A 72,089-nucleotide genomic window follows, 5' to 3' on the forward strand; every position below is an offset into this window, starting at 1 on the left:
GAAACAAAGAAATTATAAGCATCTAAGCTCTTGTATGCCTTAATTTGTGCGTTGGTTGCCCACAACGTTTGTAGCATAAGGTAGTTCACAATATCTGGATATTTAATCGGCGGTAATGAATCTATATCCTCAATATAATCTGACGGCTTTAGCGTGTACGGGTCAAGGCCGCAAATTTGGACTTTTTCCTCTGAATCTTGCCTTTGCAGAGGACTCCAGAGAGTCACAATACTTTGAAGAAGTCAGAGTTGTATGGCTGTTGTTGTTCGCTTTAGACGCCATTGTTGATTTGTATATCATCCAACATGGAGTTGCACGCATACGTCACACAGTTTTGTCACGTGTTTGCACACTATCTATTGGTGGTGCTGTAGCAGTAGCATCTAAATATAAAGGAAGGAATTTTTGAAGGAATGTCTGTCCCGTTCCAAATGGGCACCCCCAAACTTCATTAGTACAAGAAAATAAAGAATGTTTTAGAACACATTATGTAGTTGTTAGCATTTATGTATTTGTCGATAAAGATTATGCATTGCATATTCTGTATCAGCTGTATAATTATTTAATGAATGAAGCTGTAATCATATGTAATGATACACGAGTTCACAAATGAACAAACTCTTAGTTTCATAAAGCATTCAGTAACTATTTATACACACACACAAATCATTAACAGGTGGGAAAACTGTATATTTAGTTATATTGAGTTTAAAACTCAATAAGTGTGGAGCATCAAGGTTCATTCTATTCAGAAATAATAGTTTGACAAACATTTTTTACTTAATGTCCATTTAATAGATTTCACTCATTTAAAGTTTTAAAAAAGTGTTAGTATTTTTGTTTAAGTCAAAACAGCTCAAATAGTCATGCTAAGAAACAATGAGGTTCAAAGTGAATTAAATTTCATTAAATTGTAGACGAACTGACAAACATGGAGAATCATCATATGTTCATACTCTATATAGCTAATATCATGTAAAGCAAATATGGTCTGATGAACTTGTTTACGGAAGAAAATTGATAGATCGTCATGTATTCAAAGGGCATCAGTGCTTCAAATAAAAGCACAAATCAGTTTCGTTCTCAGACAAACATTCATTATATTGTAAAAATACAGTCATTGACACATCCTCCTTTGAATAAATTCTTTAAATATTCACATCAGCCCTAAAAAGAACACGCTCACTATTCAGTATGATGAACAGCCAAGTTTCTAAAAACACTGTGGCTCTTCTAACAATTTTAGCCAGGCAAACACTCAGAAAATCAGAAACACACAAGGGAATTTGGGTTGCTGCCACTAAGCCTGCATGTAGTGTCAGGCTTAACTTTTCCCCAGTCAGGGTAAGCTTGTCTTTGTCCACCGTTTCAACCCGACTGCCAACATAAAGGTCAAACAATTACTGGCCCACCTTTCTATTTCACATTGCTCTTTTCAGCTCAATGTGTGTGTGTGTGTGTGTGTGTGTGTGTGTGTGTGTGTGTGTGTGTGTGTGTGTGTGTGTGTGTGTGTGTACAGTCTGGTTGAATGTCAGCTTGTAGGTCACAGATCGCTATTATAACAGCATTCTAAAGTGGCCCTTTTCCACTTTGTATCATATCTCTCCGTCTCAAACACCTTGGCCCTGTGCAGGCACAGTTCAACTCTTCAGTTCAGAAGTCTGAAATACAGGGCAACATTCATTTTTTTGGTTCTCTTTAAAGCGTTTCTGCTTGAGTAGATGGCACAGAGGGTAGAGTGGCAGGGAATACAAGCAGAGAGTGGGATCACATGTGAAGGACACCCTTAACCTTAACCCTTACAGTATGTTCTCAACAAAGTTGTAAACAAATGTTGTCTTACGTCAGCATCAATCAGGCTGCAGAAAACAACACAGCACGGCTTTGTTAAAAAATACACATTTATGATAACGTATCAAATGCTATGAACAATTTGTTTACTGATGATATATTACAGTATCATCAGTAAACAAATTGTTCATAGCATTTGTAGTACAAACCCTTGAATTCTTTTTGTCCTGTCCCATTTTACCCAACTTAAGTTGGAGTTAAATGCAGACAAATCCAAAAGCCAATGCTTACAAACTCAAATGCCCAAAAGTGGGTGAAATTGATACTTAATGTATTAAGTGTTTTGGGTATTGTTGATCAGATTAAATATTCTGTAAATCACACAACAAAGGAAAAATCTCAAAGGTAAATTTCTCCTTTAAAAATAAATCCTAAATAATAAATCATGTTGCTCTTTCCAGGCAAGGAAACACCTGACTTTTGCAACATTGTTACCTGTATTCGATTACAGTGATCTGGACCCTGTAATACGAAGCAAGTTCAACATACCCAGGATTTATTTTAATTTTATTTATGTTTCAGTAAGCGTCCCAGCTATATTCCTAGTGCTAATTCCTAGAGTTTGTTACCTTGCTTTGTTTCACTGACAACTACTTTTGTTACTCCCTTCTGTCTGTTTTTTTGGACAGTTACCTGTTTATTTTGGCCTTTTTAAATAAAGACTATTACTTAAACCTTTTTGTCTGTGGCTCGTGTTTTGGGTCCATGTTCTGCTAGTGTGCTACTGTGATACGTTGGTTATCAACTCAGTAAACCAAACCCCAGGCACCCCAGAAGGGTTGTGTGTGCAGCATTAGTTTACAATCTACTCCGGTAAGAAGTGAATCACCGTCTTAGGACTTAAAACTTTAAGTTACATCACCGAAACCCAAATCCTGCCTTATAGTCCAGGCCTCTGCTCTTTGTGAATGTGGTGTGTAGCATGTTTAAAAAAAAAAAAGAAAAAAAGTATTTTAATCTCCACAAGAAATTCCGATAGACTTTTACCTGATATTTTTTCTGGCAGAGCTGACATTCTTTTCATGTTTTTTTATTGGCTGTAAAATCCATAATGTGTTTCCCTCTACAATGATGTTTTCAGAGAGGAAATGCCCTCAAAACAGCATCTGTTGCTTTAAATTCAGTTCAAACTTGCCATAGATTGGCAGTGCTACATTAACTACAGTGACACAAACTCTACCATTCCCATCACAAGAGAGGGGAATGATACTGACTGCAATCCCTTTTTAAGAAAAGATAAATTTGAACCTCATATATTGGCTTGCCTGAACTAATGTGAACTTGCTGGTCTTTAATCCTGTTTGCCAGGACTCAGAGCCCTGCTGGTTTTCATTCCAGCAATTTAATCAGTCAGTGATTTACAACTGACACACCAGGTGAATTAGCCATAATTTTGCCTGAATGGATATCCTGCATTGCCATCTAAATGCTGAATAGCATTAAAGCCATAACTTATAATTGCAATTTAACACACTCTGTATTTTGTTTATGTGTGTGCATAAAAGAGACTGCATGGACATTCAAAAGCATCAGCTGGTCAGTTTATTTTAAGTTGTTTGTCTCCCTATCCTCACACACAAAATACTATTCTAAGGCACATGATGATGCACATATGTATATATACTGTGTATATATATATTCATGGCAAGGCTTTGTAGTTTGTCAAGCATGGAGTTCATCAGGCATGCTAAATTAGGTGGGGTATCTGAAGCATCACACACATACTTTCATACGGTGGCCCTGTGCTTCAGTGTGTAATTGACTGACTGTCTGGTCGGGTGACTGTCTGAGGCAAGACTGTTTGCCTGAGTGACTGGCTTAGCAGCTGACTGATCCACTAATTGAGTAGCTCAGTTTGTGAGTGACTGGCTGGCTAAACGATTCAGACACGACTGGATGCTGGTGAGACCGACAGACTGGCTGCTGGACTGGTAAAAACTATTAGGGTTGTTTTGTTAAGACAACTGAGAATGTAGGGTTGTTTGCTTCTCAGCTATTTACATGTCAATACAAATATTCCCATTGCCAGGTGGCCAATTTTAGCTTCAGATTCCAAACGCTAAATTCATAGCACTGTGATTTGTCACTATCCCTGCGTCTGTCGTTGATAGAAAGTCACATTTGTTATCCACTGAAGCTTCATGTAGGCAACATTTGCTGTATTGCTGCTAAGCCAAGACAAAGACTGACCAACCCAGTCTCGCACCCAAATGTGTAATAACTACGTTTGTCCACGCCGCAAAACGTAGTAATTTCACAATTAGGGCTCTGAAATTGTGAGCCGGCTATGTATTTTCACCCAAATAATTTATATTGGCCAGTGACATGTCACATGTCAAATTAGCATTTCTTCAGTCACAAAATCAATCCATTATAAATTCCGGGCTGCCAAGAGATGGCGGCAGCCTAATCGGTCGGAAATCCAAAAGATAATAAATAATGAAACAATGATTCAAACAACATCGTTTTTGTTTTCACAGAGAAAAAGTTGACGGTCAGCATTAGACTGAACCCTACCCACCAGTCACAGCATGCCAACCATAAATTGAAAGAAGAAATTAAAAACTATCCTCACTATTACACACATTTAAAGGAAGAAGCAAAACATTGATTAATCAGAGTCAGAATGCAACAAGTAATAGAAATACTTTTTTTGTGTTCTTAATGGCATTGACACCATTGACATATTGAGCATATTTTTTACATTCGATGGCTCCTCGCCTTTTTTTCCCATGATCTTGCTCGCCACAGGTGATCCACATTTTACTGCTCTCATTGTGGTACCTCCAAAAGCAGAGATTGTCTACCTTTTTTCAATATTGCTTTTGCAAGACATTCATTGGTGCGTGAAAAAAACAGTTCATACAGATACAACAAATTGTTATTTAGAAGATAATAGAGTGGATCATTTAGAAACTTAAATGATGATTTACACTATACAGTCAGACTGGACTGACAATCACTGATTGAACCAAACACCTAAGAATGAAAAAAAAAGAAAGTGCTGTGTTAGAAAAGACAAAACATATCTTTCTGTGATTTCTCATTCAGCGGGTTCTAGTCCAACTGGCTGCCATTTTATGCCATTCTATTCTAAATGGTAGGCTCTGACTGGTTTGACATTTTACTCTGAACAACAGTCACTGATTGGTGAGGGAGCTGATATCGAGCCTGGGCTGATTTCCATCAGGCCGTGAACGAATGCACACACATACACAATGTCTGTATAGACAATACATAAAGCGCACACACAGAGTTCAAAAAGAAAGTTTTTACAACTTTGTTAGAGAGAGAGACTGTGTAGCAATGGATGGGAATGGAGAGAAATAATTATTTTCACATCTTAAGACAAATTCAAACATCTGCATACAAAGGCGAATACACATACCCAAAGACATGACAAATATTACATCAAGCTCAAACACATAAATACAATACAAATACAGATGAGAAGCAGATATAATCTACCTCTCACTATATATAACATTTGAATTTAGCATTTACTCCCCCTGTATTTATTTACCTTATTTGCATTTCATCATTTTTGTGGGAGATGAATAGAGAGACATAAATGGGAAATGAATAAAAGAGCTGATTTGATATGCAAGTGCCACAACATCACAACAGGGAAAGCTAAATTGAAATGTCATTTTGTATGCATCACAAAACTGTTAAGACTACAGTATATGAGTGTGTATGTGTGTGGGCAAGGGGCTGGTTGAGCATTAGTTTGTGTGTGTGTGTGTGTGTGTGTGTGTGTGTGTGTGTGTGTGTGTGTGTGTGTGTGTGTGTGTGTGTGTGTGTGTGTGTGTGTGTGTGTGTCAAAGTGAACGTGTTTGGTAATGCCTGAGAGTGTGTTCTTATGTGGGTGTGTGTGCCTTTTGGTGAGATGGAAAGGGGCGGACTGCATATTGCATATTTGTATTTATATCTGTTTTTATATATTTCTTGACCACCAGAAGTTAGATTTTTAACATATTGTATTTTCTTATTAGTGGTTCAATTTAACCAGATACCATGACATCATGTATCTCCAAAAAAGTCAGCTTTATTAAGTCATTATAATTTAAAGGAAAAGTTTACACTGTGCAGACATGTGTCAGATGATCGCATTTTTTTGAGTTGTCGAAATGCTTAGTGAAATTCTCTTTGATAGGCAATATTGCAGTATATGTGTCCAGGGCTTTTATTGTGAAAGGGAGAACATAACCCTGAAGCAGACGGAGGTGCCTCCTGAAAATGAGGCTTACAGGGAACCAATGTAAACACCAATAGTGTCATTATTCTACAGCCATTACATCGTGCAATCAACATTTAGTGATCATTTAAAGCAAATATGTTGTGTATTGCCACTTTAAATAACACACTTCAATGAATAGGAAAACTCACTACATTCTTCAAAACATGATCCTGATCATGAATATTATGTGTCACAGTTTGTCAGGCCTATAAAAGGAAGTGAACACTTTGAATCCCTGTTACACGTGAAGAGTTGTGTTGTTTTTCCTTTTTATTTAATTTATATGTCAAATGTAAACACTGAGAACCTCCTGAAAGCCTTTTATCTGAAATGAAACCTGCTTCCATCTGTCAAAAATATCTATTACTTGTATTTGACATGACAATATATTTGATCTCACGGAGCAGTGACAGAGCAATAAGCAGCTTTAAAATTGACAGTTATATTTTTCATATGTCAAACTGACAAATAAGACACATTTCAAAAACAATCATATATACGTATTCACATAAGTATACAGAATAAATGTATTCTTAAGAATCCATAATAAATTATATGCTGTTACTATGATCTTACATGTATGTGTGTTAAGAATGACTGTATATCCACATTCATATTCATAAGAAAGCACAAAGAACTCAATACCAAAAATAAATGTTGGCTTCTATTTATGTGATCTTGAGTTCCCGTCTAAAATGTTAATGATCAAGTGTCTGTTGTTTTCTATCAGTCCACCATATTGATTCTGTCATTGCTTCATTAATAAATACTATTTGTTTGTTCAAAAGGTGCGCCCACATCTCAGATGGGTTCAGCCATTCAAACAGGTCTGGTGTTGTGGCCACTATTTTTCAGTAAGAAAAACAGTCAACCTATCAGAGTTTAGTGGGCGAGATGAAGAATGGGGAGGTCATCTTTCAACACAGCTAACTGCCATATCCAAGAAAAAGAAAATGGCAACAAGCATGAATGAGATTGATGCAACTCTACACGTTAGTTAGAAGAACATAGAAATAATAACTCTTAAATTAATATATTTCTTGGCTGAATGCAAAAAATTTTTTACTGTTCCAAGTAAAATGGCCACCACAATATCTATAGGTCAAATACATAAAATCTGAATATTTAAGTAACTAGTGCAGTGCCCGTTCGGGATGTGCTCGTACCACTTGCATCCCAGGTTTCAAAGTGAGGTATGCACGCGTTTGTGGTAGCAACGCTACAGTCTACGCATCATTAGTGCGAAAACGCCAATGAAATGTTATGGCCTCAATAACGTCAAAGCCCCTTTAAATGTGTATGCCCCAGGTTTGAATATCGCTTTGGAAGAAAGTCGTAGTTCAGACTGGGCAACACATACGGAGACGTCTTCATTTAAAGTGTGGCGCACCTTTTTCTTCGTCTATTTGCACTTTTGCGGCTAAGTGCAGGCGCTAACCAAAGTACGATCGGGGCGGACCGGGTTTTCACAGAGCATCACTCTCGCCAAGCATGAAGTAGATTGGTCCAAGGGTTGCTGAGATAATCGTAACTCATAAATGAACCTAGTAAAATGAATACAAATTTTGAAAAAAAGAGAGAGAAGTGTTTTGTTTTTTATATGGATCTGTATGAAAGAAAATGGTGTGGAAGAGTAGGGGGGTTGACCTTCCATGAAATTATTATTATATTTTATATGAAGGGAATTTCAGGTTTTCTTTCAAGGTGAAGGGGAAAACCCAAAATGAGTATTAGTATAATTCGATTCCCCATTAAAAACTAAAAGAGTAAAAAAAATTAAAAATCAAAACAAATGTTAATGAAATATAAGAATAAAACTTTTAATATTTCATGCATTTTTTTTTTTTTAATAAAATAATTAAAGGAAATATGCATCTGAGATAGAAAAAAAGACCCTGTCCTGAATATTTTGTTTGTACTTTCCCCTTTCCAGCAATTTGTCCAATTTTTTATTGCGTGGAAAATAGAACATGGAGTTCTTATTAAATGAACAAGCTCTCTCTCTGCTCTTGTTCTTGCAAGACTTAAGACGTAATATTCCAGTGTTGTTTTAAATAATATTATAATAATGTTTTACATGCAGAGCTGTACGTCTCTGCACGTTTGTGCAGGTGACATCCAATACAGCTCCAAATCTTTTTGTCACTGACAGCATTGCCACCACAGATGGGAGGAGGGCAGAAAATGACATGTGAACGCAACAAGATGAAACAAAGCAACAGATGAAACAAAGCAACAGATGAAACAAAGCAGAGTTAGTGTGCTTCCTCCAGTCATCAGTGTAAAATTAGATCAGTGGATTTGTTTCACTGGGTTTGCCGTATTTTCTCCTTCCTCCCTGTCATCCTCCTCTTTATTATCCTTTCTGTCTTTTAACCTACATGACAGTTCACACAGCTCTGAAACAGGAGAGGGAAATCTAGTAATGGTATTTATACTACCTAGCATGACAGGAAGAGCAGTATGAGTGTAAAATGATTCTCCTTCCAGTGACACATTGGTTCCTTAAAAAAAGGTACTCACCAGCAACATGGTCGTATGTCATCTGCGTGATCAGCTTATAACGACTCATATTTACTTTTATTGTTAGTCGAAGACCTATAGTGGTCATAATAATTATTACGCGAGCAAAGGATGAAGTCATGTGACGTAGTATTAAGATCAACATATTCAGTTTAAGGACGAGGGACGGTTCAAACAAACACAGGACTTTCACCCAGGAGACTGTTCGTGTCCCGAGTGAAATCAAAAGTCAACGTTGACTTATTTTAACTTACGTATCATGAACGTAACATACTTATATACAAACGTAACTTAAATGACATAATAAACATACATATTTTAATCCAATCCTTGATCTTTTCCTAAACCTAACTATTGTTGGCTTCTAAGCTAAATGTCCTCCTGACGCCAAAACGTCCGACATGACCAACACACTGTCCTTTGGTCAGTTAGTTTGTTACTCACTGTTTTGATGATCAATGATGGTTCAGGTGGTCCGAGGGTTGCTGGGTTAGGCTGAACTGCTTTGATCGACTGTAGCGTCATAAATTAAATCCAAACTATCATCGTGGCATCTTCCACATTTCAGCACATCTGCCTTCAATAAGAACTTCCTGAGATGGAAGGTCAGGCGACGCTGTGCACTGTGCAAACCTTTCATCAGTAGGTGGTGTAGCACTCTCTGTACCTTAGCTTACCCTGAGTCAAGTTTAATCATATACAGTAGTTGTTTGATTATAATGAAGAGCAAAGACTGACATCAGAAATGTATCAGGACTCTAAATCCATTGTGTCATCTGTTCAAGACATTCTGGTGACCTGCGTGGAATAATTCAGCCATATAATAGAATATTCTTGTCATATCTTGTCTTGTCTTCAGCTCGTATTTATTGATTCGAAAAATTATGCCTATAAGCTAATTTGGAAATTCTGACTGGCTACATATCTAACTATAAAGCAAGGAATATCTTATCTCTGCATGTGTGTGTGTTCGTGTGTATGTGTGTGTGTGTGTATCTCCTTCGCATATCTCAAACTGTTCATCCGCACTACTTGGATGAAATTGAAAAACTCTAGGGTTTAGTGTATTGATACTCCAAATGTGTTTTTCCTCTCACTATATTTTCTACCACATTTAGGGCTTCAGTGGTTCTGACTGTAGAGCCAATGTTCTCATAGAATATTCTATAATATCCACCCACACTGTCACAAGCCTGCACAAATGGGGACAGAGATCACTAATGAATGTATTGGGACAAACACTGATGGACCACCACGGTTGCCAGAAAAACAACAAACGCCTACATGAGTTCAATCCTCCCCTCTCTCTGGCTGTCACAGACCTTTGCCATATAGTATATGACCCTTCACTTTAACCCTCTGGGATGTATATACAGCGTCTCCTATAGCTCTCTTTCACTTCTGTCCACCTTTCTCTATGTTACCTTGGCTTTCTCATTGTCTCAATGTCTCTCAAAGGATGGTTCCCAGCCTAATTCTACGCCTTTTTAGCTGTTCATTTGCAGCAAACACCTCATTAAATTATGAACCCTGTATGTATGCACACACAGAGAACAACCACAACAGAAGGGTGATTAAATGTTACCCCATAAGAAGCACTTTCTTGAATTGGTGAGGTACTTACCATTACAAAATACTGACCCTTTTTTATTTTGCCCCCCCTGCGTACCATTACTTCAAACCACCACTTAAAATACTAATAAATGTAGGCATGTATGTTGCACTTGTTTTACGTATCAGACTAGTTAGCTGCTGTTTCTAGCCAAACAAGCCCCTAGAGGAAGTGAAATATGCTGCTGATATCCTGCAGCCTGCGGTGCAGTGTGCAGCTTAGTTCAGCTGGACAGCCAGATGGTAATTTAGAGGACTGTGGAGGCAGAAGTCTGTCTGGTAAATCATGTGCACAACAGCCGCTTCCAATTAAAAGCATCCAACTAATTTGGCAACCATTATTTGATAAATGGACTGCTTACCTGTGATAAGAGTGGCACCCCATGCACTTTAAAATATAATATAATAAATATGATTTATCATTCAGATTCCTTTTATTTTGTGTACCTTTTGTTGTCATTAACACTTATTGAGCTTTTATGTATACATCCATTCTTGGAAATAGACAAGGGGGGGTTGGGGGTGTTAATGGAAGCCTTGATTTGATTTGTATGATTTTAATAATAAAATATATATATAAAAAACAACAACTAGCAAAATATGGGCTGGCTTATATTTTTGAAACGGTAACAGAATACGAAAAGTCATTGTTCATCAGAAATGCATCTACAAATCATTGTTTTCAATTGTTTTTCGGCGTTTTTTCCATAGATTTAACTTATATATAAGTATATATATATATATATATATATATATAAATATTTTGTATTTCTGACAAATTTGCAGCTCAATGAGTGATTTCTGTATCAAGAAACTGAAGTTACTATTACCACGGTGTCTACTTTAATACACCAGGACTGAAATCCTAATGATCAAAATGTATCAAATCACTATTTGTAATATAAACGATACTGCTAATAGTGACAAATCCACATAGAAATATCACCTCACTGCAGTTCTCGGCTCTACAGAGCATCTTTCAGCTCATTATTTTGGTTTTCCAACCTTTAAGCCTTACAGTTTTGTTCAGCTGTAGCAAAAAACTTTAAAAGAAAAGTCTGATAAACCCGCTGAACAGTATCAACTTGCAGTTAGATAAAGTTAGGGACTAGCTATTGAACATAGTGGAGTAATTACTACATTACTATAGAGTCGGATATTTTTCTCAGGACTTTGTGGAAACCTAAGCATAACTAATCGGACAGTAAATATTAGACTTCACCAGGTGGATGAAAACACATTGTTTTACATCAATTCACCATAGCAAATGTATAATCTTAAACTTAAAAAGTATTGAAAACTCCCTTTCTCTAAGCAGGTGGCGTTAACATTTGTAGTTCTGTTACAACAGAATCCAAATCCAAAATCCAAATGTCGATAATCGTCCCAAATCAGAATTTCTCTTCTCTCCATCTGTATGTTCAGTAAATTCCCCAAACATGGCATCAAAAAATGTCTAAATAAGCTGCCAAAGCAAACGCAGCTAATCAGTGGCATTTCAAACAGTATAAGTCTACATGAGACTGAAATGTGTCTCATGTAGACAAAAGTGTTTCCTTCATTTTAATGCACTGATGTTCGAGAACCATTTCTTTATTTTGCAATTTTACATAAATTATTGACCCAGTGAAGAAGCGAACTCAGCAGGTGCATAATAATTGTAAAATTTACTATTGGACCAGGAGGTCGTCAAGTAGAACAATGCAAATATGTGCAGCCGTAACGAGAAAATTACAACAAAAATACTGTTAAGTGATAAATACCGCTGTGTCCCCTGCCCCCCTGACTCCCATCTGAAGCTCATTTCTAGTGGCACTGTGGCTTTTGAAGATAATCCTACTCCCTCAGATGAATTTAATTTCAGAGGAGATTTGAAATTGTGCTGAATCCGTGTGGAAGTACAGTAGAAGTACAGCTTTCCGCTTAAACATCAAATGCTGGTCAGCTTGTGGGAGGTGAAGTAATGCTCGGAAGCATGACCTTCATGGATGGACACTCGTGTACTGTATCCGACAGTTTATTAGTAAGAAAACACCTGCGTCTGTATTTGTATACAACTAAATGAATATTAATTACATGAGTGATGACTTGTTGTAACATGCCATAGCAGTATGTGTGTAAAACACCATTAAAATGTATCACTCATTAAACGTATGCGAGCTACGTGGGAACAACCTCAGTGGTAATAAACAGACTTTCTTCTCTTGACAACAAAAAGTTTCAAAGCTTTTATCTGTTACTTTTGACAGTTGTTCCCATATGAGGAGAATACAGTATTTCAATGGTGTGATGGAGTCACCGGGAGTCTTGTTGCCGAAGGCTAATAATAAACTTGATAAGGCTTTTCTAGATGCTCTATGAAAACTGACATTGCTGAACCATTAATTTGGAATCCCGTCACGTTTTCATTTTACTTCCTTCCTTTCCTCTTTTCTTCCCTCTTTCCATTTCTAAGTACTTATAATTAAAATTATTTATTTGCATATGTGTTTATTACCCTTCTTAAAAATAAATAATGTATAATTACAACCTCAGTGCTTTTTTTAACTCTCTTTTTTGACGAGTTGATATTCAACTCTTCTTTGTTTGGGAGGGAGTGCATGTTTCTAAAACTAAATATTTGAGGTCTGCAAATTGGAGAGGCAATTCATCACAAGAATGGCAGCTTGTTAAAGTCAAATAAGGAATAATTAACTTCACAAAATGAGCAAGAAAAAAGCTAAACAAAACAAAATGTCTCAATGCACTAAGATCTCGTGACATTTGCATATGAAGTTCTACCTCTTCGGCCTGATTTGCTCGCTTAAACCTATAGATTGACCATGGGAGCTGCAAGAAGGTATTTATAAGATGGGCGTACACTTCACATCAGTTCAGTGCGACAGATTCAGGCCGAGCGGCTTGACTTCCAGTATTCTTCCAATAATTCCCTCCATCACATAACAACGTGACCTCAAGTTCAAACTTTGCTATTACGAATAAAGAAATCCTTCTGGGACCAATTGGCTTAACAGAAAGACAGCGGATTACATCCGCTTAACCATCGAAACACCTGCAAGGAAGGCTTCACATACAGGAGCATGAATAATATGGCATAAGCTCCCCACAGACTGCTTTGCTCAACACAGGATCACCTTTTTCTGTCAATGGCATATACAGAAGACATACTTGTATGGTATGAGCGCTACAGCAGCACAGCAGAAGCTACACACACACTGAGCTTATCTTTATCATATTTAGGTGACAGGGTTTTATATAGTTAGCATACAGTCCAATCCAATCTGGATGCAGGAAACATATTGTACAGGCATGTGCATACCTCCAAGCCAAACAGTGTATTATCAGAAACTTGACTTTCATGGAACGTGCGTGCCTTTTACTACACATAAGAGACAAAGACTGAAGCTCCAAAAATCGATATCTTTATATTAACAATGGATCAAATGAGTATACATGCGTACGCGAAAGGGGTTTCTTATGCTGAGAAATATGGGCGGCTGTGGCTCAGGAAGTAGAGTGACTGTCCAGTGGACAGGGGGTTGGAGATTCGATCCTCAGCCCCTACAGTCAGCATGTCAAAGTGTCCTTGGGCAAGATTCTGAACCCCAAATGTCTCCGATGGCCAACGGAGTGTGTGTGAAAGTGCGTGAATGGTTATCCCTACTGACGAGGTGATGTGAGCTGATGTGCCCCTTGTATGGTAGCCTCTGTTTGTGTGGGAAGGGGTGAATGCTGACATGTGTTGTAAAGCGCTTTGAGTGATTGGAAAAGCATTATATATGCAGTCCCTTTACCAATTATCACCCGATTTTGTAGTTATAGGTTTGGAGATGTGAAGCCAGCAATATATACATCTTGAAGCCATTTGAAAGCAAAAATCTTATCAGCCAATACAACTAATTTGCTACGATTACTTCCTGAATGAGATAAGCCCGCTGGCAGTGCTTTTTAAATCTCTGCCCCAAGCAACTAACTTAGACATGTGTCTGTGTATGTGTGAGTTAATAATAGGGGCCAAATCTGTATCTGCATTGAAGATTGATTTTAACACTCCAACATTCACACAGTCAGAAACATGACAACAGAAGGAACAGATTGAAACATTTTGTTGGTACAACATTGTGGATGCCGTACTGGGAGCGAGACATGCAGAAACTGGCTACCATTGCTAGCTTATTGGGCTAGTGCCAGATAGCTTTCCACAGGCTCACTAATGATATTCTAATGCAGTGGTTGCCTACTTTTGTTCCCCCCCATAGCTTTGTCAGGTGAATTCCATCACAACTTTTTCCTCATCAGGTTCTAAATGTGCAGATTGGACTGTTAATTTACAGCTTTCTAGACTTCCCTATCAGCTATCTAAATGATATTAAATATGTAGACATTTCTCTAACTCAGTGCCAATTATTTTCCTTCATATACATAATTTTATTGCATCACATCTATTTGTAAAATATACTTTATATAAGTTCAATTTATGCCGACTATTTTGATAATCAGTTTGAGTAAAAAGCTTTTAGAAAAATATGTGGTATGAATGTTTTTTTTTTGTCTTCTACAATTATAAAATTAAAATCTCTTGATCTTGGGCTTCAAGACATTTGAAGACTTAATCTTGGGCTTTGTGAAACAGTGAAGAGCATTTTCCAACATTTTATACACTAAAGATTAATTGATTATTCATGAAAACTATCAACAGATCAATTAATAATTGAAAGTATTTGCAGTTCTTAAACTAATCTTAATGAGGGACTATAATGAGTTAGATCAACATTAAATCAACAGCCCTGTAGGACTGTCCCCCTTCTCACCACACCACCATGAGAAACACATTCAGCTCCAGAAATGTTGTGGCCTTCAGATATGAAAGTAACTGGCCAGTTATGGTTATATGGATGCCAACAGGCTCCTTATACGATACCTGAGGAACCTGGCAACTAGTAGATGTAGCCAGATGTGGAAGTGCAATGCTGTTCAGGTGAAGCCACACTGAACAAACCGGACAGCAGAGCAGAGACGAGCAGCCGCCTGTAAACTGAAGCAGACAGTAAGCTGAATGCACCTGGAACATAGTTGATTGAATCAGTCAGGTACCTGAATGCCACAGGCTGAGTTAACAGTATGTGACTCATCACCTGTATCTGTCACCTGACTGTACAGTGGTCTTTGCCCCCCCCCCCCCCCAAAGGCCGCTAAATATCCTCACGTAAATGTCACTCAGATGTGTAACCTGCTTTTCCAACGTTTTTGAAATGTCTACACTGAGTTTCTTAATGAGCATCTGTTTAATGTATTTTAGTGTCAATTACAGAAACAAAAAAAAGGAACTCTTTTATATCCATTGGTTGTTTCATGTAGAAAGTATAATGATCTGCACTTAGATACACATTCACAGACATATACTGTTGACGGTATAGGCATTGATTTATAATGATTGCATAATAAAAATATAATGATGTTGGAGTTTCATTTATTCCCAGTAGCAACATTGCCACCATTCATTTAATATTGATACTTCATTTAATGCTGCCAGTGTAAATATAACTCCACATTTACCAGTCACACCAGAAATGTAACAGCTCTAATGGTGGATAACAATTTATTTTCATATTGTTTGTCAATGACACATACCAACAAAACTCATTATAACTGTACATTGTGTTCGAAATGCATGGATCAGCTTTGTGTGGTTTAATACTGTAGGTTTTTTACAAATACTCATGACACTCACAGGGTCAGACACACACTGGCTGGGATATGTGGAGTTTATTTAATAATAGATTAGCTGACATTTTGAAAATTTAGATAATTTTTCGAAATCAAAGTTTCTTTTGAAAATTGAAGCTTTTTTGCAAAATCAATTTTCTTAAAAACTAAAATTGCTTTTAGGTGATGAAATAGTGTCCATATTTAAAAATGCTGTTTTTATTTTTCTGCAAAACAATTAAAAGCTACAAAGCAAAAAATTAAAAAAAGATTATGTGTATATAAAATAAATACAAAACATTTTAATCAATTGGTGTGAGATTGTAAATGCCTGTATCCAAGCCATAACATGACTATAGACCGGCATTAAGAGTAGCTTACTATTTCTGACGTTACTCTTACTGCTTCCCTCATTGGCCTTCTGCTCAAATTAATATTTTTTTATTGAATTGAATGGCTCATAGCAAGGCATGTACAGTGCGGTATTATTGAATCAGTTAATCATTACGTAGGCCAGATAGAGTTTAAAGCTTGGAGTTTAAGCCATGCTAGCGGCATGGCTCTGGGAATGGCAATGTCGGTTATTCGGTCAGTCAACCACTTTGGTCCCGATATCTAATAAGCATTTTAGCATGTTGACGTTAGCATTTAGCTCAAAGCACCACTGTGGCTAAGTGTAGCCTCACAGTGGCAACTATTAAAAACATCAAAATGTTGCTCTATTTAAATTCTGGGGCGCCTTTTAAATTCAATCAGTGAACCTTTTGGTGAGCTAATTTCTTTCACAAATATTCCCTCACATCTATAATTTCTTTGTTGCAGTTTCCATAACCAATATTTAATGTTCATTAGTAGAAAATGTTCACTTATGTGCTTCATTGCTTTCCAAACATATGAAAAACGCACCCAGTCTCAAGATCTAATTTAATGATTGCTCATTCAACTCGACTGCAGCGCAACTCGTTTACTTCCCTCAGTGTTTAGTTAATACCAATCTAAACAGAAAACACTTCCAACGCAAATCTTTGCGGCCTTGATGATAATTTGTGGTACAGTGCTACGCTGTTACTACCACCAGAGAGAAGTGAAACTTTTCTGTTATTTCTAGACGTGCTCTCTGGGGTTGTGATGCACAGGAAAAGAATCAGTCACAGTACATAGAGAGACTAAAGCAGCAGCAACACTTCATCATGTGCTTACCTGCACTAGCTGCTTGTGAGGAAATGTATTCATTATGTGTAATGAAATACAAAACCACATACTGAGTCACACTTTTTATGTAAAGTCAACTTGGCTCTCAGATCTGGTGTGATGTGTTTGATATATCCACCCTGACAGAATGGGAGTTCCTTCAGAAGTTGAGCCCGCAGAGAGGAGACATGGTGAAACTGTCGCACATCAAACACACCTGAAAGATTTCTAGAATTAAATCCCGTCTTCCAACCTTCCTCAGTTCAGTCTTAAATGCAACACATGCACTGTTTTGAAAGTTTGAAATGTTGCAATACTTAGCAATAACCTGGTCTTTCAAATGTAGGTACATTTCTGAATTTATCACCTTGTGATTTGTCACCTAGATGTTTGAAAAGCTACTGTCATTAAATCAGGGTTTGTTATTTTCAGACAATGCTACAGCAGCAACACCACCTTTCAAAACGTTAAAGTGGCAGACCAGCTTATATTTTAATCCATTCAAGACCAAGACTAAAGTTAGTATTTATTTATAATGTATTAATTGGTATGTATTTAGTATGTATGTTTTTTATATAATTTGCAATTATGATGTTTGTGAACAAAAGTCATTGTGGCTGGTGTAAGAAAGCTCTAAAGCAGGGGTGCCCAAACTTAATGGTGGACCACGGGCCAAAAGCAAACACCATTTGTATTTGTTATTGTATTTGATAAGATGCAAAATGGAACTAGGATCACAAAAATAATTAATAATTAGGGATGTTACATATTTAAAGAGCATTTTTACCTCACATAAAATAAAACAGCATGAAATTTGAAAACTAATCAAATCAGTATTTGTTGGCTAGAAACATCCGGCGGGCCAAACCGAACCTTATCTCAGGCTAACTTGGGCCCGTGGGCCACACTTTGGGCATCCCTGCTCTATAGGCATGCTTTTATAATGCAGCTTAACAGGACATGTGTGATGCCACATCTCATCACATGGCAACATGACCAGCTAATGTGCTTTCCCCTGGATATTTTTTAAAGACAAAAGTTGGAAAAAGGCTGGAGATCGTGCGGCATGCTTACACAGTTTGTGCACACACCGTGCACACCGTACACACAACATCCCATCAGGAGTGTTCATGAGCTAGTTATGGTTATTTTGGGCCATTCTGGGTCAAAACCACTTTCTCTGTTTTTCTGTTGTTTCAACTAGACTTAAGTTCATTTTTATTCCTAAATATGTCAGTAACTTGTATAATGGCTCACCCTTCTCTGGTTTGAGACTGAATCTCACTTTCCTCCTGAACTGTTTCATCTGGCTGGGTGGTTTATTAAGAAAGTATTGGACCATAGGAGACGTTGACATTTTATTAATCTTCCCCACAGTCAGTCCTACTCAGAAGATGTTAAAATAGCCTCTTATAGTCTGTCACCTCTCTCCTTCCTGCTCGGTTCTAGGACATTACCAAAGAACACTGTTATGTTACTCATATTAATTCAGAAAATTAAATTTCAAAGTTTTGCATCATTTTAAATGTCAGTAACAAACAACTGTTTATTTCTAGTTTAATTAAAAAACGTTTTACCACTTGCACAACTGAGCATTTTTACATGCCTTGGGCAATCGGGTAACACATATCAGAGCATCAAAGCAGTTGCTGATAAAACACAAAATAGTTTTAGTGTAAGAAAACAAACAAAAAACAACCTGTAATAGCACAGCGCCAGTTTAGCTTGTGCTTCTCATCAGCAAATATCAGAGTCACAGATGTTAGTTTGAAGTTTGATTGAGACAAACTTAGCTTTTATCACTGTAATAAAATAGTCCCTTTAAAAAGGTGCAATACCAAACTCTTCCTTTACTTAACCACAAGCTGAGTTGCATATGTGTAAATGGAGCAGCAAGTTAATATTTTGCCTCGAGATGACAGCCTCACCAGCAGCTGCTGCATAATTCAAGTCTTTCAAAGCCTAGAATATTGTTATTTGAAGTGTCGTTTTGGAGCAGGTGGTGTTAAAACTAATTTGCCCCTTTCAAAAAAACATGCAGGATATCTGTTAAAACAGAAAATGATGGGAATTATACGTAGTGAATTGTTAGTGAAGTGTTAATGTCACGGTGGGATTTGACAAAGATAGAGTTAAATCTGTACTGTAATTGCACCTGTGCATAACCTCCACTGAAATGTGAGTGGAGCCGGGCCCAAGGTTATACTGTGTGTTTGAATTCATATCCAATCAGCTCACACACACACACACACACACACACACACACACACACACACACACACACACACACACACACACACACACACACCAGTGTAATTATCATGCTTTTCCCCTCCGTCACCTTCACTGCATAATCCTTCCTCCTGTCTACTGATCTGAATTAATTACTGTTCTAATAGCCTCAAAATGTATGTGAGAAGTACATGTGCACACGCTTCCTGAGATATCCTTGATGAAGCAGCGTTGGCAGCAGTTGCTACAACATGAAAGGCAATCGCAGTGATAAAAGCCTTTTTTGCACATGGAAGAGGAGCCTGTTTTTTCTTCTTTTTTTTTTTCTGATTTCAAAGCTGGATGTTCAGCTGTAATAACGGCCCTGCTGAAGAACCGTGCTTCACTTGTTCAGTACTGTAAAGAATATACATGCATCAGGCCTGCTGGAGACATTAACCAAAACAAGTGTACAATGTATTGCTGTATAGTACAACAGTCAGGCTGTAGTGTAAATGTTCATAAAGAGCACTTCAGGGCAGGACTTGGTGCAAAGCAGGTTGGAAAAAGATTAGTGATAACTGCAGCGTCACTAATGCTCAGAGATGAGCTGCTATTTTACAAGTTGATACATTAAACTTCCTCAAATACTGCAAGAGCATCTTTCTTGTTGAAAGCAGCATGGTATGTTTCCGCATTTGGGAGATGACATACATATTAAGCAGGGCGTCTGGGGCAAATTTACACTTAATTTCATGCATTCCTGTGAATTTTTATGCAATTAATGGTGGAAATGAATTTATTTATGTAAAGGAAAACACATAATTAAGGCTTACATGTGACAGTTATAAATCTATATAAATATAAAGGAATATAATGTGAGGCTCTCAGGCTCTCAAAGATTGCTTTCAAATATTTATTCTCCTATAAGTCAACGTTTCTCATTGAATGTTATCCCTGCTGAGTCAGCACACATGATTTACTCCTCTTTTGTTTGGAAAAGTTACCTCTCTAAATGTGCATGTGGCACTGATTCACATTATTTATAAATGATTTCATTTATAAACTCCTGGACTTTAATAGCTCATCCCGTCTGTTCAGTGTTCAGTGAGACGCATCAGTCCAATCATGAAAGCAGTACAATTACTATAAAATTATACTAAAGTATGCCACTTTAAGAAAGTCGTGAGTAACTTAAAGCTGTGGAGAAAGTGCATATTGTCTCCTGATGTCAAAAAGGCTTTTTCATATGCTTTACTGCCATTTATTGAAACTGAATGACGTTATTAGTGAAGTAGCTAAACTGCCCGTACAGCAGCCCAGTTAGAGTAAACTGTGCAATGTTTAACAATGCCTTCGAGATGTGACTCAATCTTATGTGACGTAATTGTGAAAAGGTCTTAGCATGGTTGTTAACACTAAATGTAGTTTTCTTAAAGAAGTATACGTGAAACTAAATTATCTTTATATATAATTGTGGGTAATGATGAGACAGCTCCAAGAAGTAAAGTTGCATGAATGTGTGTATGAATTACAATTTATGCGATATGAATTGTAAAAAATTTAAACATTTGTCTACAGTTTGTATATATTATGTTGTATAAATAAAATAAAAATAAAATAATTCAACAAATTTAACCAGGATTTCACTGAGAATAACTGTATGCTAAACATAACACCTGATTTTCAGCAGTAAGAGCAGGGCAGTAATAGTGTGTAATGATACAACACTGCATCATTTCCGTCTTGCAGAATGCTGTTTTTAGCACGCATGCTAGCTCCCACAGTTCATGTTTAGGCCTTTTCCTGCCATACCTGTGCATTTCAAGTAAACTCCTCAGATGTGGTAGTTGTAATACATGGATAATTCTGAAAATAAAGAAATAACAGTGAATTTAGCAGTGTTCAGTGGTACACACACATCGTCCCTGTGGCTAAAATGTACTGTGGCTTCAGTATCTCAGCAAAACAGCTTTGGTTTGAGCTTGACCACCGTGCATTTTGGACTTCATCCAGCGGCTTTGAAAGGGTTTTATGTACCCAGAGGTCGGACAGTTTGTCATAAACCATAATACCGTGAAATCCTTCCGCTGAAATTTAAACAGAACTCACCAACATTGAGCTGGAAAAGGCTTCCATCGGCTATCTACCTGCAGAGTGTGTGTGTGTGTGTGTGTGTGTGTGTGTGTGTGTGTGTGTGTGTGTGTGTCTATCCAGCCGAGTCAGTTCACACACAGTACATGTGTTTGACATTGACGTGGTTTAATGATCACCCACCACAATGCAATCTAGTGACAGCACTTTGAATCAGTTATGAGGTGAAGTTTTCCGTAATCACATGTGATTATGTTACACCTTTGCACAGTCCTGTGGAAGGAGAGCCATTAAAACAAGGTGAAGAACTACTTACTGAAGGTCATCGCAAGGGCAACTTCAATCTACTCTGCTGCATTTAGGCTACAGTTAAATAATGGATCGCACATTTGAATACTCCAGTCTCAAAGCACAAAACGCTGGGAGCAAACCTGTAATTTCCATGTTATTTCTATAGAATTATCATCTATATATGGGGAAACCTGTGTGTCATTGGCTTACCCTTCACTAAGAGAGGGGGCTGCACTGAAAAGGGAAGTCAGAATGAATTAAACACTTTAAAGAAGTGTACAGCAAGAGATCATTTGATGATCTCCTCTGGGAAACCAGCGGTTGAAATAATAAACTAATGAATGGGAGATTTGGCAAATTGGGTTATGAACATAAAAAGGGTTTTCCCTGCTTATCTAAATCAAAGGAGGACCACCTTTATATTATTGGCTGCTGCCTTGGTTGAAAATTCTGCCCAAAAAGAAAAAAAAAATGTTTAATTCATTATTTTACGCCGAAACTATCGCACGTTTAATCAGCAACTGCTTTGATGTTCTTATACCAGGCGTGTGCACGTTATGCACGGCACCCGAGGGTCAAGGCAACAGAGGGACGACACGTAAGCCATGGTAAGCCATGAATTGCTGTTATTGGTGCGATGCAAGTTTTTCAGTAATAATAATAATACAGCAATATACAGCATTGTTTACTGTAGTAAACAATGCTTGCTCCTTGGTTACTGCTGCAGCAGCAAATGGTATATTTGCCTCTACAAGTAGTATCTAAACATTTCAAACTATAACCATACCTAGAAATAAACAGTTGTTCGTCACTGATGTCTCAAATATTAAAATGACTTGAAATGTAATTGCCAGAATTAAAAATGAAGGAGTAAACAATGTTGTTTAATAAAACAGAGCAGGAAAGAGAGGTGACAGACGATGTTTGCTATTTTAACATCTTTTGAGTTGGACAGTAACTCAGTATGGGGAAGTTTAGTACTGTCAATGTCTCCTATGGTCCAACACTTTCTTAATAAACCACCGAGCCTGATGAAATAGTTCAGGAGGAAAGTGAGAGTCAGTGTGAGACTCAAACCAGAGAAGGGTGAGCCTCTGCCACCACTGTGTGAATATATGTATGTATGTATGTATGTATGTATGTATGTATGGTATGTATGTATACACACATATATATATATATATAGATATATAGATATAGATATATATATATATATATATATATATATATATATATACACATACATACATACATAGAGATATATATATATAATATATATATATATATATATACATAGCTATATACATATTATATATATATATGTGTGTGTATATATGTGTGTATATATATTACAGATATATATATATATATATACATATATATATATACATATATATATATATATTATATATCCATATATATATATACATATATATATATATATATATATTATATATATTATCTATATAATATATCTGTGTGTAATATAGTGTGGATATATATATACATATATAGATATAAATATAGATATACATATATATATATATATATATATATATATATATATATATATATATATATATATAGATATATATATAATATATACATATATATATATATATATATATATAGATATATATATGAATACATATATATATATATATATATATATATATATACATATATATATATATATATATATATATATATATATATATATATATATATATATATAAGTGATCGTATCTATCTATCTATATATATATCTATATATCTATATACACACTATATATACACACCCATATATATATTAATATACACACACATATAATTATATATATACCTATATATATAGAATATATATATAGATAGATATATATAACAGACACCACCACACTAGATATATACAGAGTATATAACAGTGCAGGTAAGAGAGGGAAAAAAAGCAAATGTCTTATTTTCAAATCATCGTCACTTTCAGTGAACTGCTTTCCTTTGACCGACAGCTCTGTGTGTACCCAGTTTGCTCAACATGCCTACTGTAAAAATGTCAAAAGTGACATTTTATTGCATACTTAATGCCTTCCTGATGTGTAAAAAATTAGAATTAACAACAATCTTGACATGTGGCTCTATCCTGCCCTCAGCTTACTTCATCTGGGATGCTTTATCCTCGACCAAGGTGTGTGTGTGGTGTGTGTGTGTGTGTGTGTGTGTGTGTGGTGTGTCTACATAAGTAAATTAATAATTTATTATCCCTCCCAGGAAGACTTGTCTGTTGCTCTTTATTTCTCTCTGTAACACAATCTTGTACACAAACACGTATACACATTCAGCTTCCAGTTTATGTAGTTTTGATGATTCATCTTCGCAAGCTGCTGTCTGAATGCATATCTGCTGCTATTTGTATAAACCCCCAACGTTCAACGTGTTTTCTGGGCTTGTTAGTTTACAGTAATGAATGAATTTCTACTCATTGTGATATTGGGAGTAATAAGTCGGGTTGTTTAAAAAGAGATTTATTTTCTTTCTGCTCCTTAGGGTTGCCATATTTCATCATAATTGGTTCATTTTTAGAAACCTAAATTGTCCATTTGTTATTTTTCAAGTGTAGAAAACGGTATCATTGCAGAGGAATAATGAAAACATGCAATCAGATTCTGGTCAGAACATTTAAGATTGAAGATTATTTTATCTATCTCTAGGGAAATTAGTCTTGGTCATAAAGGCTGCCACATAAAAAAACCTACAATTATATTGCAGTAATAGACGTAAATTGCATTACACAGACAAGTGCCGACATAAACAGTATTCAGATATGCACTCAGCTGCTCATTTCACACCCTACTTATGTCCATAGATTCACTGACAGTCACTCAAGGCTTCAGGACTCACTGTTCACAGACAGGCATACCGAGACCACCAAAAGGCCTATGCAAAGTCCCTCAGAGACACACGGTAACTTTTCTACTCCAACATCATCACCTGGCAACTCCAAGCAACTTTTTTCCACTTTTTTTTGCCCTGGTTAGGGTCACCAACGATCTGCTGATGACAGCTGACGCCGGATCTCCATCTCTCCTCATCCTCCTTGATCTAACTGCAGCATTTGATACCGTTGATCATGAACAAAAACGACTTCATGAAAAAAAGGGAAAGGAAAGGAGAGACCCTGCCCGGAGGAAGCCCGGGGACCCCGTCTGAAGCCAGGCCCAGAGGGAGGGCCCGACAGCGAGCGCCTGGTGGCCGGGTTTGCCACGGAGCCCGGTCGGGCACAGCCCGAAGAAGCTACGTGGTGCCTCCAATCCATCCATCCTGGGCGTGAGTGGGCGATGTTCAAAACCTCTATTGCTGAAGCTGCGGTGATGAGCTGTGGTCTCAAGGACTAGAAGGGCGGCAACTTCTGCCATGCCAGAGGCAAAGCAGTGGGTGTGGGAGAAGTTCGGAGAAGCTATGGAGAAGGACTTTCGGTCGGCACCAAGGTGCTTCTGGAAAACCGTCCGGCACCTCAGGAGGGGGAAGCGAGGAACCATCCAAGCTGTGTACAGCAAGGGTGGGACCCTGCTGACTTCGACTGAGAAGGTTATCGGCCGGTGGAAGGAGCACTTTGAGGAACTCCTGAATCCGACTAACACGCCCTCTATGGTAGAGGCAGAGCTGGAAGCTGATGGGGGATCATCGTCAATTTCCCTGATGGAAGTCACTGGTAGTCAAACAACTCCACAGTGGCAAAGCCACAGGGGTTGATGAGATCCGTCCAGAAATGCTGAAGGCTTTGGGTGTTGAGGGGCTGTCTTGGTTGACACGCCTCGTCAACATTGTGTGGAAGTCTGGGACAGTGCCTAGGGGTTGGCAGACCGGGGTGGTGGTTCCCCTATTTAAAAAGGGGGACCAGAGAGTGTGTGCCAACTACAGGGGTATCATACTTCTCAGCCTCCCTGGTAAAGTCTACTCCAAGGTACTGGAAAGGAGGGTTCGGCCGGTAGTCGAACCTCTGGTTGAAGAGGAACAATGCGGATTCCGTCCTGGTCGTGGAACAACGGACCAACTCTTTACTTTCGCAAGGATCCTGGAGGGGGCCTGGGAGTACGCCCATCCGGTCTACATGTGTTTTGTGGATCTGGAGAAGACGTATGACCGGGTCCCCCGGGTGATACTGTGGGAGGTGCTGCGGGAGTATGGGGTGAGGGCGTCACTTTTGAGGGCCATCCAATCCCTGTACCCCCAAAGCGAGAGTTGTGTCCGGATACTCGGCAGTAAGTCGGACTCGTTTCCAGTGAATGTTGGCCTCCGCCAGGGCTGCGCTTTATCACCAATCCTGTTCATGATTTTCATGGATAGGATATCGAGGCGTAGTCGTGGAGGAGAGGGGTTGCAGTTTGATGACCTGAGGATCTCATCGCTGCTCTTTGCAGATGATGTGGTCCATCATTATGGCATCATCGGTCTGTGACCTTCAACAGTCACTGGATCGGTTCGCAGCCGAGTGTGAAGCGGTTGGGATGAGGATCAGCACCTCAAAATCTGAGGCCATGGCTCTCATCAGGAAACCGGTGGATTGCCTACTCCGGGTAGGGAATGAGCCATTACCCCAAGTGAAGGAGTTCAAGTACCTCGGGGTCTTGTTCGCGAGTGAGGGGACGATGGAGCGAGAGATTGGCCGGAGAATCGGAGCAGCGGGGGTGGTATTACAGTCACTTTACCGCACCGTTGTGACGAAAAGAGAGCTGAGCCAGAAGGCAAAGCTCTCAATATACCGGTCGATCTTCGTTCCTACCCTCGCCTATGGTCATGAAGGCTGGGTCATGACCGAAAGAACGAGATCACGGGTACAAGCGGCCGAAATGGCTTTTCTCAGACGGGTGGCTGGCGCCTCCCTTAGAGATAGGGTGAGAAGCTCAGCAATCCGTGAGAGACTCGGAGTAGAGCCGCTGCTCCTTTACGTTGAAAGGAGCCAGTTGAGGTGGTTCGGGCATCTAGTAAGGATGCCACCTGGGCGCCTCCCTAGGGAGGTGTTCCAGGCACGTCCAGCTGGGAGGAGACCTCAGGGAAGACCCAGGACTCGGTAGAGAGATTATATCTCCTCACTGGCCTGGGAACGCCTCAGGATCCCCCAGTCGGAGCTGGAGGATGTGGCCCGGAGAAGGGAAGATTGGGGTTCCTTACTGGAGCTGCTGCCCCCGTGATCCGATCCCAGATAAGCGTTAGACGATGGATGGATGGATCATGACAGCCTCCTCAACCGTCTTCACTCCACTATCGGACTCTCTCACTCGGCCCTAAACTGCTTCACCTCATATCTCACTGGGAGGACTGAGCATGTCACCTTGGGAGTGTCAAAATCACAAACACACTCTGTCACCAGTGGTGTCCCTCAAGGATCTGTCCTGGGCCCCACTATTTTCACCATCTACATGTCCCTACCTTGGTCGTGTCATCAACCGGCATGGAATATCGTTCCATTGCTATGCTGATGACACACAACTCTACATCAGAACTAACCCAACCCCCTCTGCCATCATCCACATTAACCACCTGCCTGGAGGAGATAGAGGCGTGGATAAAGCACAATGAATCCAATTAAACAGCTCTAAAACCGAAGCCCTTCTAGTTGGCACCCCACATCAGGTCCAGTCCTCCTCCATAACCTGCATCACCTTCTCCGGTCAGAACATTCCACTCTCATCGACAGTCACCAATCTGAGTGTTAAAATTGATCCTCACCTGACCTTTGAGGCCCACATCAGACAAACATGCAAAAACTCCTTCTACCACCTCAAAAATATTGCCAAACTCCGCCACACACTCTCTCTGTCAGATGCTGAAAAGCTTGTCTATGCATTGGTCTCCTCCAGACTTGACTACTGCAACGCACTTCTCATCGGGATTCCTAGCAAAAACATCCAGAAGCTGCAATACATCCAGAACAGCGCTGCTAGGATCTTGATGAGAGTGCGAAAGTACGAACACATCACACCCATCCTCAAATCACTGCACTGGCTCCCGGTCTCACTCTGGATTGATTATAAAATCTCCCTTTACACCCATCAGTGCATTCACGGAAATGCTCCATCCTACCTCAAAGAACTGCTCACCCCACAAACCTCCACAAGAAACCTCCGTTCTGTAAAGGCTAACCTCCTCCTTCCCCCCAGGACCAAGCTCAAAACCATGGGAGATCGCGCCTTCTGCTCTGCCGCTCCCAGACTGTAGAATGCTCTCCCTGAACATCTGAGGACGCCACAGACTGTGGATGCTTTTAAAACAGGCCTAAAAACGCATCTTTTTAACAGAGCATTTTGCTAGACTTTAACCATTTTAAAGTGTTGTCTTGTCTGTCTATCAAATGTTTTTATTTTAATTTTAAAATGTATATTTTGATCTTGGTTTTTACTCTGTAGCACTTTGAGTTTTGTTTACGCAAATGAAAAGTGCGCTTATAAATAAAATGTATTACTATTATTATAAAAGATGTATATTTAATACTTAGATACATTACCAAACCAAGCTGATATTCCGTATCGTAATATACTATATTTAAGCAATAGCTCACGATAGGCCGTGGTATATGCTCATTATATCACAGTTAAGGGGCGTGGTTCGGCCCGATGCAAAGCGGAGGGTCAACAACTCCCTTAACTGTGATATAATAAGCATGTATCACGGTCTGAAGTGAGCTATTGCTTTTATAAAACGGTTACCAAGTGTGGCAATATGAAAGAAAAATACACATATAGTTTTTATTATTAAATAATGATGTTCAAAATAAAATAGTCCCTCTGTTGCCTTCTGCACAAAACATAGTGCGAGGTGGTTGCTTTGCAACAACACTAACAGCTACCGAACATATTAGACAGACAACGTTGATCGATTATTTAGTCTACCTGCTCTTCACGTAGCTCTGCATGTCGTCTTTTAGGGGCTTTTTTCTCTGGAGATAGGCACTGATCAATCCACTCCTCCATAGTAAAGCTTTGTAAATTTGTTTCCCTTTAACACCGAATGTGTCGGCGATTGCAAGCAACATTTTGGATTACCGTAACTATGTCATAGTTTGCGCAATCGAAAAGATTTCAACGGTTTCTGAAAACTGAGACTGCGCTTTACAGCATATATCGATTCATTACGGTAACTTCACTTACGGCCCTCCCGGAAGCCCGCGAAACAGCGCCTTTGTTCTGAGCGAATACACGCACAGCGGATTTAATTAAAATGGAAGCAAGGCGGTATGTAAATCAACACTTGTGTTGCATGGTGACTTGTTTAGAACAGTGTACCAAGTCTGTAAGGTTGTACTGGGTGTGTAATTGTACTTAATCAATTAACTACCGGACGTAATTTAACAGCTGTAACGGTGTAGCTTTTTCTCAGATGCGGAGGGATACTGACTTGTTGTGAAAAGTAACTACAATTCTACCCATGATATACGCTCATTATATCACGGCTAAGAACCAATCAGATTGCTTGATTTGACATGTCCGTTTTATAAAAATAAACGTGATTCACGTGACGCCATTCAGCCAATCAAATCTGTGCATTCCAGGCGGCAAACATTGCGACTCTGAATACAGACAGATGAGAGGCGAGTGACAGACGGAAAGACAGGCAGAGAAGACGGAGAAAGGGAGATAAATACTGACGGGGTGACGAGTGAACGGCAGACAGGGAGAGAAGAATAACTACTCATGGCGCTCTCCAAGAAGAGAAAAGTCAACAGAGCTTTCAACCCAGAATGGACTCATTCATGTTCATCCTTCCCACTGGGAGCACAACACCAGTGTCTCATATGCTCAGAGACCGTGGTGCTCATTAAAAGTGGTGATGTGAAACGCCACTATGAGACAAAGCACAACGTTTTTGGCCAAACATACCCACTCAAGTCTGAACTGAGGGCACAGAAAATAAGCACTCAGAGCCCAATATCATTTTGATTTGTGACAAAATAAAGCACATAGGCCACCTGTCAGCATCATCAGCCACAGAGAACAGTTTAACCCAGGATGTGCTAGTCTGCGATAAACTGTTCAATAGTTAAAATGTGTTGAGACTGATTTATTCTAACATTGGTTGAGACTTAAATCAAGATGTGAAACAGTTAAAGAAAAAAGGGAAACTCAAGCTGCTGCTACACTTTATTTTATTTTTCTAAGAGTAAGCACTTTATTTTAAGATGCACAATTTTTTAAAAGCTATTTTATTTATTTTCTCAATTTTGTTTTTAAATGAAGCCCGAGAAGAACATTATACATATCTACAGTATTATATATATATATATATATATATATATATATATATATATATATATATATATATATATATATATATAGTTCAATGTTAAGTGACATGTTGTTGACAAAATTGTACTTTCTTTATTAGATTTGACGTTGATACAGCTACTAGGCTACTTCACACTAATTCATAACGCAAGTTAGACGTTATGATGCTCTGGACCTTTGCTCGTGGAAATGTTCTCTAACTGGACCTTTTAGAAATTTAGTTGAATACCTCTGGTCTATATGTACACTCAAGTATCAAAGTAACAAATGATTTATTCTGTTTTCTTAGTGTATCTGGAAAGAAGCTCTGGCGCTAGACTGTTACATTTGAAGACCGATTTGAAAAAACTAAAATGAGTAAAGCTTTTAAAGATAAGTAGATTTTTTTTCTTTTCAGTATGTTACAGGGATGCCAATGAAAAAGGCTTTTTATCCATTATTTTCAGTGCCTGGATATAAGATGTTTGATTGTAGATGGTGATGCCGGAGCCCATACTACATACAATATAACAAATCTAACTTCTGCCTGAGCTCTCTGAGAAACATGTCAGGCTGCAGGGAATTAAAGGCAGAGCTGCAGTCTACAAACAGCGGCCTGGTGTAGACCTTTGGGGATTTCAAGGTGTTGCAAAATATAAAGGGAAATATGGTTAGTATGCTACCCCAGATTCAATATTCTACTTAAGACACAAGGAGGATTTATTTGTTTATGTTTGCATCATTTAACCAACAGAGCAGTCTGCCACCAACGCCATGTATTTCTCCAAGAATCAGACTTTAAAGCTGGAGCAGCTTTGGGGAACGCAGCTTACTGTAGAGTGAGTGGGGCTGTTTTTAGACAGTGTGTCATCTTCTGGGATTTAGGGAGCCTCTATAAATTATTCAGGTCAGACAACAATAACGAAAAACAAATCAAATTTCCTGGAAGATAAAAAACAGAAGCCATGAGAGCATGAGATCATGCAGTGGACCAAAGTCTCAGGTTCAGCCCATGAGTCCACCTTATAATTCATATAGCCTACTTTTTCAACGGATGATCTCAGTTTCAGTTGACGTCTTTAAGGCTGTTTATCATGCAGGTTGCCTCAAAACTTAACTATTAGATGTGGTAGCCGTAGTTTTAGTTATTCCTTGTATGTATGTTGCTGGATTCCTGCTGTTCAGAGCCATCAAACATGTACATTATATTTATTGCATGAAAACCCAGCAGCGTCTCATGCAGTCTACATGAGAAAAATAAGTGTTTTTCTGTTTTAAAACCTCTTAACAGGTGGAAGGCCCGCCAGCGAGCCATCGAGGAGTTTTATTGTTCCATGTACATGTACATTTTCTAATTCTGAAAAAATAAAAATAAAAATAATATTTTTGGAAAGCTTAGAATCTCGAGATATTGAGATAAAAATCACAACAGCAGGTACAATCACCTCCTCAAACTGGCAAGCACACTCATAATCAAAATCATAACTTACCTATAAAGCCTCATAAATATCCTTAATAATTTATTGATTATAGGCCGTGGTCCGCCTGTTAGTGACCCCTGAGCTATACCCATCTTCAGGCATCTTTTTCAACAACAAACTTCAGGCAGAGTGTATTTTCTTCAAATTCAGTATATTCAGGCCACTATTACTCAGTGCCAGAAGCGCTTAGAGTGATTATTATTATATTTTAAGAACAATAAGAGAGTTATCTTTTGAATGAGACCAAAATCATGCAGCTGGTGCAAATGGTTGAAGAGCAGCTTTCAATTTACTTTGGGTATGTCGTTTGTAGGTATTTTCGGGTAAATTCCCCCACCCTGTAAGAGGTTAAAGGCAAATGCAATGAGGTAGATGCAGAGAGGTACAACTTGCAGACACCACAAATGACATTACTAACTGAAACTCCAGCCCGGTGTGTCTGCTTGATAAAATACAGCGCATGTGTTTTAGGTAAAAATGTGTTCACATGAATGTTGCAGCAGTTAAAAGGTGCTGCCTTGATTACAGAAAAACGCACATCTTATGTTGAGAGGTGTTTGTTTGAAACAATTCAGTGTGTGGGAGAGTGCTTAATGGTTTGTCTTGAAGAGGGTCCTTGCATCAAAATCTAGTTTTAAGACCATCATTATATTATATATTATATCCAAATCTGGGGCCAGATATTTCCAGCATAGATAGCAATTTCACAAGAGATTGGGAGGAAGAGGACCAGCAGTTAATTTGTTTTACCCCAGAGTTCCTTTGCAAATTAATTTGTCAATGACCCATTCTGGACTATAATCTGTTCTCCTCTGATTCTCTGTTGGATTCATTATTACCAGCATGTTAGATTTAAAAGTATAGTGAAAAGCCATACAATCATGACCTAACACTGCCTATCTGCACAGAATATATCTGTTACTTAAAAACATTTTTATAAACTGTTCTTTCTCACCACCACGTCAGCAAGCCTGACCAGCATACAACTCCGGTGATTCCAGGTCAAGACTTGCAACAATACTGATGTAGGAGGTACTGTACAGTGTATTTTTTGCAATATGCCCCCACGTTTAAGTCACATAACTGAAGAAATGGATGTCCTGGTGTGTGAGTGTGTGTGTGTTTGAAGCCAAGAGTATTATCGACAGGCTGAATTTGGCTGCGAGGCAAAGACAAAATTCCGTAGGCTTTAGAGTCGAAGTGGTGGCCAGGGTGGGATTTAGGAGAGAGGGATGATGGGAGGTTTGGAGGGAGAAAGGATGAAGAATAACTGGTGGTTTATGTGTCATTCTTTAGAGCTGAGGTCAATAGTCAGTCATGAAGACACGAAGAGCAAAGTATCCTGAATTGTGACACTTGTGAGTTAATGTTTGTGTTTAGAGTCCTGGGGAAATGTTGAAAGTAAAAGGATGAAATGTGATTGTCATGCTTGCTTGTGTACTGCCTAATTAAAGAGGGTTCCTAAGCTCTCCCTGTCAGCTGCTCCATCCTATGAACCTCTCGCCCACCACCTACCACCTCAGCATCCATCTGTGGTGTCTCTGAGGGGGCCGGGGATGGGTTGTGATTGATCTCTACCTGCTGTTGCTTTTTTGGCTGCGAAACAGAGCCTTGACACAAATATAATAATATTCTCAGTTTCATGTTGGGTGTGTGAACTGTCTGACTGAAGTACAAAGGATAAAGGATAAAGACTCTCTCTCTCTCTCTCTCTCTCTCTCTCTCTCTCTCTCACACACACACCACACACACACACACACACACTTCTGCCTCCTCTCCCACACAGCAACTCTTTGTGTGTTTCTTTCAGAATTGTGGCGGTGGAGGAGAAGCAAGAAATTCCGGAACCTAATGGATGAAGCACAAAATCTGTGTGTAGTTAATATTACATTACTTATACAATATAAAGTATATGCCTCGGTTTGCAGATAAAGAGGATGGTGTGTGTTAAAAACTCAGAGATCCTTTTCCATGTGTGCATGATTTGGTCATCGTTTAGGTCAGGGCAACTTGTATATTAATTACACACGTACGCATAGAAATCTAATTTTATATGTGTGTGTGCTTTAATATACAGTATATGTTCAAACTTTAGTAAAGGTAACTGGGTGTCATGCATTTATGTGTGGTCATACCTGACGAATGTGTATACAGAAAGAATCGCTTCAACTTAAACAACATAGTGCAGTATGTCATTTGTAACTGACCTCAAAAGCTGTCTAGAGAAGCATCACCGCATCTATTGGCAGGACAATGTTATAGTTCACTGCATTACAAGTGACAGGAAAAAATATTTATATGATTCTTATGTTATTTTCTGATCTTCCACCACCATGTTAAGATATGAATTCATTGAGGTTCAAGAACTACTTGGTTAAGATTAGGAAAGGTTGTGATCATGGTTTAAAGAAAACAAAGTTGGCTGTTGGGAGGAAACATACAAACAATGGTCTCCCATGTCACACACACTCTACCTTCTGCAACTCTCTAACTGTTCTGTGGTGCTGTACAGTGGCAATGTCACAATACTTCTGCCTTTGCTGGAGATGTCTAATTTATAAATGGATGTTTTACAATGTGTATATCAATTACTCAACCCGTGTTACCTTGAATACTTGAAGAAAACGTTGTTTTCCTGGCGGTGAAGGAAGAATCAGTAAACAAAGAAAAGTCTTGATGAATTTAAAAGCATCAAAACTATATGAAAACATCAGTTTACAAACTCTCACACAAATCGTTCATTAAAATCCAGTGCTCTCAATTTCGATAGCATAGTGAGTTAGTACACTTCCATGTAGTACACTCTGTACACTATACTTACTTGCGTAGTGCGTAAATTTCGACAGGGTAGTGTTGTCTCAGATCGAACACGGATGTTGCGCACTTAGCGAAAATGACGATCGCAACAATAGTGCGCTTATTCTTTTTTCTTTTTAATGGCAAATTTAAAGGTGGATGTCACATTATCAAAATTTCACAGCAATTGTCAGCCAAAAATATCTGCTGTCTTTGCTCACTAGACAGTTGTATTATTTGTATTCTGGTGTTTACCGGAGCAACCGCAACCACTTTACATGTTTGGTCATCACTCCCCTTTCGCTACGTAGCCAAGATGGCGACCCCTGAGAAGTGGCGTGTTGAAAGCCTATTAAAAGAAAACTGGCAGTAATTTCAATACTAAAACAGTTCTGATGATGCTGAAGACCCTCAAGACACGTCACCACTGCACTGAATCAAAACAAGACCCCACGCTAGCCTGGCAAGCCAAGGTGAGCTGGAACACTAAGTCACAGTATACTGCCAACTTCTGGACCAAAACGTGTACAGTCAGACGATATAGTGCTTAATAGTTATGAATGCTAACACACTCAGATACTCCATGTGATCAAAAACTACAATGCAGTCACACACAATGAAAATGCCTGAGCCAATCCGATTTCAACATAAACGAGGATCAGTCCTAATTGGGAGAGGCTCGTTTACACTGTTAATATTAAAAAGTATAATATAATAATTATACATTAAACTTGTATAGCGCTTTTCTAATAACTCAAAGATGCTAAACAGAGAGAGTAATACAAAAAAATATATATATTTAAACAAACAAAAAGGAAGGACAAGGAGAAGAGACGGTCAGTGTTGAACAGGTGAGTCTGGAGTGAGGATTTGAATGTGGTGAGTGAGGAGGAGTCTCTGAGGGTTTGAGGTAGAGAGTTTCAGAGGGTGGGAGCAGCGATGGATTAGATTGGTCCAGTGGATACAAAATGTTCTGCCCGAAGCAGTGAAAGTGCTCTCCCTCATGGTTTGATAGGCAGTTAGTATTTTAAAAGTCAATGGATTACAAAAATGTGTGGATGTGCACTAAGTGTTCTTTACAGGCCAGCTGATTCCTTCTCTCCTCCACGCTGCCTGTTCATACTGTATTTGGGAAGAAAAAGAAACGGTCTTGTAGGTCATGGGGTCAAGGTCCATGAGTGCCAGCCTAGTCAAACGTGTTCAGTGACATTAGCGTGCCTCACCACCTACACAAACCCAAACTATGTGCCACAGTGGAAACCTGCTGGAGGGTGTAAATACACGGCCTTTCCAGTTAGGAAACATTGGTACGCCGTTTTTGCACAGTATGTCTGTGTTCAGGTATGACTGATTTACAACTCCGAGGAGGAGAACAAATCTTGACAAACCTTTTTATTTCACCTCACGCAGTATATTTGCCTTACGTCTCTCCCTCCAGACTCACTCTGTGGTCATTCCAGGGTTGTCAGGTTCATACATTTCCAGATATAAGATAAAGCATGACATACATTTATAAACAACATGTTGGATCTTTTCATTGATCATTTTTTGTTTGTTTTTAACCTTTACTTCACTTGAAGAGCAAGAAGCAGAGGTATGTGCTGAGAGGATGTTTGAGTCTTCGGAGCCTCACTAACAATGTGGAGACTCAGTTCAGCCCATCTGACTGTTTATGTGTGAAGGATCAAATGTCTTGACAAGCAGAGCTTGAACATGAACACGTAGAAAATTTGAACAAGATCCAGGCAAGTGTGGTCTCATTTGTTCATGAGAGCGCTTGTGTTTTCAAATGCGTGTGTTATAGATTTTCTAGACAGAAAGATGGACAGAAAAGGAAGCAGACAGATGGAGAAGGGAGAGCGAGAGATAGAATGACACAAATAGAAAATGAATAAGAGCAAGCCAGCAGCAGACTCAGAGATAAAACATAGAGAACGAGTAGAGAAAACAGACACGGAGAGGGACGCCTGAGGCTACGCTATGAGTTTTAGGTCAATTTCCTGTCTCAATTTTATACTTCCTGTCTGTGGGCTAGAGCCCAACTGATATATGACACACACACGCATACAGGAAAAATGTGAGTATGAACTGTCCCTCGTGCTCAGTCCCGACTACAGGCAGGACCTGGCCTCAACTTGACTACACCAGTGGGATAAACTGAACGCACACACACTCATAAAACAGCCTGCCCTCTAGGCTTTTGTGCTTTCTTCAATAACAGGGCTGTGGAAAAATACTTGTAATGTAATGCCATTTTCAGAACCCTCTATCTTTTCCACTCATGTAGAATGTTTCTATATCAGCCTGTTTTTGTGAAATTGGTGGATATTTTCTATGTGTATGTTTTTCTCAGTTTGAGCTTTAGGCTCTCTAAGCCAATGGTTCAAAGACCAAGCCAAAATCTCAAGGCACACCTGTATTCATATCCAGGCAAAAAATCCCCTGTATAACACATAGTATCACTGTTATCACTCTGTGAATATTTATTTAGCCTAGTCCTTGTAAGAAGCTATTCTCCTTCACACTAGCAGAGAGCCTTTGATGTGTCACACTCTAATATTTCCCACCATGCGCAAATGGCTAAAACGGGATTCGCTTTGACATATTTAGTTTTTTTTTTAATGATTGTTTTATTTATATTTAGGCCAAAGCATATACAACCTACTGTTTCTGTATTGTGAAATAAGTGTGTAGGACAAAGTACCGATAAAGTACAGTGCTTCCCTGCCCTGCGCTGCGCCCCCCAGGTTAGCCACCGCATTAGCGCATTGCAGAGCAGCGCAGATTAGCTTGACAGTGGGGCAAAAACTAGCTAAAGCTAATGCTGCCTAATACAAAAGCTCTACAATAAATCCAACATGAACGTTATAATGTTCAGTTTTTGTTGTAACTGAAAGAAAGAAAGGTGTAGATTCAACTCCATGGTCACTTTGGAGGCTGCAGTGTGTGCTGCTGTTGTATTGTACTGAGTTATACTGACAGATGTTAAAGGTAATTGCTGAATATTGAATATCTTTTGTCTTCATTGAAAATGCAGTAAACAGACGAATGTTATAATTTCAGTAATTATATTTCTATCTGTATTAGAAATACATTATCGGTCCATTTTTTACACTATACACCATGAATTAAAAGCACCTTTGCAAAGCAATATAACGCATTGATGTCAATTCCAGTGACCCATTCTGTGTCATTAGCCATTAGCTACACGCTTGTATGTGGGCAAGTGACAAAGGGTGCAAGTGAGCATCTTTTCAGTTTATTATCGTAAAGGAATATATCTGTATAATTTAAAGAGTTAAACAGAATGCAACAATCCCACGCACTATGTATTTTCAATAGCAGCGGGGTCATGAAAAACAAGATGGTCATCCTCCAAGTAATCTGCTTCTGTCAATACAAAGGATTTGTTGCAACCCTTCCTCGTGCTGCTAAATAAGGGTGAGCACCTTTGACAGGTGTTGGATGATGAGGGCATGTGAGAACAGATATGTCTTTGAGGTTATCACATGGCTTTATTGTTTTGTCAGTTTTATTGAATTAAGCCTCAAGCAGCTCCAGGGCGCTGAACATCATACTCTAACATCCCCAGACCTGCTTCTATAACTGCAGTCATCAAACCCAACCGCGGTGAGAGAGAGCTCTCGCTTACTGCTGTTCACATGGTGTGTATTTCACTCAAGTTACAATGTGTCACTGTAACTGGTTCCTGCGTCAATGCACAACACCAGGTGTCTCATTTATCAAAGAATGTGTAGAACAAGTTGATGAAAATAAATAACTATTTACCTAACATGAAAGTTTCATGCAATAAATAATGATAAATGACACCAATAACACACCCATCTGCTTGTGCACATACTAGGGGTGACCCCAGGTAGTATTTATATAATTCAATTTGGGCTTGATGGGGGTGCAGAATGTCTGATTTTACACAGCCTTTGGTATAATAATACTGTTATTAAAAATGTGAAAATAACTCATGTGCTTTCAATTTCCTTAATGTGCGTGAATAAATCACCATGTACACTAAGTTGCATTATTCACATTCATCCGAGCAGCAATCTTAGTGAAGGCGTCAGAAACACTAAATAACAACGACATAAGGCTGCTAAATAGTCAAAGCAAATGATATTAACACTCATAAAATAAGAACGTAGCACTATCAAAGCGTTAAATATATTTCGAATTTATTAACAAATCTCTGTCAAAGTCAGCAGTGGGAGGAGCGTACAAACAGCAGTTTGAGGCTTGCAGCTTAAGCACAAAAAGCAAAGCAGGCTAAGAAACCCGAGTTCTGTCGGTTTTATGGATCTGCTCCGTTTCTGCCTCCTTTTGCTGACACACTTCATGGCTTTATGAGCGTGAGAGAGTTCTGCTCTCACAAAGATAAAAATAACGGCAGAAGATGAGGTTTGGTGGAGACGCACTTTATTCTCGCACTCTGCCTTTTCAGGCTACAACATAAAACAAATAACTTTCAGGCCAGCACCCTCAACGTCTTGATGCCGCTCTGTGGCGCACACATCCTTCTTCCAGGACTCAGCCTACTGTAAGAGACAAGAACCAGGTTACCGCTCAGATCATGTGACTGATTACCTGATTCTGTCCAGCTGACTGATCTTCAGCTGAGACACTCCCAACTCCTCACCTGCAGCCAGCGCCGTGATCACACCCCACAGCCACAATGAGATTTAAGCTGATGAGACATTTCTTTGTAGATAGTCTACCATTACTGCTGACCCATTGATGTTTCCTCAAGCTTCTAATGCTGTGCAGTGTATTGAATGATGTAGCCTCTGAGAACTAATCGCAGAGCTTCAGACTTTTACGTGAATGTCTTACTTACATAGCTGGCTGAACTGTTGCGATGTTCATTGAATAATTTACAATAAAAACATTTGATCAGAAGCAGGTGAAACCAGATAAAAATGAATACAAATGAAACCAGACAATGAAATAGGACTGCGCTCCACTTACCAGGACACAGCACTTTTAATTCTCTCTGGACACTTTCAAAGATCTGTTTTTAAAATAAAAATTATAAAATATGTATGAAAAGAAAGAATCCATTCCTCCATCAGCTCATTCCCAAGTAAAAATTCCCAAAAGCGCTGAAAAAGAGGAGAGAAGAACTCTGACACTTTCAATTCTCCCTGCCTCCACCATCCACACTGAATGGGTTAGAATAGAATAGCTCAAAACAGAGCAGGGCAAGAGGATAACAGAGCAAGTATAGTCCACCACAGTGTTTAACAGAGAGGTCTTCTTCAACCTTTTACATAATATAGGAACACAATACATCAACATACATTCTTCCAACTCATTTTCCTCTGTGTGATGTTTCTATTCTGTCCAATAACTAATGTTTGTTTGAGGTTTGTATTCTCCAAAGGGAGGTGGAAAAGAGCACCAGCCGTTCAGATATTACTTTCTTCTTTGGGACACACACAACTGGTCATTCTTGATAATTGTTTGGCCCACTGCACCACCTCTGCGCTCTCACTTCAAAGAGGATGGCAAAGGTGAAGGTATGAGATTGAACAAAGACAAAATAATGAAAGGAGATGGCATATATATATATATATATATATATATATATATATATATATATATATATATATATATATATATATATATAATATCATTGTCTACAGGTGCTCTATGAAGATATGCTACACCTTTATTATGATTAACACATGACACGTCGCCTGAACAAGCGGAAACAGGACAACAAAGAACTCATCCGTGCTATAGCTTAGTCTTTAAACCCACACACGGCTTGTCTTCATTCTATATTGATGGTAAATACTCCACCTCAGGATTTTTAGAGCACCATATTACATACAAGTACATATCCTTTGCCTGGGGTTATACCGAAGCCTTTGACTCCCTTCGCCACTTTTACACTTGCATGGTTAATCCAGGGCTGAGGAACTGTGCCTGGGAGCTCCATCTGGCATCGATATGCATCATGGATGAATGGATTACGATCCATAGTGCCACAGATGAAGCATAATATGGGTGTAATCATACTCAAGGTGGCATTGATGATCTTACTTGTTCTGGAGGTGGTGAACAAAACATTAACAGATTAGACTTGTGGCAAATACAAAACAAGAAACATGTCAAATTAAATAGAGATCCCAAAAAGAAAAAGGGAAAGATGGGAAATGGTGGTAGAGTACGATTGGCACGGAGTCTTAGAAAGGCTGTTAAATAATGCAACAAAACGCAGTAGCAGTGACAGTACAAACTGTGATTTAAAGCTGCACTAATCATTCTGTAAATGTACGTCCATTGTGTTCTGATATCAAAGGAAACTGGTGGCTCATTGGAAGGCGGGAAATCCGTATTGACACTGCTTTGGAAGAATGGCGAGCAATTATTTTAAACCTTAAACAAGAGTGAGTTAAATCTTGTTTTAAAGAAAGTACAATGTCCCAGAGAACCAAGAACAGACTTAAGCCATCAGCTCTGAGACATCACTTATAGTTTGCATCCAGAGAGGTTAAACTTCACACGATTTGGTCTCATCACTGTATGCCTTTCTACTTCACAATGATGTGTGTGTGTGAGAGAGAGAGAGAGAGAGAGAGAGAGAGAGAGAGAGAGAGAGAGAGAGAGAGAGAGAGAGAGAGAGAGAGAGAGAGAGAGAGAGAGAGAGAGAGAGAGAGAGAGAGAGAGAGAGAAGGGTTTGTGTGCATGTTGAGGAATGACACCAGCAGAATTACAGTTAAAGTGCTTTCAATGTTATTGTTTTCCTCATTTCAATCATGTCATCTAACGGCTTGAGTTTGACAGGTATTGCTAATGCATTCTCTAGTCTCGGCTATTATAGGCATTTAAACAATTCGCCTTAAAAAGTGTGATAAGGAAAGATGGGGTTTACTTGTTCAGTCATAGTTTTACCACTGTGTATGCTGCCTTTTTAAAAATGAACCTCACATTGATATTTTTTTCTGTAGCCCAAGTGAAGCATCCTCTAATATCTAGCAGCTAAAAGAAAGATTGTACATTTTACATTCCCGCCGTTTGATAGAGAGCTTCTACATATCTAAGGGCATAGAATTAGAGGTTTCACTGACAGAGAAGCTCCATGAGAGTGGAGGATTCAAAGTGAAGTAGATAAAGAGGACAGACACTCATACTTCCATACACATAAAGAGACACTTAAAGTGTTATTACAGTGTCTAGTAGGGACTATCTAAAGCGCTGTGGGCCACTGTTGATGCCCACAGCAACCTAACCAGTAGGTGGGCTATCTAACAGCTGGTAGAGAGAGATAATGAAAACTGTATGTGTGTGTGTACTTTTCTATAAAAGTGTAGGTACCACAGGCAGAGCAGATGCATGTTGTACCTTACGTCAGTTCTTTTCTTTCCACATAGGATTAAAAAATATATATATATTATATATATATGTATATATATATGTATATGTATAATGTATATGTATATATGTATATATATATATATATATATTATATATATATATATATATATATATATATACGTATTAATATATATATATATATATACATATGTATACGTATATTATATATATATTACGTATGATTATATATATATATAATACCGTAACTATCTATATATCACGTATATAATATATATATCTATATCTATATATCTATATATATATATATAGTACTATCTAATCTATATATAACGTATAATATATATATACGTATATACTATATATATACTTCTCTATATATATATCTAGATTATCTATTATGTATATATACGTCTATATATCTATATATATCTCTCTCTCTTTCTCTCTCTCTCTCTCTCTCTCTCTCTCTCTCTCTCTATCTACTCTCTCTCCGTCTCTATCTCTCTCTCTCTCTCTCTCTCTCTCTCTCTCCCTCTCTCTCTCTCTCTCTCTCTCTCTCTCTCTCTCCTCTCTCTCTCTCTCTCTCTCTCTCTCTCTCTCCGTCTCTCTCTCTCTCTCCTTTCCTCCTCTCTCTCTCTCTCTCTCTCTCTCTCTCTCTCCTCGTCTCTATCTTCTCTCTCTCTCTTCTCTCTCCTATCACTACTCTCTCTCTTTCTCTCTCTCCTCATCTCTAGTCTCTCCCTCTACGTCTCTCTATCTATCTCTCTCCTCCTCTCTCTTCCGTCTCTCTCTCTCCTCTCCTCCTCTCTCGCTCTCTCCCTCTCCTCTCCTTCTCTCTCTCATCTCTCTCCTTCCGTCTCTCTCCTCCTTCTCTCTCTCGTCTCTCCTCTCTCTCTCTCTTCTTCGTCTCTCTCTCTCTCTCTCTCTCCTCTCTCTCTCCCCTCCCTCCTCTCTTCTCCTCTCTCTCTCTCTCTCTCTCTCTCTCTCTCTCTCCTCATCTTCCTTAATCTCTCTTCTCCTCTTCTACTTATACTACTTCTCTTGCTCTATTCACCCCCTCTCTCTCCTCTCCCTCTCTCCCCTTCTCTCCTCTCTCTCTCTCCTCCTATCCTCTCTCTCCTACGTAACAGAAAAGAATCTCATATATCTATACTATCTATACTCATATTATATCTATCTCTATATATCTACGTATATATATCATCCGTCTCTCTCTTTCTCTCTCTATATATCTATATTACATATATATCTACCTATATCACCCTTCCATCTCTCTCTATCTACTATACTCTACTCTCTTATATATATATATAATATATCATATATATACGTATAATGTATATACTATATATATATGTATTAATATATATATGTATATATATATATATATATATATATATATATATATATATATGTATTAATATATATATGTATATATATATATATATATATATATAAATATATATATATATATATATATATGTATAAAAAATATATATATATATATATATATATATATATATAGGGCGAACCTGAGCCAGCCCTAACTATAATCTTTATCAAAAAGGAAAGTCTTTAGCCTACTCTTAAATGTGGAGAGTGTGTCTGCCTCCCGAACACAAACTGGAAGCTGATTCCACTGGAGAGGAGCTTGATAGCTGAAGGCTCTGGCTCCCATTGTACTCTTAGAGACTCTCGGAACCACAAGTAACCCTGCAGTCTGGGAGCGTAATGCTCTAGTTAGTTTAGGTTTATAAGGTACTATGAGATCTTTAAGATATGCTGGAGCCTGACCATTAATTGATTTGCAAGTCAGGAGAAGGATTTTGAATTCTATTCTGTATTTTACCGGGAGCAAGTGCAGTGCAACTAATACAGGAGTGATATGATCCCGTTTCCTTGTTCTTGTCAATACACGTGCCGCTGCATTTTGGATCAACTGAAGAGTCTTAAGCAACTTTTTGGGACAACCTGATAACAATGAGTTGCAATAATCCAGCCTTGAAGTAACAAATGCATGTACTAGTTTTTCTGCATCATCTTGAGACAGGATGTGTCTTATTTTTGCAATGTTACGTAGATGAAAGAAGGTAGTCCTTGAGATTTGTTTTATGTGGGAGTTAAACGACAGATCTTGATCAAAGATGACGCCAAGATTCCTTACAGTGGTGCTGGAGGCCAAGTCAATGCCATCCAGAGCTTCTATGTCATTAGAAAATGCGTTTCGGAGGCGTTTAGGGCCAAGTATAATAACTTCAGTTTCGTCTGTGTTTAACATCAAAAAGTTGATAGACATCCAAGTTTTTATGTCTTTAAGGCATGCTTGAAGTTTAGCCAATTGATTGGTTTCATCTGGTTTAATTGATAGATATAATTGGGTATCATCCGCATAACAATGAAAGTTTATAGAGTGGTTCCTTATAATATTTCCCAAAGGAAGCATATATAAGGTGAATAGAATCGATCCAAGTACAGAACCCTGCGGAACTCCAAGACTGTCATTGGCTGTCATGGAGGATTTATCGTTAACACATACACATTGAGATCGCTCAGATAAATAGGACTTGAACCAGATTAGTGCGGTTCCTTTTATGCCAAGACAATGTTCCAGTCTCTGTAGTAGAATGTCCTGATCAACAGTGTCGAAAGCAGCACTGAGCTCTAACAAGACAAGAACAGAGACAAGTTCTTTGTCTGATGCCAATAGAAGGTCATTGGTAACTTTCACGAGTGCCGTCTCTGTGCTATGATGAACTCTAAATCCAGATTGAAAAACCTCAAATAAACTATTATATGTAAAAAAAATCACACAATTGATTTGCGACTGCTTTCTCAAGGATCTTAGCGAGAAAGGGTAGGTTAGATATTGGCCTATAGTTGGCTAAAACCTCTGGATCAAGACTAGGCTTTTTAAGAAGTGGTTTTATTACATCTACTTTAAAGGATTTTGGTACGTAGCCAGATAATATAGACAGTTTGATCATATTTAATAACGAGGTGTTAATTAAGGGCAAAACTTATTTAAACAGTTTAGTTGGAATCGAGTCTAAAAGACAGGTTGATGGCTTAGACGACGAGATTGTTGAAGTTAGTTGGTTAAGGTTGATTGGAGTAAAACAGTCTAGATATATTTCAGGAGTTACTAATGTTTTTGAAATTCCAGAGGTTGAAGTTAAGTCATTACCAAATGAGGGCAGGAGGAGATTAATTTTGTCTCTAATAATTATAATTTTATGGTTAAAGAAGCTCATGAAGTCGTCACTACTGAGAGATATAGGAATAGAAGGCTCTGTAGAGCTGTGGCTCTCTGTCAGCCTGGCTACAGTGCTGAAAAGAAACCTGGAGTTGTTCTTATTTTCTTCTATTAAGGAAGAGTAATAAGCTGCTCTGGCATTACGGAGAGCCTTCTTATACGTTTTAAGATGATCTAACCAGACTAAACGAGATTCTTCCAATTTAGTGGAACGCCATTTACTTTCAAGATTTCTCGACTTTTGTTTTAGTTTGCGGATTTGTAAATTAAGCCATGGAGCTTTCTTTTTCTGTTTTATGATCTTCTTCTTTAGAGGAGCGACAGAGTCAAGTGTTATTCACAGTGAGGCTGCAGCGCTATCAACAAGATAATTAATTTGTGAGGGACTAAAGTTAGCATTGGAGTCCTGGTATTGAATTAAGTGCTGATGGAATCACTTCCTTAAATTTAGTCACAGCACTTTCAGATAAACATCGAGCGTAGGATATTTTGCCTACTGGCTTGTAGTCCAGTAACAGGACTTCAAAAGTTATTAAAAAATGGTCTGATAAAAGAGGATTATGTGGACACACTAATAAACTTTCAATTTCAACACCATATCCCAGAACAAGGTCCAGAGTGTGGTTTAAACAGTGAGTTGGTTCATGTACATTTTGACTGAACCCAATTGAATCTAATATTGAGATAAATGCATTATTAAGGCTATCACTATCAACATCCACATGAATATTAAAGTCACCTACAATAATTACTTTATCTGTTTTAAGGACTAAATTTGATAAAAATTCTGAGAATTCAGATAGAAATTCAGAATACGGACCAGGACGGCGGTACACAGTAACAAATAAAACTGGCTTTATTGTTTTCCATGTTGAGTTTGAGAGCGTAAGAACAAGGCTTTCAAAAGAGTTATAGTTTAGTTTAGGCTTAGGATTGATCAAGAGGTTTGAGTCAAATATGGCCGCAACTCCACCTCCTCGGCCAGTGCCTCGAGGAATGTGAGTATTAATATGACCAGATGGAGTGGATTCATTTAGACTGACATATTCTTCATGTCTCAGCCAGGTTTCAGTGAGACAAAATAAATCAATCTTATTATCTGATATTAAATCATTTACCAATCCAGCTTTCGTTGATAAAGATCTGATGATTAAGAGCCCACATTTAATTTTTAGATTTAGTTGCACTTTTGCAGCGGTGGTGTTTATTTTAATTAGGTTTTCATGTATAACTCCTCTTCTGTTAACCATAGACTTGATTAGTTTCAGTGGTCGTGGGGCAGACACAGTCACTATGGGGATTTGAGTGGGTGACTGCCCGGAAAGAAGCACAGAGAAGTGTGTAAGACTGCAACTCTTTGTCCTGGTCTATATATATATATATATATATATATGAATAACATAGTTTGTAGTTTAGTTCCCCTAAATTTTAAATGAAACCTGCTACCATGCTGTTCAATATATTTTTTATAAAGATAAAGGCCTACAACGGCCATTTTCCCAAAATGAAGTGCTCATTGCTCTGCCACATTCCAACTTCTCCTGCATGTTCCGCCTGTTAGCCATAATAGTCAGCCATATTTCTCTTTCAGTGGCTCCGAAGTAAGCTCTGCAGCTCTGCTTCAAGGCTATTGCTATTTCTATTAAAGGCTCAGCACCCATCTACAGTACATCGTAAAGACTTGACTTGCACCCTCTATCTTCTCATCTCCCTCCCTTCTTCCATCGCCTTTCTACAACTCGATTTGTCTCCCTTTTCTTGTCTTTTTTAGCCCTGCTCATTAATTCACAACCTGCAGCCATATGGGTGAGAGAGGGCAGAGAATAAAGAGCGGAAAACAAGAGAAGCTAAAACGACAGAAAGCTCATGATCTCAGGGCATGTCAGATGCTGTTATGTGGTTTGTCTGTGTGTGTGTGTGTGTGTGTGTGTGTGTGTGTGTGTGTGTGTGTGTGTGTGTGTGTGTAACATTTGATTCAATTAAATAAAGCATAAACTTTTATTGTCATTTCAACTTATGTTAGTGAGTATATAATGGAAGATCTTTGTCCTCTGGGTCACAGCACATTCCAAATAATATCGCAAAATGCTCCATACAACATGAGCAACGATGAAATGATGGTCATAGCATGTTTCAGCAAAGAAGAAAGAGAAAAAAGAGACATCTTAGTACAACAACACAATGACAAATTATCTGACACAATCTGGAAAGAAGCTCATGCACATTGCAGTCATAGCACAAGTGAACAATGTAAGCTAGGTCAACTGTTTCAGCATGGCAGAAGATGGTTGTATACGGTGACATGTATTTTTTTTTGAGCCCGAGGCCAAGAAAAAACAATACTGCTGGTCTATATTTGCTGCTTCAATAAGGCAGTATCATTTGGTAAATGCCAAGGGAGCAAACATTCTCAGCTTGAGGTGAGTCAGGTCAGGTCAGGATGAAATGTCCAGTATGAGTGGGAGAGAAAACCCTGTGATTTATTGTGGCATGCTTATAACTCCTTACAGGGCTTTGTGATCCAAGCAGTGGTGGGCCGTCAGAGCCAGCAAGGCCTTCTTTGCTGGCCTAAACATCATCAGAATCTAAATTTAATTTTGATATATTTTTTCCACAAAAATGTATTAAATCATTCACCATAGTCTATTCTCTTCATTTCATAGCTTTCCTCTTGGTTGCGTTGCTTCCAGCCTCAGATCAAGATTTGGAGGGCTGGCTTTTATGTTAGAGCTTTTATCCAATCATATTTCAGCCATAATGTGTTGCCAGGGTCCAAGAAATCTGCCCTTAGGCCTTCAGAATCAACAGTGCGGGTGCCTGTCGCTTAAAGTGAACGAAAACAAAACTGTGGCGTTAGCCAATCAAATTTCGAGTTGGCGACACCAGGGCCAGCTAGCAGGCGTACGATAACGTCAGCACATTTACACCTTTTGATTGGATACGCACTATTGAGAGGCAGAGCTATGCAGAGCTAGCAAAAAGTTGAACGAGCTAATTTAGATTTCTACAAGCTTTCAACCCGCAATGGCTGAAGGAGGACAAGAGATCGATTTGGTCGCAGATATAATTACGCCATTTTCAAGACGAACCTTTCAAGAAAAGCTAGACATTGTGAGAAGAGAACGGCCAACCCCGATGCTAGCGAGCCTATCACAGGGTTTGTCCGCCACTTTCAAATCACTAACTACCAGCGGTACCCCTGGCTCACAGCCTCCGAGAGGCACTGCACATTGTACTGCTGGGAATGCCTGCTATTTACAACTGATCTATTTGGTGTTTGGAGCCACACTGGGTTTGGAAACTTGAGTTGTCTAACCAAGGCAGCAACTGTCAGGGTTTTTGGACTGCAGTTCCTCTTTTGACCATGTGGGGTCGCCACCGTTCATTTCTGTGTGTCATGTGCTTGTCTTTATTGTTTCATTGGTTGCACCTGTTCCTTGTTTGCTAGCCTTTATAAGCTGCCTGTTTTCTTCTGTTCATTGCTGAGTCTTGAATTGTTGCCGGAGGCCAAGTTTGTGAGTTTTTGATCCGTCTCTTGAAGTGTCCGTTTTTGTGCCCTTGTCTCGAGTTCCTTAGTTAACTGCCAGTTTACTCTTTAGCTCTTGAGATCCTTTTACTGCCTGCTTTTCGGATATCCTCTGTTGATCCTGTTTTTGCCCAGACTTTACCTGTTAGTTGTCTGGATGTATTTTGAGTTTTGTCCTGCCATCTGTTTGCTCTAAAAGTAAAGACTCCTTTTCTGACCCACTCCAAGCCTCATCATACATCATCACTCTCCTGACTGGAAAGGCCCGGTCATGGGCTACAGCCGTCTGGGAACAGCAGGGCCCTTCCTGTAATGACTACAGGGCCTTTACCGATGAGATGCGCTGGGTTTTCGACCATCCAGTAGGAGGTAAAGACGCTGGTAACAGACTGATCCAGCTGCGTCAAGGCGGCTCTAGTGTGGCAGAGTACCCTGGCTCCTGTGAGTGGGTGGAATGAAGGGGCCCTGATGACAGCGTTCCGGCATGGCCTCTGTGGCGGAATCAAGGATGAGCTGGCAGCTAAAGATCCGCTGTCAGACCTGGAGTCCCTAATTGACCAGATTATCCGTCTCGATAACCGTCTGTGGGAGAGGCGTCGCAAACGCCAAATGGACAGTCGCCCCAGTTCCGGAGTCACAGCTTCAACCTCCGCTCCGCTTCAGTGGCCTCGGGAACCTCAGAATAACCCACCTTGTCCTGAGGAGCCGATGCAGCTTGGCGGTACTCGCCTGTCCCAGACAGAACGGAACCGGAGGATGAGGGAGAGACGCTGCCTCTATTGTGGAGGTCCTAACCACTTTTGTTCCTCATGTCCCGAGCTTGCGGGAAAAGCCCAGCCCCGTCCAGGAGAAGGAGAACTGTGACGGGTGCGACTCTTACTCCCTCAGCCTCGACTTCGTGCCTGCAGCTCCCGGTCACCATCTCCTGGGAGAACCAACATCATCCTCTTCAGGCCCTCATTGACTCTGGCGCTGCAGGGAATTTCTTGGATCTCACCCTTGCCAGGGCCCTTCACCTGCCCATCTCCAGGCTGGACCATCCACTCTCAGTGACCGCCTTGGATGGTAGGCCCTTGGGACAAGGCACTGTGACTCATATTTCCTCTCCTGTTGTCTTGTCTATTTTTGGCAATCACGAAAAGATTCAGTTTAATCTTATTCATTCTCCCGAGTTCCCTGTTGTGCTAGGGTTCCCCTTGTTATCTCACCACAGCCCTCACATCAATTGGTCTTCAAGAACGGTGGTTGAGTGGGGTCCCAATTGCAAGTCCTCCTGTCTCCTCACTAGAGCTGTGCCTCCAGCCCCTAAGCTTCCTAGCTCTCTCTCGTCTTGTCCCGAGTCCCCTCAGAGTACCACGACCTAGCTGAGGTATTTAGCAAGAGGACGGCCACTTCCCTGCCCCCTCATAGGCCCTTTGACTGTGCCATTGATCTCCTTCCAGGCTCTTTCCTTACACGAGGTAGGATCTTCTCCCTGTCACCCGCCGAGACCCGAGCTATGGAGGATTATATCAAGGACTCCCTGACTGCTGGGATCATTCGCCCCTCATCCTCCCCTGCTGGTGCCGGATTCTTTTTTGTTGGGAAGAAAGACGGCGGCCTCAGGCCATGCATAGATTACAGGGGGTTAAACAAGATCACGGTGAGGAACCGTTACCCCTTGCCGTTCGGCTCTGCTAACGTTAACTGCTGCAGCTCGGCAGCTAGCGATGGCATCTTCCTCTTCTGCTCTCTCCTGCTTGGTGTGTTTCATGTTTAGCTATTGCTCGGCCTCCTTTAGTGATAATGGTACGTGTATTAAATGTAGTTTATACGCAGGGTTGGAGGCGAGTTTTAGAGGGATAGATGAGCGGCTCCGCACCATGGCTAGTCAGCGGTTAGCAAGTGTAGCTGTTAGCAAGCCCCCTATAGTCGGTGCGGGTCGACCAGTGGTATCTCCTGTTAGCCGTCCCCCGGCGGGACCCGAGCAGCCGGGAGACTGGGTGACTGTCCGAAAGAAGTGTTATCAGAAGCCCACGGTTCACCACCAACCGCTTGCTGTTTCTAACAGATTCTCCCCACTCAGTGACACACCAACTGAGAAGCCAACTCTGGTTATCGGTAGCTCAATTTTGAGATACGTTCATTTTGAGACACCAGCGACGACAGTCACGTGCATTCCAGGGGCCAGAGCGGGCGACATAGAAGCACATTTGAAACTGCTGGCTAAGGCTAAACGTAAATACAGTAAGATTGTTATTCACGTCGGCGGTAATGACACGCGATTGCGTCAATTGGAGTGTACTAAAGTTAATGTGGAGTTGGTGTGTACATTTGCCAAAACAATGTCGGACTCCGTAGTTTTCTCTGGTCCTCTGCCAAATCTTTTGAATGATGACATGTTTAGCCGCATGTCATCATTCCGTCGCTGGCTCTCACGGTGGTGTCCAGATAATGATGTGGGCTTCGTAGACAATTGGCGGACTTTCTGGGGAAGGCCTGGTCTGATTAGGAGTGACGGCATCCATCCTACTTTGGCTGGAGCAGATCTCATATCCAATAATATTACACAGTCTATTAGTGGACCTAATCCATGACAACCCAGAGTTGAGACCAGGACAAAGAGTTGTAGTCTTACACACTTCTCTGTGCTTCTTTCCGGGCAGTCACCCACTCAAATCCCCATAGTGACTGTGTCTGCCCCACGACCACTGAAACTAATCAAGTCTATGGTTAACAGAAGAGGAGTTATACATGAAAACCTAATTAAAATAAACATCACCGCTGCAAAAGTGCAACTAAATCAAAAAATTAAATGTGGGCTCTTAAACATCAGATCTTTATCAACGAAAGCTGGATTGGTAAATTATTTAATATCAGATAATAAGATTGATTTATTTTGTCACACTGAAACCTAGCTGAGACATGAAGAATATGTCAGTCTAAATGAATCTACTCCACCTGGTCATATTAATACTCACATTCCTCGAGGTACTGGCCGAGGAGGTGGAGTTGCGGCCATATTTGACTCAAACCTCTTGATCAATCCTAAGCCTAAACTAAAATATAACTCTTTTGAAAGCCTTGTTCTTACGCTCTCAAACCCACATGGAAAACAATAAAGCCAGTTTTATTTGTTACTGTGTACCGCCCTCCTGGTCCGTATTCTGAATTTCTATCTGACTTCTCAGAATTTTTATCAAATTTAGTCCTTAAAACAGATAAAGTAATTATTGTAGGTGACTTTAATATTCATGTGGATGTTGATAGTGACAGCCTTAATAATGCATTTATCTCAATATTAGATTCAATTGGGTTCAGTCAAAATGTACATGAACCAACTCACTGTTTAAACCACACTCTGGACCTTGTTCTGGGATATGGTGTTGAAATTGAAAGTTTATCAGTGTGTCCACATAATCCTCTTTTATCAGACCATTTTTTAATAACTTTTGAAGTCCTGTTACTGGACTACAAGCCAGTAGGCAAAATATCCTACGCTCGATGTTTATCTGAAAGTGCTGTGACTAAATTTAAGGAAGTGATTCCGTCAGCACTTAATACAATACCAGAACTCAATATCAATATAATGGAGGACTCCAATGCTAACTTTAGTCCCTCCCAAATTAATCATCTTGTTGATAGCGCTGCAGCCTCACTGCGAATAACACTCGACTCTGTCGCTCCTCTAAAGAAGAAGATCATAAAACAGAAAAAGAAAGCTCCATGGCTTAATTTACAAATCCGCAAACTAAAACAAAAGTCGAGAAATCTTGAAAGTAAATGGCGTTCCACTAAATTGGAAGAATCTCGTTTAGTCTGGTTAGATCATCTTAAAACGTATAAGAAGGCTCTCCGTAATGCCAGAGCAGCTTATTACTCTTCCTTAATAGAAGAAAATAAGAACAACCCCAGGTTTCTTTTCAGCACTGTAGCCAGGCTGACAGAGAGCCACAGCTCTACAGAGCCTTCTGTTCCTATATCTCTCAGTAGTGACGACTTTATGAGTTTCTTTAACGATAACATTATAATTATTAGAGACAAAATTAATCTCCTCCTGACCTCAATTGGTAATGACTAAACTTCAACTGTTGGAATTTTAAAAACATCTGTAACTCCTGAAATATATCTAGACTGTTTTACTCCAATCAACCTTAACCAACTAACTTCAACAATCTCATCGTCTAAACCATCAACCTGTCTTTTGGACCCGATTCCAACTAAACTGTTTAAAGAAGTTTTACCCTTAATTAACACTTCGTTATTAAATATGATCAACCTGTCTCTATTATCTGGCTACGTACCAAAATCCTTTAAAGTAGCTGTAATAAAACCACTTCTTAAAAAGCCTGGTCTTGATCCAGAGGTTTTAGCCAACTATAGGCCGATATCTAACCTACCCTTTCTCGCTAAAATCCTTGAGAAAGCAGTCGCAAAACAGTTGTGTGACTTTTTACATAATAATAGTTTATTTGAGGTTTTTCAATCTGGATTTAGAGTTCATCATAGCACAGAGACGGCACTGGTGAAAGTTACCAATGACCTTCTATTGGTATCAGACAAAGGACTTGTCTCTGTTCTTGTCTTGTTAGACCTCAGTGCTGCTTTCGACACTGTTGATCATGACATTCTACTACAGAGACTGGAACATTGTGTTGGCATAAAAGGAACCGCACTAAACTGGTTCAAGTCCTATTTATCTGAGCGATCTCAATTTGTACTTGTTAACGATAAATCCTCCATGACAGCCAAAGTCAGTCTTGGAGTTCCGCAGGGTTCTGTACTTGGACCGATTCTATTCACCTTATATATGCTTCCTTTGGGCAATATTATAAGGAACCACTCTATAAACTTTCATTGTTATGCGGATGATACCCAATTATATCTATCAATTAAACCAGATGAAACCAATCAATTGGCTAAACTTCAAGCATGCCTTAAGGACATAAAAACTTGGATGTCTAGCAACTTTTTGATGTTAAACACAGACAAAACTGAAGTTATTATACTTGGCCCTAAACGCCTCCGAAACGCATTTTCTAATGACATAGAAGCTCTGGATGGCATTAACTTGGCCTCCAGCACCACTGTAAGGAATCTTGGCGTCATCTTTGATCAAGATCTGTCGTTTAACTCCCACATAAAACAAATCTCAAGGACTGCCTTCTTTCATCTACGTAACATTGCAAAAATAAGACACATCCTGTCTCAAAATGATGCAGAAAAACTAGTCCATGCATTTGTTACTTCAAGGCTGGATTACTGCAACTCATTGTTATCAGGTTGTCCCAAAAAGTCGCTTAAGACTCTTCAGTTGATCCAAAATGCAGCGGCACGTGTATTGACTAGAACAAGGAAACGGGATCATATTACTCCTGTATTAGCTGCTCTGCACTGGCTCCCGGTAAAATACAGAATAGAATTCAAAATCCTTCTCCTGATTTACAAATCAATTAAAGGTCAGGCTCCAGCATATCTTAAAGATCTCATAGTACCTTATAAACCAACTAAAGCATTACGCTCCCAGACTGCAGGGTTACTTGTGGTTCCTAGAGTCTCTAAGAGTACAATGGGAGCCAGAGCCTTCCGCTATCAAGCTCCTCTCCAGTGGAACCAGCTTCCAGTTTGTGTTCGGGAGGCAGACACACTCTCCACATTTAAGAGTAGGCTAAAGACTTTCCTTTTTGATAAAGCTTATAGTTAGGGCTGGCTCAGGTTTGCCCTGGATCAGCCCCTAGTTATGCTGCTATAGGCTTAGACTGCCGGGGGACACCTCCCTGCTCTCTTCCCTCTCTCCCTCTCTCTTCTTCTCCCTCTCTATCTGTATGCATTTATGTAAATGTATGTTACTAACTCACCATCCGGGGTATCATCCCTGGAGTGTCTCTCATGTGGCAGGTTGCCACTGATAAAGTTTACGTCAGGATCATGAATCGTGACAGCGCCTGCTGACCTGGTCCTGCTGGGCACCGGGAAGCCTTATTGACATTTTCCTGGATTCATCCAAACTTTCTATTTCTCATTTTTTTCCAACACAACATAATTTCTGTCAAATGTTGTATTTGTACTATGTTGTTTATCCTGTACACACGACATCTATTGCACGTCTGTCCGTCCTGGGAGAGGGATCCCTCCTCAGTTGCTCTCCCTGAGGTTTCTTCCATTTTTTCCCCTTTAATTATGGGGTTTCTTTTAGGAAGTTTTTCCTTGTGCGATGTGAGGGTCTAAGGACAGAGGATGTCGTAACCTGTACAGTCTGTAAAGCACACTGAGACAAATGTATAATTTGTGATATTGGGCTATACAAATAAATTTGATTTGATTTGATTTAATGACCACTGCTTTTGAACTCCTCCAAGGGGCAACCGTCTTCACCAAATTGGACCTCCGTAACGCCTACCACTTGGTCCGGGTCAGGGAGGGTGACGAGTGGAAGACGGCGTTCAACACACCAACGGGCCACTATGAGTATTTAGTGATGCCGTTTGGCTTAACCAACGCCCCGGCAGTGTTCCAGGCACTCATCAACGAGGTATTGAGAGAGACGTTGAACCGTTTTGTCTTTGTTTATTTGGATGACATTTTGATTTTCTCCAAGTCCCTCCATGAACATGTCCATCATGTCAGAGTCGTCCTCCAGCGCCTGTTGGAAAGCCACCTCTTTGTCAAACCTGAGAAGTGTGAATTCCATGTCTCCGAGGTGTCCTTTTTGGGCTTCATCCTGTCCAAAGGGAGTCTCATCATGGACCCCAAGAAGACTCAAGTTATCCGGGATTGGCCCCAACCCTCTTCGGTCAAGGAGGTACAACGGTTCATTGGCTTTGCCAATTTTTATAGGAAGTTTTTCAGGAACTTCAGTGCTGTTGCCGCCCCCATGACCGATCTCACCAAGAAGACATCTGGCCCCTTTAAGTGGTCTCCAGTGGCAGAGCGGGCCTTCCAGGATCTGAAGGTGAGATTTTCCTCCGCCCCCATCCTTACCTTACCCGACCTCTCCCTCTCCTTCATGGTTGAGGTGGACGCCTCGGATGTGGCAGTGGGGGCTGTGCTCTCCCAGCGTCCGGCTGATGGAAAACTCCGTCCGTGTGCCTTCTTCTCTGCTCGCCTTTCGCCTGCTGAGAGGAACTATGATGTTGGAGATCGTGAGCTCCTGGCTATCAAGATGGCCTTGGAGGAGTGGCGCCACTGGCTGGAGGGGGCCCAACACCCTTTTGTTGTTTGGACCGACCACAAAAACCTGGAGTACATTCAGAGGGCCAAACGTCTCAACCCCAGGCAGGCAAGATGGGCTCTTTTTTTTAATAGATTTGATTTTGTTTTGTCCTTCCGCCCTGGTTCGAAGAACCAGAAGCCTGATGCACTCTCTAGACTGTTTCACAGGTCAGATGGTGAGAGAGTGCCAGTACCCATCCTCCCAAGCTCGAGGATTGTGGCTCCTGTCCGATGGGGAGTCGAGTCACTGGTTCGCCAGGCCCAGAAGAGGGAGCCAGACCCCAGGAATGGACCCTCCAACCGGGTATTTGTCCCAACTGTGGTGCGATCCCAAGTTCTGCAGTGGGGGCACTCTTCACACCTTACCAGCCACCCGGGAGCACGCAGGACTCTGGAGTTTGTTAAGAGGCGGTTCTGGTGGCCTGGCATGAATGCGGATGTGAGGTCCTTTGTTGCTGCTTGCTCTGTCTGTGCCCAGAGTAAGAGCGCCCGTACCCCGCCTTATGGTTTCCTTCACCCTCTACCCATCCCCAAGCGGCCCTGGTCCCACATCTCCTTGGACTTTGTTACAGGCCTTCCCCCCTCTCAGGGAAACACAGTCATTTTGGTTATTGTCGACCGCTTTTCCAAGGCGTGTCGGGTCGTTCCCCTGCCCAAACTCCCTTCGGCACTAGAGACCGCCGAGGCTGTGTGCCAGAATGTCTTCAGGTTCTTTGGTCTCCCCCTGGATGTGGTCTCGGATCGTGGGCCCCAGTTTACCGCGCAGTTTTGGAGGGCCTTCTGCAAGTTGATTGGGGCCACGGTCAGTCTCTCCTCAGGGTCCCATCCTGAGTCCAATGGTCAGACTGAGAGGCTAAATCAGGACCTGGAAACCACCCTCCGATGCCTGGCCTCCTCCAATCCATCATCATGGAGCAGGTTTGTGATCTGGGCTGAATATGCACATAATACCTTGTGTTCTTCTGCTACAGGTCTCAGTCCCTTCGAAGTGCCAGTTTGGTTTTCAGCCTCCACTCTTCCCTGACAAAGAGACTGATGTGGGTGTTCCCTCGGCCCAGAGCTTTGTCCGACGGTGCAGGCGGGTCTGGCGCAAGGCCCGGTCTACCCTGCAGCAGGTCCGCACGCCAGTACCAGCGCCATGCCAACCGCCGCCGCAGACCTACACCACCGCTACGTCCGGGGCAGAGGGTCTATCTGTCAACACGGGATCTTCCTCTACGGGTGGAGTCCCGCAAGCTGGCGCCACGGTTCGTGGGGCCCTTCAAGATCTTGAGGAGGATCAACCCAGTTGCTTACCGTCTCCAACTTCCCCGGTCCATGCGGGTCAATCCCACCTTCCACGTCTCTCGCCTACGCCCTGTCGCCACAAGTCCTTTGGTCCCTCCAGCTAAACCCCCTCCGCCCCCCAGAATCGTTGATGGTGGTCCTGCTTATTCAATCCACCGCCTAATGGATTCTCGCCGGGTGGGGAGGGGCCTTCAATACCTGGTGGACTTGGAGGGCTATGGTCCTGAGGAGCGGTCCTGGGTCCCGTCTTGGCATGTTCTCGATCTGGGCCTCATCGAGGCCTTCCACCAGAGCCACCCTGATCGCCCGTGTGGGAACGTCAGGAGACATTCATAGGGAATTCCTCTTTTGACCATTGTCTCTGCATCTAAGCCTATCACCAAGACACCAAAGCACGGTTGGACACTTACAAGCAACGGTGCTTTTGAAAACCTTTGGGACACCCAAGTGGAACTACAGCTCAACGAACAAGTGCGCAGGGAAACGGAGCTCCACAACGAAAAGGTGAACAAAAATAACTCTCTGATGGTATTAAGAGGTGGAATAATTCAGGTAGGACTGTGTAGGACATCACTGAAGGCCTAGGTGGGAAATGCACGGCCCGCCACTGGGTCCAAGGTTGTCCTGTTCCCAATCCAGGCTGGGATGCAGCTGCTTAAAATGTGTAGAGGTTTAGAGGGTATGTTGGTGGCTTTTTTTTTGCAATGTTAGTGGCATAATCTTCAGGGATGGCTAAATCAGTCAGTCCAGATTGAAGTACTGTATCTCAACAACTACGGGATGGATTGCCATGACAGTTGGTACACTTTCAATGTATGCAGATGATTCTTTTGACATTGGTGATCCCTGACTCTTTCTGCAGTGCCACCAGTCGGCAAAGGTTTTCAATTATCCTTCGAAATATCTACACGATCGATTGGCACAACATTTTCTACAGATATCTATTGTATACTAATAACTTTGGTCGTTCCCTTACTTTCCATTTAGCACCAAGTGTACTAAATTGAAAGTATGGGCACCATCCGACTAAAGTATACTTTGTGTTTAGCGCTATTTAGCCAGTGTTAGCATGCTAGCACCCAGAGCAGAGTACCGGAGCCTATGATGCATGGGTACACATTCAGTTTAGTTATGGATTTTATTGGAAGTTCTATAAATGAATGTGTGTGATTCTTACAGTATCTGCTGTCCATGCTGCTTTATAGTATGACAAGCTCCTTCAGTTCATAAAATCCCTGCAGCATCTAAAATCAGCGGGACTGATATTTTTAATGAATTTGCAGCCTCTGAGAAGTGTCGCGCAGTGCCGTTCAGCACGGCTGTTCGCTTATTTTCCTTCATAAAATCAGCTGAAAACCCCACCAGTTTGAACATACAGATGTATACACACACACACACACATCACTCTGGTCGGACAAAACTTGATATAACTTCTGCTTTTTTATGAAGAAGGGTGCATCCTAGCCTCTTTTCCAACCTTCTTTTTTTTTTAGCAAAAGTAGCATCTAATGTTTTATCCTTGAAACACATTACACTGTTGTGTAACATTAATTAATAGAAACTACATCACCGTGTACGAGGAGAAATACATTATAAACAGCGTTTGTTCGATAAAAGCTAAACATAGAAACGTTTAAAACAAATCAATTTCTTTATTTTTTATTTCTAGAACTAGATACTAACTGATCAACGCGAGGTAAAGCTTTCCATATGCTGATCTGTCATTATCACGTTTAACTGTGATTGGCGTTCACACAATAATGTGTGATAAGCAGGTGTGTAATAATCTCTAAACCTGCTGATCTAGATTCACCCTCACCATATTGGCTCTCTTGTATGACATACGTTTTAGTGATGATTGGATCTTCGAGCATCTAAAAATATTTGAATTTTAACCAGATCATACGAACTGCGAATATTCTATTTCCTCACTCGGAGAAGAAAAAATGTATTTTTGGTGGGACTACACTATGCTAGCACTTTTAACTAAGATGGAGTACATGGTAAACATTACACATTTTAAACTTTCACATAATAGCATAGATCAGGGGTTCTCAACAGGGGTGGTAGCACCCCCCCCCCCCCCATGGGGCGTTGGGGGGCGCAGGAAGCAATATTTTTAAAAGGGAGGCGTTCATGTGAATTTTGGGGCCGTTTGTAGGCTATGCTATGTTGTTAAATCTAATATTTGAAAAAAAAGGGATAGGCAAAGTCCTTGTATTTGTAAATTTCACCATGAACGCCGTGTTATTGATGTTGTTACGCATGAGCATACAGCATGAGATCAGGAAACTAGAAATAGAAGCTGACAAAGTCATACGGCTGCGTCAGCTGGATCTCGAGGCACAGATGCACGCGTCAAGGGCGTTTATAGGTGCCATAGGTACGTCCCCTATCTCCACCTCCTCACTACCCCGCAGTGCCTTCAATATCAGTAAAAACATTGTTTTGGTGCCTGTATTTCGTGAAACTGAAGTTTGTTGTACTAAAAGAGGCCATACCTCAGCTTTGCAGTGGCCGCCTGAGGTATGGCCTCTTTTAGTACAGTGCAAGATTTATGGCAAAGCTCAAGAAGCTATTGCTGCACTTTCGTTAGAAATATGAAATATGATATGGTTAAAGTTGCTATCCTGCGCGCTTATGAATTGATCCCTGAGGCGTACAGACAGAAATTTCGCAATCCCCGAAAAGCTCCATCCCAGACCTATGCTGAGTTTGCCAGGGAAAAGGGAACTTTATTTGATAAATGGAGCACCTCTTGTAAAGTGGACAACTATAGTTCTCTGCGAGAACTTTTGCTAATGGAAGAATTCAAGAAATGTGTGTCTGACCGAGTTGTTGTGTATTTAAATGAACAGAAAGTAACATCTCTATCCTCTGCTGCAGTACTAGCCGATGAGTATGTGTTAACTCACAAGGTTGTTTTCCCGTCAGCCTCTGCTGAGAAACCTCGTTATGGTCCGGCTCTGCAGCCTAATCTGCCTAGAGCAGTGCAGAGTAGAAGAGAGGAAAGGGAGTGTTACTACTGCCATAAACCTGGACACATCATTGCCAACTGTCAGACCCTTAAACGTAAAGAGCAACAACAACCTGCCCAGAGTACGTCACCGCCGAGAGAAATTGGATTAATTAAAGCGTGTACAGATCATGATAATGGTGACAGTGTTGATGAATGCTTCAAGCCGTTCATATTCGATGTCCCTAACCAGCAAGCCTGCCGATCAGTGTCCGGTGCACATTTTAAGAGGCACAGGTGGCTCGCATTCTGTGATTGTCGCCTCTGTGTTATCATTTTCTGGTCTGTCTGCCTGTGGTTATAGTTCCGTTTTACGCGGCATTGAAATGGGTTATACAGAAGTGTTTTGCAAATGTGGTGAGTGCCGATAAAGCAAGTGGGGAGAAGGTAGCGTATGTTCTTGACAAGGATGTGTTGATTCGAAAATGGTCCCTCACGGCAACTATTGATTCTGATTGGAACATGTTGTATCAAGTAGTTGTGCCCGCTGGGCATGTCAACCTGTCTTGTTAGTAGCTCATGAGAGTCAATGGTCCGGACATCTGGGCGTGACGAAAACGTATCAGCTGATACTTCTTTTGGCCAGGGTTAAAAACAGATGTTGCTTATCGTTGTTGTCATGTTTGCCAGATTGCCAGCAAACCTAACCAGGCGATTCCCCACGCTCCATTGCATCCTATACCGGCGATAGGAGAGCCGTTCGAGAGGGTGATAGTTGATTGTGTTGGTCCCCTGCCCCGAACGAAAAGTGGTAATCAGTACTTACTCACTATTATGTGCGCTGCTACTCGTTTCCCCGAAGCTGTTCCGTTACGTAACATAACGGCCAGCTCCGTGGTAAAAGCTTTAACCAAGTTATTTTCTACATTCGGACTTCCCCGTGTGATCCAGACTGACCAAGGTACCAATTTCCAGTCCAAATTAGTTCAAACAGGTATTTCAAACTTTGAATGTGCGTCACGTTGTATCGAGTGCCTATCATCCTGAATCCCAAGGTGCGTTAGAGCGGTGGCATCAGACGTTAAAGTCTATGCTCCGCAAATATTGTTTGACGACTGAGAAAAGTTGGTATGAGGGAACACCATTTGTACTGTTTGCAGCCCGAGAAGCTGTCCAGGAATCTTTAGGATTCAGTCCTGCAGAGCTTGTTTTTGGCCACACGCCCCGTGGGCCACTCAAGTCCTTACAGGATGAATTCCTATCAGCTGAGTCTCACCCGGAGCGAAATGTGTTAGACTACGTTAGTAAACTCCGTGAACAGTTGCACCAGGCTAACAATCTTGCGAGAGAGTCTCTTTCTTCTGCACAGACTGTGATGAAGCGTAACTATGACCGATCAGCTGTACCCCGACACTTTAAGGTGGGCGACAAAGTTTTGGCGTTGCTGCCTATACCGGGTTCAGCCCTGTCCGCTAAATTTTCTGGGCCATATGACATCCGTGACTGTCTCAGTGACACCAACTACATCATCGGTACTCCTGAAAGAAGGCGTAAGACTTGCGTGTGTCACGTTAATATGTTAAAAATGTACCATTCCGGAGGGGACCCGAAACCAGTCTGCCAGCGTCAGAGCACGCCAAAACAGCTGCTATTCCCGGCAGTTCCGCGCTGATTGTTATGGAAGATTTTAAAATGTTGGATGATTTGAAAATGCGATCCTGTTTACAGCAGGGTGCTCGGTTGCCAAATTCTGAGATGTTGGAAGTGTTGCCGTCCCAGTTACATCACCTGTCCGCGGGGCAGCGAGATAATGTAGTGACTTTAGTGGCAAACTTCCCCTGTCTGTTTAGCGATGTTCCGACTCGAACCACTGTTCTGCAACATGACATAGATGTTAATGATGCCCGGCCTATTAAGCAGCATCCATACCGGGTTAATCCAGTCAAACGTGCCCTGATGAAAGCGGAAGCAAGGTATTTTTTGGAAAATGGTTTAGCCATTCCTAGCTCCAGTCCTTGGAGCTCTCCGTGTCTTTTAGAGACTAAATCTGACGGATCTCCTCAATTCATAACTGATTTCCGTAAGGTAAATGCTGTTACGGTGCAGGACTCCTATCCATTGCCGCGGATGGAGGACTGTATTGATAATTTGGGCCCAGCTAAATATGTCAGCAAGTTAGATCTGCTGAAAGGTTATTGGCAGGTACCATTAACTGAGCGTGCCTCCAAAATATCTGCGTTTGCGACTCCTGATCACTTTCTACAATACACCGTCATGGCTTTTGACATGTGCAACCGGTGCCGTTCTATTACAGGAGGATGACGATGGAGTTGATTATCCCGTGTGTTATTTCTCTCGTAAATTCAACAGGTACCAGCTCAACTACTCCACTATTGAAAAGGAGACTCTTGCGTTGTTGTTGGCACTCCAGCATTTTGAGGTATACGTCGGTTCTAGTTCATTGCCCATTGTAACCTTCACAAATCATAACCCTCTCGTGTTTTTGTCTCGCATGTATAACCACAATCAACGACTCATGCGGTGGGCGCTGATTGTGCAAGATTATAATTTAGAGAGTCTCACTGTGACCTCGTTCTTTCGGTCATGACCCAGCCTTCATGACCATAGGTGAGGGTAGGAATGAAGATCAACCGGTAAATTGAGAGCTTTGCCTTCTGGCTCACACAGTATCACGCGGGGGACCCGGTCATACGCCTTTTCCAGATCCACAAAACACATGTAGACCAGATGGGCGTACTCCCAGGCCCCCTCCAGGATCCTTGCAAGAGTGAAGAGTTGGTCCGTTGTTCCACGACCAAGACAGAATCCGCATTGTTCCTCTTCAATCAGAGCTTCGACTAAGTAGGCTGAGAAGTGTGATACCCTGTAGTTGGCACACACTCTCTGGTCCCCCTTTTTAAATAGGGGAACCACCACCCCAGTCTGCCACCCCCTAGGCACTTTTCCAGACTTCCACGCAATGTTGACGAGGCATGTCAACCAAGACAGCCCCTCAACACCCAAAGCCTTCAGCATTTCTGGACGGATCTCATCAACCCCTGCAGCTTTGCCACTGTGGAGTTGTTTGACTACCTCAGTGACTTTTTGGAAATTGATGATGATCCCCCATCAGCTTCCAGCTCTGCCTCTACCATAGAGGGCGTGTTAGTCGGATTCAGGAGTTCCTCAAAGTGCTCCTTCCACCGCCCGAAAACCTTCTCAGTCAAAGTCAGCCGGGTCCCCCCCTTGGATGGTTCCCCGGTTCCCCGCTTCCCCCTTCTGAGGTGCCGGATGGTTTTCCAGACGCACCTTGGTGCCAACCGAAAGTCCTTCTCCATAGCTTCTCCAAACTTCTTCCACACCTGCTGCTTTGCCTCTGCCATGGCATGTGTGTGTTGGAGACTCCCAGCAAGACTACAGAGTCCCCTACTGGAGCCCCCTGCAGGGCTCCATTCAGGGTCTCCAAGAAGGCCGAATACTCCAAACTAAGGTTTGGAGCATAGGCACAAACAACAGTCAGAGTTCAACCCACCCATAACCCGAAGGCGTAGGGAGGCGAACTCCAACGTAGCGGCGCTCAGCCAGCCGGGGACTTGTGAGTATCCGTACACCCGCCCGACGCCTCACACCTTGGGCAACTCCAGAGAAGAATAGAGTCCAACCCCTATCCAGGAGTACGGTTCCAGAGCCAATGCGTAGATGTAAGCCCCACCAGATCCAACTGGTAGCGCTGCACCTCCCGCTCTAGTTCCGGCTCCTTCCCCCACAGAGAGGTGACATTCCACATCCTGAGAGCCAGCCTCTGCTGCCCGGGTCTGGTCCGTCGAGGTCCCTGACCATCACTGCCACCCGTGTGACAGTGCATCCGACCCCAGCGGTTTTTCCCATGAGTGGTGGGCCCACAGGATGGATGGATGGATGGGAGGCACCACGTAGCTTCTTCCGTGGCCAGTAGAGGTCACTGTACCTGAAGCTTAGAGTAATGAACCCATTTTCGAAACAATTGGCTGAAGTGGTTCAGTGCTTCACAAAAGCTTCATTTTCCCATCACTATTTGTCACGGTATGGTACAGGAGAGGACCCAAATGCAGGACACCAGACAAGGTTTTAACAAAAAGAGAGCTTTGTATTACAAAAGCTAGCAAAAATATGAAGTAACAAATAAAACTGAAAACACAAACCAACCAGATGTAGAAGCGAGGTAGACACACCATGTAACATCAATGACGAACCAACAAGGAACAATGAGACAGACAGCGTTATATCACATAGAAACTAATGAAGGGAACGAGACACAAGGGCAGAGTGAATGGACACAAATCAACAATCACAAAATGAGGGAAAACACACAGACAGGAAGTACAACTAGACATGATACAAGGGGAGTGAACTTTACAAAATAAAACGGGAAACAGTAAGTACAACCAGATCATGACACATTTAACACACCTGAATAAAATTTCTATTTACATAGCTTTTTTTTGTTCCCTGGGTACATGGTATATTAGGGCAATTGAAGGTAAAAACAACATCACAAAAAGAAAAACAAAATTTTGATGGGGGGCCGGTAAGGGACCTGAATAATTGATAATAATGGATTTTGCTGGCCCAAAAAAGATTGAGAACCACTGGCATAGATATTGTTAGCATTGAGATTGAACAGAGGAGCTAACATAGCATAAAATACTTCAAGGTACTTATATGGAGCTCCGAATTGTTCAATATTAAATAAAATAATAACATTAATCAAAATAATTAACAACTCAACTCATTCTAAAATGTTATTTTTTTTTGAGGACTTTTATTTCATATAGAGTTTTTGTCTCTTTTATTCCATTATGCCTTTTTTCATTAAAGCAGTGTTGTCACCACCCTCTCACCTTTCAGCCAATCAAAAGCCCCTGCCTCTTAAGCTAGCAAGCTCAACAACTGCTACCAGAATTAGCCAGTTAGCATATGTTAAACTAGAGCAACAATAAAGTTATTTTGAATCAAGCTGGTATAAATGTATTGATTCTAGTCGTGATAAAGAAATAATTTTGAGGATAAATAATTTTGCTAAGAAAACCCTGCAGCCCCTTGTTTTTGGAACACACACACACACACACACACACACACACACACACACACACACACACACACACACACAAATAAAACCTGAATTAGCACTAAAGGTACGTACTTCCCAAATTATGGAACGGCAGAAAATAAGAGTGATCGTAAAGTAATTTTTAGCCTTCAGAGCCTGAACATACCTCGAGGGCACTGTGCATATTTTAAAGACAGAACAATGGCATTGCTTATGAAAAAAACTGACAAGATTGCCTGTTTGTGTGCCATGCTCTTTTTTAACTGTACATTTTGAGCTCATATAACTTAGTTTACCAGCATTGAATGAAATAAACTAAAGATGTAACGTATTATGTGGCAGGATATATCATCCTCTCATCCTACATACCTCACATACACATTTCAGCTTTGTTATAAAAAGAAAACACAGCATATGTCACATCGTAAACAATCTTGTATCCATTCATTTTCACTCAATCTATTCTCACTATGTCTTTGTTAGGAAACAGCATGAGTGAAAAACACTGTGTACTCATGTTGCTTGTGATTTGTTGAGTAAACTCAAATATTGAGTTGTCTCCACAGCTCTTTATTGACTGACCTCTGTTGTTTCTGATTTTGAATTGATTTGTTCTTGACACTTAAAGTCTGAGCTCCAAATCTCCTCAACTCTTAACCCTTTGTGTGCACATACAACAGACCAGGATATTATAAAAATGATGCTCAGGTTGAACAAACTATTTTCAATGACTTGGCCTTTTAGTGCATAATGAGGATTATCAAAGTACAGGTTTAATTCCAGGAAGTCACCGATGAATCCCTGGAGGATTTAAAAAGCTGTAAAACTCTCTGGTTTCATAAGTTTATAGTGACTTGGCTTTGAGGTTTTGTATCTTAAGCCTTAAAGTTGGCATGGCAGGTTGGCAAACTGGCATCACACACTGGCAAAAAAAGAAAGTGGTTTAACTCAGTGCCAAGCTGGTATTTCAAAGCTGGCCCAGGAAAGGCTGCAGAAACAGCTTACCTCTAGCACCTGAAACATTATTGTGTGCGAGTGTGTAGTTATGTCCCTGTCAGAATGTACTTCACTATATATAGCTTTTTACCCTTAAAAACATTACATACATTGATACATTTTCTGAACAAAGTAGTCGCGGAGAAAAGTGTGAACCTTTTCCTGCCTGAGTGTCACCAGAAAATATTTCCCAGTTTGTGGGCCAATGATTAATGAGCTGGATTGATCTGTAGCTTGAAACAGGAAGTGCTTTTACTTTGAATTAAATCGAACAAATATTTAGTTCCTCTCTTCTGTATGATTTAAACTTCAAATGACCCTGTTCAGAATTTAAATTGGACATTTATCAGCTCTTATCCTTCCTTCCGGCTCTTCAAAACAGGAGCATGCAAAACAGAACCAGGAAAGGAGAGAAGTGGAAGAGTCTTCTGTGTGCCAGGAAAAAGAGGTTTTGTTGTAGAAAAGATGTTCCTTTTGAGAATATGGATAACATGATGTTGTAAGTGGAGTATTAGGACCACTGTAAGGAAAACACATTTTAAGAATAAAAGTCATAATATTCCAAGAACACGGTGTAATATTTTGAAAATGTTATAGTGTTACAAGAACAGAATGCTGTATGTTGTTCATGGATTGTATTGTATAGTATAGATTGTATGGTAATGTTTCCTGACAGTCCATACTCTAACCTACATTTACTACTTTTACTTGTAAAAGACTTGTGTTGGGAGTGCAGTGTCACTTTCCTCTGAGCGGTATACAGCCGGTCTGTGTTGCTGTAGGATAAAGTTCTGTCATTCCTTCACACTGTACGTTAGATTATAAAAAGGGGCAAGGGGATACCAATAAGCAGATGTCTATACAACGTGACACATTCCAACTTCTACGGTTTCATGATTTGTCGAAATAAACAGAAAATTAGTTCCCGTGAACGCCCCCTCAAGTCCGAAAAACAACTAGTCGACTAAGATGTTGCTTCATGACATGCCGAGTTGATAGCATATTACGCAGAAACATGGCGGAGAAAAGTAAATGTTGGGTTGATGGTAAGAAGCTTTTTTTATTAATTCACAAATTACATTTTAATTTTCTCACGTTATTTGTAATATTGTATAAGGTTGTAACCATCCACGTAGAGTGAACTAGATTAGTTAGAAAAGTTATTTATTAGCATTACCGAATAACAAATCAGCTAAAGCAGTAATTTACTGGTTTTAGGGACAAGATCACTGATATAAAGCTTTAAACTGACTATTAACGCTCTGAGATATATATATAACATATTCTTTGCAGAATGTTGTTTCCACATTACGACTTCAAGCTCCTGAACACATCAAAGTCTGAAGAACGAATTTTCAACGTGGGAAACGGGACCATCCGAGAAGCACATGAATGCAACATAAAAAATAAAAAAAGGCTATGTCTAGAAGGCAAAAATCTCTTTGTGACATCCCGACACTCACTGACAAACCTATCCAAACCATTCAAGTTCAATGCCTAACCTTAACCATCAACTCAATCTAATGCTAATCTAAGTACAGTCGGAGAGTCACAAAACCCTCTGGGCCTTTTCTGATGCCATGATGATTCAAAACATGTCCAGTTACATGACTCATACATCATGTTTCATTTGATTTCAATAACCCAAAAACCTATAACCTCAGGTCATTAACATCACTAATGTGGCACGTTAAAGCTGACCTGTTCACTACTAATCTTTATTTATACTCACAGTGGCTTTATGTCTCCATCATACTGGTATAAAAAGTTTTTATATAAACGTTTAATAAATCTATTGTATTTCACAGAACAGGAAGCATTACCAGGAGTACTTTAGCCATTCAATAACATCACGTTTGTCTCATACACTCAGCTTTCCAGTATTCGCCTCTGTTTGCAGTGTTTATCCTTCGCTCTTTCTCAACCTGTCCTCTGCTCCATCACTGCATTTTGTTCCAAAAATACTAGCAGAGCCTGCTGTCTTCTTTATGTTTTTATATATTCAATCTTTCATGCTAGTATTGGTTCATCTCTTCTCTCTTTTTCCCTCTCTCTCTCTGAGTGATCCAAGGTTTAATTTCCCTTCGGTACTTCACCCTTTACTACTTTTTTTTTTTTAATCCTATTTTCCTCCTGTCTCCCTCTATTGTATTCAGCCACTTAGTGATTGGCCTCATGTTATACATTAATTAATTCATCAACTCTTTTTCTATTTGTTATTCCGTTCGTTATCTCCGCGCATAAGTAATCAATGTTTCTGTTTTTATACATTCCCATCCATCCTTTCCATTAAAAATAAGGAGGAAGACAGTGCCTTTTACATAGTTTCCCTGAGGACACACAACCTTCAAGTTGTGTTGCTCGATACACCAAAACCTTGCCAAGCTTTGAAAAGCCTTTTCTTCAGCGGCTTGGAAACATTCAACTAGCTTCCGTGTTTATTCTTTGATTTAAAAGCAACACAATGTGGTTCATCCAGTAGGTCTGATCCTGCACACAAAAATGTCTTGTGAAATGTAGTGCTACATAACTGCTCATGCCCAGATATATAAATATATATAATAAGAATATAATTGTCTATATTTATTTTAATACAACACTGGAAGTCATTAGGTAAGAATACCTTTTGTCTTGTATCATATTATGAGTAACTTTCAAAGTCAACTTCACACATTTAAAAGAGTTACATTTATATAAACCGGTAATTTAAGGCAGCATTATTTTTATTTTTTTCACAAATGTTTGATATTTCATGGAAAAAGTTGGCAAAGTTATTAGTGAACAGTTGCTAACACATCCAGCTGAAAACAGTTTCCTGCAACAGCAATGTTGTAAAACCAAAACAAAGAGCTGAAAGATGCTTTAATGCTCCGTAGTCAGGCCATAACATTTTGGGTTTGTCACTATGAGTGACCCTTTACACATTATACATAGTCAGTCATTTATCTTTCCTATAAATTATTCATTGGTGTAGTTTAAAGCAACCAATTATCATTTTAAATAAAAGGTATTGTTGTCGTAAACTTTCTTCCAAGAAATGCTTTGCATTATAAAATAATAAACAATAATCAATGTATTCAACATATTTGTATTCATATCTAGCATTAAGGTAGTCATTGTATTCGTAACCAGGAAAGTAGTGACGTTTAAAAATAAAGGAGGTCATGGATGCGCTTTAAGTGTGGAAAATCCCCAAGATAAGGCCAGAGGGCGGAAAGCCAAAAGCCTGGCCAAGGGGGTGAGCTTGTGATACCCTTATTTAGAAAGTGCTGTGACAGAATGATTTTGAGAAAAGGGTGGTGAAACCACCATTCTCCACCAATGAGGGCTGGGACACTTGGGCTATAAAATAACTAGCATAGTCTGTCTTCAGTTTGGCTTCCGAGCCAGCTCGGGTTTATCTCTGTTTTGAAGAATAAACTCTATTGCATCAAACTCTGATCGTCTGATGTTAAGACTCCAATAGCTACTCAACTGTACTGAAGACTAAGTGTTGGTGAAGAGATCCAAACTCATATTCTGACCCAGACTTGGACTATTTTAGCTGATGTTCTTATTCACCGGTCCGCTTCGGTATTTGGTGTAATATCGAACCGGTTTTACATCGGCCCAACCCTATTGACTCATTCTCCTCTTCTTCACCACCTCATCATCTCCTCTCACTCCTACATGACTCTGCTTCCTTATTAATGGGCTCTCCAGCTCAAGGATACATTTATGTAACACAGATTTATTTTGTGTCTTTACGCAGCAGAGCGCTAACCCAAGCAGAGCACATTACCCGTGTATACTGTCTTCCTCATTATATAGTAAAATATTCCCATCAGTCATGGCAAAGTCAATATAATCCTTAACATCAATCACGTTCTGCAGTGTATGGTAACGTTTCTTAATCACAGCTAGTTCCATGTGGGCTAAGATAGGTCATTTCTTTATTATGGTATCACACATATTCTCCATGACATCAATCATAGTGTTGCATACACATTTAAGAATGCTATGTTTTTATCATTCATTTGAATTTATTAGACATAACATCAATCATGGTTTAGTGGATGTACTTAAAGGTAAAATTGTGTATGGATGTAAAGCATTTATTTTATCATACAATATGGGGTATGTTATATTTAACATGTCTTTATCATAGAGCGACACCTGGTCATTGAATTCAACAGTTGATGGAGAGATCTTTGGAAGTCAGACTCTTTGTCCCACGATTTGTTTAAAGGGTAGGCTCAAGGAGAGGAGAGTGTCAGTGTTCCGGGAATATAAGAGCCATGTTGATGGGACATTCTGACATGTCAAAAGATTATAGGCCTATTGATAGTACAAGTTGAAAAAAGTTAATATTAATGAATGTTGACACTTGTTTTATAATATCTTTGTCACGGTGCGGAAAAGGTGAGGACCCAAATGTAGAATGGAAGATGATCAATATCAATACACGATTGAGCCCCCTCATAATCAACACTTTATATAACTGCAAATGTGTGGGTTGTTGTTGTCGTAGTATGCATTGTTGCTGTTGAGTTGTTGGTATTGCGTTTGTATTGGATCATTATGGAGCCAGCCAACTAGCGAAACAATTGTTATGCACGCCAGCATCATCTTCCTTGTGAGCAAGTAAAGATACCAAATCTAAATCTGTTGAAAAAATAATGTACATCCAACGTGTACATTACACATCCCTGGTGGCATAGCTCGTAGTGCAGGCGACCCACATTCAAATGCTTGCCGCAGCGGCCCAGTGTTCGAAACAGACCTGCTGCTATTTGCTGCATGTCATTCCCCTTCTCTCTGTCCAATCTTAAACTGCACTATCATTTAAGGCGTAAAAAGCCCACATTTCTTTCCAGGCACTCTATTCTCAATAACACATAATAACATCAATCTTTATTTTTAAATAGAACATTATATTCAGTCTTATATGTGTGCGTCGAAGAATTTTCAGGGCAAAGATACTTTAAATCCACTGCAGTAATCCACTTAGCCGGTTTTACATTTATTGTCCACTTGATGGCGCAGTAGAGCAAATGAAGCACCATGAAGCTTCGACCCATGAGCGAACCAATTGGATGGAAAGCTTCAATGCTTCAATGCTTCAATGCTTCAATGCTTCAATGCTTCAATGCTTCAATGCTTCAATGCTTCAATGCTTCATGAAGCTTCATCTTGCCATCACTAGAAAACACCATGTCACAGGAACACAAGGACAAGACAAGGAACACTGGGACATACAGGGATATATACACACAACCACTAAACGATGGAATGAGACACAGCTGGCATAGAAAGGCAAATACACAGGTGGAAACTAATCAACAATCACAAAAGGAGGGAAAACACAGAGACCGGCAGTACAACTAGACATGACATAATGGGAAGTGAGCACTTCAAAATAAAACAGGATATAGAAAGTCACGATTATGACAATCTTGGGCTCTGGGAAACATTTGATTACATTTTGGCAAATTCACCCCATTAAAAGTATATGGATTCAGTTATTGGCAGTTCCTGATTGCAGTTTACCCAACACTGGATTACTTTGGTACTGAAGAAAACTTAAAAACGGGATGATTATTAGGACATAAATTATACCCTCAGTAAAGTGTAAATCACATTGAATCTGAAATTTTGTGTATGTGATGGAGTGTTATTTTTCAAATTGTGTCACTCAGTGGCAAGAGGTTTATGCCCGTGTAGAGATGCACAAAAATAAAAAGAGAAACTGTACCCCTCAATCATAAAACCAAATTAAATCTCAAAATGATCTGGAGGTGTTACGACTCGGACACAGGGAAGGAAGACTCAAATGCACGACTCCATACACAAGGGTAAAGTGTAGAATAAACAAAACTTTACTTTGAAAAAAACAACAAAATAACAACTCAAAATGCTCACAAGGAGGTGTTGGGTTTTGAATCTCAAAGGGCACTGTGATTGTCTTTCAAATGAATCCAGTAAACTTCAAGTTGATCAAGATACTTATTTATTTAAAGTGATGATGACAGCATTTCAAAAATACCCTCAGCCGATTTTTTCTATATTCTCTACAGAAGGGTGTCGTCCCTCATTGGTCCATGTTGGCGTGGTTATGCCCCTTGGTGGGCAGTCTTGTTGTGGCGAGATGGAGGTAGACCTGAAACTCTTTGAAGAGAACCTACAGTGCTTCACATTCATAACTA

This window comes from Cottoperca gobio, chromosome 22, assembly GCF_900634415.1.
Source record: "Cottoperca gobio chromosome 22, fCotGob3.1, whole genome shotgun sequence".
NCBI classification, from domain to species: Eukaryota; Metazoa; Chordata; class Actinopteri; order Perciformes; family Bovichtidae; genus Cottoperca; species Cottoperca gobio.